This window comes from Amphibalanus amphitrite, unplaced genomic scaffold (genome assembly GCF_019059575.1).
Source record: "Amphibalanus amphitrite isolate SeventyFive unplaced genomic scaffold, NRLGWU_Aamphi_draft 001219F_arrow, whole genome shotgun sequence".
NCBI lineage: Eukaryota > Metazoa > Arthropoda > Thecostraca > Balanomorpha > Balanidae > Amphibalanus > Amphibalanus amphitrite.
Genome location: NW_024882713.1, coordinates 106,360 through 177,115, shown reverse-complemented (window position 1 = coordinate 177,115; position 70,756 = coordinate 106,360). Strand labels below are relative to the sequence as shown.

Below are 70,756 nucleotides of genomic sequence, written 5' to 3'. Positions count from 1 at the left end.
GCATTGACTCTGGCTGCAGATTCAGAGTAACTCTGTCGTAATCGCTCTACAACTTTCTCGTGCCGTGATTACGAAACTTGATGTGGCCGGAGTGTCTACATATTTTGAATTCTTTTTAAAATTCAGTCGTCTTTGACAACTTATCTGCGTCACGAGAGTGAGCGGCATATGTGTATTCAGCTTGATAAAACTCCTATTGCTTTACTTCATATTTTTGTCTTTCGTTTCAATAGTCGCGCACGATTATGCAAGCTTGGTACAATGCTCGTATTTCTTTTTCTTTTCTGAGCGCTGAACAATGACCTTTTGTTTACACGACTGGGTAGTGGTTGGAGTTGATGTAATCCTGCACAAATTGGATGAACGGGAAGGTAACCAAGAGCCCCCTTTCTCATTTTTTTTTCTCCCGCATTCCTCTCTCTCTCTCTCTCTCTCTCTCTCTCTCTCTCTCTCTCTCTCTCTCTCTCTCTCTCTCTCTCTCTCTCTCTTCCCCTTCTATGTCTGTCTGTCTGTCTGTCTGTCTGTCTGTCTGTCTGTCTGTCTGTCTGTCTGTCTGTCTGTCTGTCTGTCTGTCTGTCTGTCTGTCTGTCTGTCTGTCTGTCTGTCTGTCTGTCTGTATGTCTGTCTGTATGTATGTTTGTCTCTCTGCCTCTCTCTCCCTCTCTCTCCCTCTCTCTCTCTCTCTCCTCTCTCTCTCTCTCTCTCTCTCTCTCTCTCTCTCTCTCTCTCTTCTTTCTCTGTCTCTTTCCCCCTCATTCTCTCCATTTTCGTCCTATGTCTCTGTCTCAGTCTATCTCTACTCTACCTCTAACCCAATCTGTATCTGCTCTCTCCCAAACCCTCTCCAATGCGTTTCATGGAACTTTGCAGTTTGTAGCGCTGCACCGCCCTCCTACGCTTTTTTGTGATCTCCATGCATATTGCATAGTCCTATAAACAATAATGCAGGACTCTGGCAACCTAATTAATTGTCAGGTCAGCTAAGGTCAGTATCAAGTATTAGTAATCACTAAGGTATATCTGATGCATTCCTGGCAGTCCTTGATAACGAGCTGTCATTTATAACGGTAAATAACGTTCTACATTTTAAGAAAAATTTACCTAAATTGTGAGCTATATTTTTTAGCATCTCATATCCTTAAGCTTATTATAGTAATATTACCGTTTGTTCACCAGACCATTTTTCTTCTCTAACAGGTATGCAAGTTTCAACTTTCTATGATAGCCGTCCGTTGCCGTCAGTCTTTTCTTCCGCAGCTATTTTCACTCCGTTTGAGGATTATCAATAGACAGGTGACTGAGCCCCTGTCTAAGCAATAAATGCGAAACGTTGGGTAATTTCTTGCGTTTTTTCCCTTTTAAAAAGAATTCAAAAGTTTAGGCCATACATGCACTATAATATGTTCACTCCGTTTCTATCTATCCAGCCTCTCCATCTATGACCCGTCTCGTCCCGTCTCTGTGCTCTCTCGGTACACTCTGAGTCCGTGTGACCTCGGCCGGCCCCGTCAGTGCCGTCCGTCCGTCTCTGCGGAGCTTTGGCCGCCCATCGGCCGGCCAAAAGTCAGCTGGCGTCGCCCTCCCGCCGCCCGCTCGGCCACGTGGCACCGCGGCGGACCGGCGGCGGACGGCGGCAACCGTGACGCAGCTGTCGCCGCTGCAGCCGCCGCGCCGGCGCCCGCCGGGGGAGGGGCCGCCGCCGCCAGCCAGGGGCCACCCGACCGTATCTCGCCGGCGGCTCTGGCGTATAGCACCGGCGGTGGTGGCACGGCGGATCAGCCAGGGAAAGAATGAGACGGGCCCACCGCGTAGCGGGACGGTAGCGATGGCGCTGGTTCGGGCAAGGGACAGAGCGCTCATGACCGGGCGTCTCGAGAAGATAATTCTGCACCCGAGATAAAGCGATGGATGGTTAGGACAAAGAGAGGTGCAAAGTTCGTTGGCTACGTTTCCATTTACAACGAGGAGACCTTCGAACTTTGTACGAAGACAAAGAGTCTGAGTGATGCTGAAAAATATGCAAGACAGCCCATGATGTAAGAAGGATATTATTCCTTTTTCATGTCTACTGCCTTTTATCTTATCGCATAAATTAAATTGAATGAATCGCTCACATGTACGCATTGCAGCTAGACAAGCTTACTCGGAATTTGCTAGGAATTTAGATAAAACTTATCTTAAAACTTTCAATGCATTTTGAAATGTTTTGTTGTCTATCGTTCGTTTCAAAGTTCGAACAAGCGGAACTACAATGCACCATATTGCATTCATCTGAAGATGGCATGAGCGAAGTACGCTCCACAAATAATCCCAAATAACCTAGACAATGATTTACAATTATACGCGCACTTCTAAGCTGCTTCTTGAATATCAAAACAACACCCCACCCCGCACTCCCGTGCTGTGCTTCCCGTGAGTTGTCCATGCCGTTGGAAATGCGCTGTAAGTACGCTCACGGCCGAAGCATACCGGATGGATCACTCGATCAATACACGGGTGCACTGCCGGTGTGCTTACTGCACGGAGGGACCATCCGTAGTGGCCGCGGTGGAACTGTGCGCTGGCATATATAATGTATATTGTGTATTGTCTAACATTGCACTTACATTCGGTAACGGGTAATAAGTATATCAGTAATCAAATACACTGTGACTATACACTTACACGATTTTTATTGTGCACTCCATGGAAAACAGGCTGCTTCCAGGCTGATGATAATTACATGCACCTCTATGTGACTTGAAATGGTTGATGTCCTCCGCAATTTTGCATGAAGCAGGGTCATCAAAATGCCCTTTCAAAGTTCCTCATATAAAAGTATCTGTTCATGATTTGTGGCATCAGCCTTAGTCAAACTTTTTTAAAACACATTTATCTGTCCCGGATCTTCGTTGTAATTTCTAACCAGCAAACAGCATCTATATGAACTATATGTTATGAACCGTCCCACAATGGGGATCGTATTCGTGACATGAATGAAGAGTGAAGACATCCCTTCCTTTAGGCTGAGGTTAAGCACATTTCGCCATTGACCTCACGCTCGTCACGTCCGTTCGACGTAACCAGGACGTGGTGACGCAAAGACGTGACTCACGGAAAGATGGAGTGACGCGTCCCGCCGACCACGGGGTCTCACGGGTCTGTCCCGATGGATCGGGGGTCCATGAGGCGGCCGAGAAACTCTTGGTGGTTGGTGGCGAAGTTTTTTATGCTCTTTGAACGAATACCTAGTTCTAAAACTTTATTTGACGAAACTAAGAGCTCGACATTAAAATGTTGCCTGCTATGACATCCGCGCTTATTAAACGGGTCACACAGTGGCGGTTCAATAGCATTAAACCGTGAACCCTTCAAAAAATGATAAAATCAGACTAACCAATCCAAGAATCTGCCTTTGCCAGTACAATTTGCATCCCTCGCACTTCCCGATTGCCGCATTCCTGCATGCGTTTATTATAAGGCGTGTTATGTAATATAGTGAGCAGAATATAAAACTGCTCCTCTTAGTACCGCTTCTAGTCTCCTGGCTTTAGTTCGTGCCTGAATTCGTGTTCGCAGCGCGGACAGCTTGTCGAGCCGCCCTTCACCGTGAGATAATCGCTGTTTGTTTCCGTTTGTTGTGTAAGGTGGATGTCTGAACTCCTTTCTACGCGACATTCCGTGGCTCTTTGTTCAGCACTCCGCTCCCCCCCCCCCCCCCCCACGTACCGTTCACGACCAACACCTCGAACCAAAGGTCACAGTTCACAGTTAGTCTGCACGCTCACAGCTCACAGCAAATACAGTCACTAGTCAGTCCACGCCCACAGGTCACAGTCCTCAGGCTCAGTTCACATGAAGCCCACGTGTCACAGCGCTCAGTCCACAGCTGACAGATAGTTATTTTATCACCAGTATGAAGGGTGATGTTCGCTGTCATCTTTATTCAGCACTGCGTTTCGGGATGGCCTGTATTTACTTGTACAGGGTGTCCAGAAAAAAAGATGCCGTAAAGTGGGGCTATTTGAGACAGTGGGGCTATTTGAGACAGTATTTAAAATCGCTATAAAATGAAGATCGTTTTATTTTTGTGTGATATTTTTGCTCAGGGAGGTGTGGAATCGAGCAGTAAATCGCCTGAGCAAAAAAATCAAGCAAAAATTTTAAGTGGTTTTTATTTTATAGCAATTTTAAATACTGTCTCAAATAGCCCCACTGTCTCAAATAGCCCCACCTTACGGTACTACGGAAATTAAGTCGCATTCATTAACGTACGTGCCGATTTTGTTCCAAATTCATGTGCTTATAGTGCAAGATTTGGCAAAACTCATGAGCACTGTAATGCGTCGTTGGAAAGTTGTCTGCCTGCCCTCCGAGATGGTCAACATGACCATCAGTCACCTGCAGACTGTGCTAGTGCTGGAGCTGATCCGCCGTAAGGCCGCTCACATTGAGTATCTGCTTTGAGGAGCTGCCGCAACTAACCAAAGAGTTTACATGCCATGTGGCACCTGCTGTCTGTTTTGCCATATTTTAGCGAATACAAGCATGTGCCATTTTAAAATGTAAGGTGTTTATTTTCGGAATTACAGCAAAAAATAATAGTATCCGTTTTTTTTTTTCTGGACACCCTGTATGTTGTGCATAGTGCGCAGCATGTTATCCTACAGCTAAAGGGGCGGATTTGAAACGCACATTCTGTTGATGCAGCGCTGTATATTTAACGCAGTGAACTGAATAAAACTAGCTGGCTGCACTTGGGAAACGCTCGTAGGCGTTGATTGTTATGAGATTTGGCAGCCTAGTTTCCTCGTTGACATATTTACCTGGATGAATTTCGTGCTGGCAGCTGAGATTCGTCGTTAGCAGCCTTTGTCCTTTGAACAAGAATGTGTAGAAGGGTTCGCATTAAATGCTGCTGAGAAATAACACCCGGCCTGCTTCACTGAATAAGGGAGGCCGTAGCGTATGGTTTTGTGTTGTTTTTAGAATCTGCATTGGCTCGAGAAAGTTGCAACCTTTTCCGTTGGTGTGTCATCCGCACCACTGCGGGCTCAAGAGCAATGTCGTGACTATTTATTACCACACTGAAGATAGCCAGCCCAGCAACACTGCAAGCTCTAACGTTCAACAGGCTTGCTAACAGTCTAAATTAATAACAATAGTAATTTGTTCTCGCTTTAATTGATAAGCTTCTACCTAGAAATATTTCTTAGTTTTTTTTTTGTAGTTTTATAATTAGTATTGAGCAACTTTAGCCATGAAAAGAAAAAGAAAATACAATTAGTGGCCACTCGGCTAAATGTCTTCCTCGGCATGCCTACTGCCTAGCCTGTTGAGCCCGAGAAAGGCTTATGCTTAGCTCTGACTTCGGTTCCGAGAAAGGACTGTGATCGAAATATCAATTATCATATTTTGATAACAAAAACAAATGCACACATTAATTATTTCAACAAACATATTAACGTTATTGCGATTTGGGAACTGAATCAGTCGGTTTTCGTAGGCGAGCTCGCCACGGCTGTGCCGCAGCGCGGCTCAACATTGCGGCACAGCATACGTTTTCCACAGACACAGCTGGTCCCTGCGATGGTAGGCAGCCCGCACTGCACCCATGCCATCCGGCACAGCCTACGCTACAGGGTGCTGCAAAGCCAACGAGTCTGCACGGCACGGATTTTTCAGTGAACACTGAACATCAGTTGCGCAATATGACCTCCCTCCTTGGATTACGTAACAGCTCAGGTGAATACTCATCACTTTATTGTCGAGCATTGTTTCACGTTTAGCATCAGCTGAGTTTTCTGACCGTGCTGGTGGACGTGGCACAGGTATGACGTCATCTGTTCAGACCATGTTGTGACGTGGCACTGGTGTGATGTCATCGGAGCATACCGTGCCCGGCACTCCCGCCGGGCCGGGCCGAACTGCGCCGACCGCAGCCGCCTGTCACCGTCGCCGGTATATCCGTTATATGGACCGCTCCGCGCCGGCCGGAGCGAGGCGACGATGGTGCTCGGTGGTCAGATAGGAGATAGATAGGAAGGTGCTGGTGGCTGTTCCTGGTGTCCCTGCTGTGTTGAGTGCACCGTAAGGGCTGCTGGCACGCCGGCACAACTCATTTACACCGGATATTAGCGCTGCTAACAGTTAAGGCACCGGAACAGGGTGCTACTGACAGTAGATACTCAATACGCCCGCAACACATAACTGACATGTGCATTGCACAGTATACCATCGAGCGTTGGTCCATCAGTAATCGGTACAACACCTTTCTGCCAGCTTGTTCATCAGTACGCCACAATACCGTCAGTTAGCTCAGGGTCGGTCCGAGCGTGACCGAAATATTAGCACGGCCGGACGGCGAGCGGCGGCGCCCCGCTGATGAGAAGCAATCAGTACACGGGTCCCGTCTCCGTGGGTCTAATCAGCTGCACACGGGTCACGGGAACGGCACGGCTTCAGACTCAGCGACACCCCGGCAAGTGGGTCAGACGCTCAAGGCTATCTTGCGCCCCGACTCAAGCACACTGTGCCAACAATGAGCGTATACTGCGGTGGCTCAACTGCAGTACTGCGGGGGCCCAACCGCTGAGCCTCTTAATGCCAGTTTTTTTATGTTGAACTGATGTTTTGTGGCTTAAATTTACCTTTTGAATGCATTTTTTTTTACCCAAGGTGTCAGGTGGTGTGTGAAGTTCTAAAACGCTTGCAGCCGTTTATATATCAGCGAATCATTTATTTAAGAGCTGTTCTGTTCGATATATGTACAATGCAAGGTAAATTTTCCTAGGCTGACTGGTAAACGGAAGCGTCAGACGAGTGTTTCGTTCAGTTAACGAACGATATTAGTTGCCACACTTTGCTGTGCGACACAGTTGCCACCATATGTGAGACAGTAAATGTGTATTTCGAACGGTTTTTGCGCCATTTTCCGTCGAACGCAGCTCAGATCCGTACGTTTCAGTCTTCGTGATGCGCATTTACGTTGATTATGCATCTGCGATATTTGAATGAGCCCATCTCACCTTCCATTCAGGACATTGTATTCAAGATGCTTTACCTCTGTATTTACAAATAAGTTAACAATCTAACTACTATGCCGTAAAGCGTATTGCCGTGTACCGAGCACATATTGATATGCCACCGAGGGGCGGTGCAGGCAGATGTGCTGGCCATTTTGTTTCGCTCGACACATGTCTCGTCCTCTGACAACGGTTCCTGGTTGTATATTTAGTGACCATGATTCTCGTTCGTTGAATCTCTGAGGTCAGTGCAGTGCACGATCTGTCAGAGGCAGGCTAGATATGTAGACACCACTCTCCCATGCTCTGCCAAGGTCGGTGCAACGTGGACTCTCTGGCCGTCGCCGTAGTGCAAGCTGTAGTGAATAATGCACAGCCATACAATCGATTGGTGCGCAGCTATTGTCGAGGTTATGGGCGGTTTTTATGAAGAAATATTCTAACGTGGACGAATACAATGATAATTGCAGGATTGCCATCACCATGTCGTGCCAATGGATTCCACACAAGTTGGTAAAAGTCGCGCGCTGCTCAAGCTATGCTGTCTTGATGTTATCATTTTCCCTCTAAACTGGAGACTTATTTAATCGCACTCCCTTAGTACCAAATTGATGCACATTTCTGATGCGTGGCGGGCAAACACAAAACAGGCTACAAACAAAATTTAAGTGGCTTCATGTGTCGACTGCTTGCAAACAACATGCTTTGCAGTGGACCCACCATAAAGTTTATTTTACGGTGGTTCGCTGTCTGAGTGCGCGATGCGGCTCACATTAATGGAGCGAATTAGTGTCGCCTAACCGCTACTATCAGCTATCAGCGCTGCCCAGACCTTTCCGAATGCACTCCGTTGGCTACGCGCGGACATGCAGTTATAAGTTACCCTTAAATGTATGTTTACCTACTGGGTAGTTGCATATTGGTACGAGTCCTTTGCTCGGTTAACTGAATGCCATCACCACACACGGCGATGGAAATATCGTGGGTGAAGCGGCACACCGAGGCGTTATAGGCATTGACGTCAGCAACGCATCCCCGTCGGGGTTCATGACGTCATATAAGGCGTGCTCAAATATAATGTGACGTAGGTCAGGCACATGGCGCAGTGGTTGTAGCTTTGTTTGTACCCCATGCAGAGCGACTAGTGTCTGGCTCCTGTCGACGCTCGCATCGACTTGCCAACAACCCATCGACACCCGGCAGTTTTCGGCTGACCTGCAGCCAGGATCAACTGCATACACTTGCTCCTCGACTTCGTCTTTACCACTCCTCTCCTGACTCCTCTCCTCCTCTATCTCCGCTCAGACCGCGACAGTGACTCAGCGGTTCAGAGTCAAACTACGCAGCCATACACACCACCGCCAACCGATCGATTCCCGTCTGCACCTCAAGTCAACTCAACGGGACCTGCCACATTCGCAATGCAGGAAACAATACAGTGCCCACTTCAATGGCGTAGAAACGGGGCATGACAAGCACATGAGCTGCACATGAAAAGTGACATTTTCTGTGGACGTTCAACGGAATACAATTTGAATTTTACGCGAGTGCAAGGCGTGTCACCAGCCCTGACCGCCTTACATTTGCTTAGCGTCATCCTTCACCTACCCGCCGTCGACTTAGCCGCACTCGTGGAGCCGAATGTTCGTGTTTGCGGTCCAGACAGTGCCGCTCTTATACGCCGACTACACGGGTCCATTACGGTTCATTCAGCCAACTGGCCTGAGTCGACGGAGGCCCCTGACCGCCGCGCTTTGGCGGCGCCATGGCCATTCGGCGACTCTTCCTCGGTCCGACTGTGTCGGGTGCACTGTATTGTACTTTGTTACAGTCACTTCGATAATGTGTTGCTCAGCATCAGAGAGATGAGAATATAGCATAGCCAATCAAGGTGGTCTTGAGAATTATCATTTTCGAAAATAGAGCTTCAGGCTCAGCACTTAATCGTTTTGGATTTCCCTCAAGTTCAACCTGATCTTTCTTTAACCCAACTATTAGTGATCGCACATTCTACAAAAACCTGTTCGGAGGTAAGCATAACTGCAGTACCTCCGGCCCTGTTTCTCCCATCCACCCTCAGTATTTTACCAGTCTGTCGTGTAATGGCGGTGGTTCGCCTTTAGCTGCCGTCCGCCGAACTAGATCTTCCGTCTCTACTGTCACTAGAGGTGGTCTGCCGTTTGTTTACCTGTCTGCACGCCTAACCAAGCTCCAGCCTCCACCGTCCGCTGGTGGTGGGTTACCGGTCTCCACCATTAATCGCCGACAGTTTACCGGTCTCCATGTATTGTCGGCCTCCGCACCGGTCTACTCCGTACATACGTTGGTAGTTTACCAGCCTCCTTTCATGGTTTGTTTACCAGTCAACCACTCTACCCATCAGGTACTTTACCGGTCTTCTACATTCATTGGTGATTTACCGGTAAACCACCTTACCCTATAAGATAGTGTTACCAGTCTCTCTACCGCCTCTCGGAGTCGTGATCGGCCCGCAGAGGGCAGTCGGTGCCGCGCCCAGCACGAATTAATGCCACCTGACGCAACCAAGTGGCGACGCAGGCCGACCGGGCGCGCCGGCCGACCCGCACGCGACCGTCGGAGGCGGCGGCGGCGGCGGCGGCGGCGGCGGCGGCAGTATCGGTGACCGCCCCCGCCCTGAGAGCGCGCCCGGCGGCACCGGAGCGGCAGCGGAGCGAGCCCTCGGAGCAGCGAGCGGCCCACGCCGGCCCAGACAGACAGCAGCGCCGCCCGCCTAGCTGAGGAGTGTCAGAGAGGCCAGTCGTGGGCGTCGTCTTTTGGCAGCTGTGCCTCGGTGACAGTCTGAGGCGCGTGGAAATGAATCTGTATGGGCCGTGACGTTACATTTATATAGGTTGCCAGAACGCTTGGGTGAAAACTGCAGGTCTTAACCATCACAGATTCACTTTCTTTTATTTGTTGGTAGGGCTCTAATTTTGTTATACAGTTAGGTTGATCTTAGGAAACCTACCAAAGCCATTTTACCAAGCATTCTGAATAGAAAGCAGCTATTCAGAAGTTCGGATCTTTTAAGTTGGGTTAGCTTTCACCAAGTCGGTATGACAGAACGTTTTATTTTTAGTCCCAAGCTGAAGGCTGCTGGACAGCCAGCCGCCAGTTTGGTGAAACTGATCTAAACATAACTTGATGGCTCGATTGGTGAGTAAAGGTACATTTTGCTGAAAAGTTGTAGGCAAGGGAAAATGGAAATCTGCTGCTTAATCCTCTTTGAAATTATACCTTTTAGTCACTGAGCTTAGAAATTCCCTGTAAACGTTTGAGCCTTGCCTGAGACCCTTCTTTGCGTGTAATTGCACCATAGGTGTCGTCTATGAAATACATGGTTTCAGTTGACTTGATTGGATTGGAGTCATTATGTCTGGCTGTGCACGTGCTGCCCAGCCATCTGGGAGTTGTGCCATAGCTGTTCAAAAACGCCCGCTGCCTGTGGTTATGCGTTGGTGCGTTGGTGACGTAAATAATAACCCGACGAGTTTTATCTGGAAATGAGAGTTTTGAAGGATTTGAGCAGCCGGTAATAGCGAAAGCGCCCCTGACAGGCGGAAAGCTTGGATAAAATAATGATGTTCAATTTAATGGATACGATTTAAAGACGGCTAAAGTTGCGGTGTCAACAGAGTTGATTGGGAATCACACACATTCAACTATACGATAATTCCACGGCTGCATTCGACAGACGCTGGAAAAACACTCCCTAGCTTTTTCCACCTAAATAATATGGTCAGGGCGAAGCTCTCTGGCTGTAACATGTGCCAAAGCGCAGTATGTGGTGTGGCAGGTTGGGTACCAACTAGAGATGCCACTTTTGAACCCGCGAACCCGCTTTCTGCGGGTTTTCAAAACCCGCAGGGTTTTTGGCGGGTTCGAGAAGCAAAACTTGTCGTGTGGCGGGTATTTGGCGGTCAGACTTAAGAACCTATGAATCAGCGGCGTATTTAGAAAATCGCGAAGGGGGGGGCCAAGGGTTTGGAGGGCGCCACCTCACCCAAGGAGGGCGCCATACGGTCGCGAGATAAAAAATCGCTCAGTGGGGGTTGGGGGGTTGGGAGGCGTTTTTTACCATGCCACCAGTTTTTTTTTTGCGTAACCTCGTATAGGTCGTGCTGCATTGATTTTGCATCGTGTGTATTCTTTATACTCCAGGTCACAAAAGGTCAAGTGTTCTTGAAATGCTGCGCCGAAGGCGCGCGAAATTTTTGAAAACAACCTTTTCCTCCGCTTTTTAGGCACGCCTTTTATACGATCACTGTTCAAAGCTCCTCTCGCTCTTTTACCAAATTTGAAGGTGTAAAAAATACCTAAGGTTTGGTCGGGCCGCTGCCACACAAACTGTACAGAAAGCTTGGCTCATGGGTGTCGATGTATAAAAGTTTATTGGCGGTGGCATATCTACGCACCAGATCACTGTATCGGATTGATACCGGAGCGCGAGATGCGTAAACATCATCCAAATTACCTCAGACCAGCCTTCATAGCCTTCTCACAGATGCATACAGTGTACCCACATAACCAGTTTCAATCACCGAAACTTAAGATGCCTGCTGTTGCGCCCGAACCTGTTGACAATACTTAATCGTAATCCATATAGATGCCATGATGCACGTAAAGTAGGATCAATCCGTTAAGACCAAAGACGTGTTTTATGCATCGTAGAGCGTAGATAGTTTTGGTAGGTATAGATACTTCATTCATTGTGCTGAATGCACGTTCATTTGTGGCAGTTTTCACAGGCAAGACATCAACTATGTGCAATAGAACGACTAAGTTGAAAAACATGCCAAAGGAGTAAATAAATGATAGGAGGGCAGCGATCAACGGATGTTGCCAATAGGTAGAAGGGCTGCGATCCACAGGAGGGCACTAATAGGTAGAAGAGCCCCGATCAACATCCCGAGTTTCGACAGTAGGGCACCGATAGGTAGGAAGTTGGCGAGCAGCAGGAGGGCGCCAATGGATAGAAGGGCAGCGATCAACAGGAGGGCACCAATAGGTAGGAGGGCGCCGATCAACAATCAACAGGAGGGCGCCACCAGGTAAGAGGGTGGCGAGGAACAGGAGAGCACCAATAGGAGGGTGGCGATCAACAAGAGGTCGCCAATAGGTGGGAGGGCGGTCATCAACTGGAAGTCGCCAATGAGCGGAAGGGTGACGATAAAATGGGGGTGGCAATGGTGAGGAGGGCGCCTTTGCTCAAGAGGATGACACGAACAGGAGGGCGTCTGTGCGGAGGGCGCTGGTCAACAGGAAGGTGCCAGTGGATAGGAGGGCGGTGATCAACAGGAGGGTGCCAGTGGTTAGGAGGGCGGCGATCTACACGAGGGCGCCAATGGGAGAAGGGCCCCGATTAAAGGGACCATCCCACCTTAACATTAGTTTTGAGTTGAGATAGCCAAGTTTGCGGCCAGGCTCAGAAACCACCATTTATCCTGGTCGCAACCCCCGCAGCTTTATGGTGTTCAAGAAATTTCTTCCCTTTACTTGCAGGGTGGGACCAGCTTAGTCCCTATCTCTTAAAGGGACCCTCCCACCTTCAAAAAAGTTAATGAATTGGCATGAAAGTGATGTCGCTCGGTTCAAAAAGTGCAAAAACGAATATCTACCAAATTTCATCGAAAAATATTCACCGGTTTTCAAGATATTAGACTTTTACTTTTGTTTACTTTTTGGGATCTCCGCTGTTCCTAGCGACTTTATTTGAAAGTGCGGCATTTGTTGCGCGCAAAGCAGCATATACCACCGCGTGCTACAAAACGTTTTAGTCAAACATTTAACGGACGTTCGAAAGCCTGATGACGTCATCAGACTCCCGTAATGGTTAAGAGATAGGGACCACGCTGGTCCCACCCTGCAAGTAAAGGGAAGAAATTTCTTGAACACCATAAAGCTGCGGGGGTTGCGACCAGGATAAATGGTGGTTTCTGAGCCTGGCCGCAAACTTGGCTATCTCAACTCAAAACTAATGTTAAGGTGGGAGGGTCCCTTTAACCATTACGGGAATCTGATGACGTCATCAGGCTTTCGAACGTCCGTTAGATGTTTGACTAAAACGTTTTGTAGCACGCGGTGGTATATGCTGCTTTGCGCGCAACAAATGCCGCACTTTCAAATAATGTCGCTAGGAACAGCGGAGATCCCAAAAAGTAAACAAAAGTAAAAGTCTAATATCTTGAAAACCGGTGAATATTTTTCGATGAAATTTGGTAGATATTCGTTTTTGCTCTTTCTGAACCGAGTGACATCACTTTCATGCCAATTCATTAACTTTTTTGAAGGTGGGAGGGTCCCTTTAACATTCAACAGGAAGGACTAGGGAACCAATAGGTAGGAGGGCGGCACTGAACAAGAGGGTGCCAAAAGGGAGAAAGGCGGCCTTCAAAATTTCACATGAGGGCTCAATAGGTAGGAGAGCGCCAATAATTATGAGGACGCCGATCAGCAGAAGGGCGGCAATGTGTAGCAGGGTGGCGACCTACAGGAGGGCGCCTTCGGGTGAGAGGGCGCTTATTTACAGGACAGCGGATTACATAGGCGACCACCGTTACGCTTAGAGAGCTACAGCCTACAAATGTGGTTGGAGGGCGCCCGAGGGAGCCCTCCAACCGTATTTGGAGGGCGTATTTGGAATGGGCGTCCTCCGAGGGCGCCCTCCATCCGTATTTTCCCTGTAAACACATTCGCGATTGGAGGGCGCCCTCCAGTCGCGATTGTTTTTCGATTCGATTATATCACAATTGCATTTGCGATTGGAGGGCGCCTTCGGCGCCCTCCAATCGCAAAGGGCGCCTTCGGCGCCCAAGGGGGGGGGGCCATGGCCCAGTGGCCCCCCCCCTGCCTACGCCCCTGCTATGAATTTATTTTTTTTAGATACAAAACACAATGTCAAGTGCATTTGCTCAGGTTAACAATACAATATTCATCAAAACAACTTTTAGACCAGAACCAAATATAAAAATATATCAAGGTAGCACATTTCAAATGCAAAACTGAAAACAACCAGCAATAGCATCCACAGTCTAGCAATGACCAAACCAGGGTACAAGCAACAAACTACAAAGCATAAGTAAATGCTGATAAAAGCATTCCATAAAACATAAAAGAACCTGAAAGCAAACTTATAGGAAGCTGAACTGAAGTCTATGTGCAGTGTGCACTAGATATACATTATGGAAGAACCCAGACTTAAATGAGATGTTGAAAATCAGAGCAACGTTAGGCGGCACGGGCGGACATCGATAGCAGCGCCTCTATCGGTCACTAGGGAAAGCTGGGCTGTAGGCGACGAAATACCGGCTGAGTTGTCACAAGTTAAATAGGTTTATAGACATCCGTCTTGAGAAAAAGTTGAACTTTTGCCTTCAATATTTCTACAGGCAATTTTAGAAGTGCCCTCACATAGATTACAAAACCGTTTAAATTATTTTATTCACTTCAAGCCTTCCCTATTGTTCTTGATGATGCGGGAACTATTTCTAATTAGTGTTTCTAGCTTAGTAAAAGAACATATTGTGCAAACGATGAAAAAAGCATAAATGGAAGATTTTAAATGCAATTTCCTGTAACAAATAATGGTAAATTCTCTGCACATCAAGGAAAAGGTGCATGCTAACTGATTATTTAAAGTTCTTGGGGCCAGTTGGTTTCCTCTTTTCTTACGTCGCCCCAATGGCCGCGAATACACTTGTGATAACGCCTATCGAATGCCACATGTTACTTTATTTGCGTCTGGTCGGCATAAAAAAGAGCTATCAGCTAAACAAAATTTGATGCAATGCAAATTCATTAATTACCTATCCTACTCTATGTTCTGTCCCACCCTATATTACGAAAATAACACCAATTACCCTTACAAAAAATCAAAATATTGACTGGCATGCGGCCCAAACATAACGCAATACAAAACTGGCGCACTTCCGACATTCTGACAAGGATTGGCATTTGACTGCGTCAATTTTGGTCTCTGAGGCGAAGGAAAGCTGACATTGATGACGCAATAATAATTTTAGAATCAATTTTTCTGTTTTGGTTTTTGAATACCTCAAAATAACAGTTATACATGTTACAAAACCACGTAGCTGGTCGCATTTATTTCTTTTGTCTTTTTACCTGTCATTTGTATGCCGAGAGATGACCAGCCGGAGAGCATTACCACGACTATCTTTAAAATTATTACATTTAATTTAGTATTTACTGTCTCTTTATTTTTTAACAGGTGATTAACTCTGAATTGTAAAACTTTAGCTGTTGTGTAAAATAACTATCAGAATGGCACATGAATATGCATTATACAACGGTGTTTTCGCAACAAGTTCGCACTAACTACGGCTGCAATAATTTAGTCGCTGTAACATTCCTTGCAATCAGCTGTTGGTGACGCTTCTGACGCATGTTTCCAGAAACGCGTGGTTCATTGGTGGTTAGTTGGTTTTTGCTGGGATTTTGCATGATTTGTTTCATGTGTAGATCGACTGGATACTCATTATTCAACGTGTCACTATTTATTTTTAACTGGAAATCGCATATCTTTTTATATCAACATTCATTTTGATAAAAATATCATTCTAGAAGCCTAATATTGAGAGGGAGCTAGAGTGAAATTTTGATCCCCAGCCAATGCTGAAGGGTAAGGTGAGAGAAAGATTTTACTGAACTCTTTTCAGAAAGGAATTTCAAATGTATTGATGCATTATTCATTTTCCACTATCCAGTGTGCACTTCCTGAGGACTTAGCATAGAAATTTCAAGTCCTTACTATTTGTTTGGCTGCCTTTTTCTGCACAGCAATGAAGCAAGTAAGGTTTATGTAGCTCTAGCATTGACCCGGCTGTATTTTTTTTTCTTGCAAAAGCAGGTTTTTAAAATTGCGGGTTTTTTTGCGGGTTCGGCCATGGGTGGAGAATGTTTGAAAAAGTTACCCCGGCCGGCGACCGAAAGTCAGAAAGACGATGATGCACAAATATTTGTCAACGGTTATCAACAAACCCCTATTCTGTGGCATGGAACAATGGATGTCTGCCATTACGAGTTATCCAATGTTTTATTTGCAGTGATTTAGCTCGAATTTTTTAATGGACCGATTGACAGAGCCGGGGGCCCACGCTAAGCAGAGCTTGTTGCGTAGGTAGACCCCGAACCCTACCGTCCGATCGCGCAATTCTGGGTAACGGGATAATTTAGATGCCAAAGTTTAACGTGCCCTTCAAAGCCGGACACGGCCTGTCCCACTCAACTGACTTCAGCTGGCTGCGGCTGCTCCCACCAACCGCAGACCATCACCGTCAGGAGTCTCAAATATCGAGCGCCGGAGCGACTCGAACCCGGGCTCTCGGGAGTCCATTGCCTCTACCAACTGAGCTACGGGACAGACTTATGTTATGAACTTTGAGAAAAGCCGTTGGAGAACGCTAAAATCAGAGGAATTTGGCTTTTATTATCTATGGTGATTTTATGATTGAGCTTGCCTAAAACTTGACCAGATTTCTCTGATCACGTTTGTCCCTCTTTCAAACGTCGTTCCGCTTTTCGCCTCGTAGCCCAGTAGCCGAGTTAGAAGGAGCGTGAAACGCCGACCGCTCGACTCAACGTGTTACGATAGGGCCACCACCCTGGCGCGGGTTAAGTTGGAGGAGCCTTGAGCCCCAGCCCCCAACAGCTCGTCCTTCTATCTCACTGGACACTGATATTACCCTCGTCCTCTCTTGTGATGATATTGCAGTGCCATCTTACGATAACGGCCCTTAAATATGATTTAGGGTTGTTAGATGAAACTTGTCGGGCTGCGCGATGAAAAAAAAATTGAGAGCATAGAAGCTCCAAAATGAAAATAAAGTAAATTTTAAAAAACCTTTGAAGGTAGATAAGAATAATGAGAGATTCTTTTATAGGTGGCAGTTTTTCGCATGGAGATAGGATTTACAAAAGTGGACAAAGTTACCCCGGCCGCGCCGGGGTAGGCTGAAAGTTACCCCGGCCACGGCCGGGGTGGCCGGGGCAGGTTCTCCACCCATGGGTTCGGCTCAGCCAAAATCAGCTTGCGGGTAGTTGTGGTTGGGCAAGGGGTAGCTGCGGGGCGGGGCGGGTAATGAAATTGCAAATTTGTGGCATCTCTAGTACCAACGTCCCATGTCGGAGGTATGCGGAAACTTAGTTGGGAGAAAAGCACATGTCTTCAGGGGCGCGGGAACTACTTTCCGACTGGGGGGGCACACCATAATAGAGATTAACCTAGGGTACCCCCAAATCTAATTTTCTCACCGGTTTTAGGCCACTTATTTTTCACCCCTCGGCTTTTTCAATAAAAAAAGAAAACATTTGCAAAACAAAGTATGGTATTCCGTCTCAAAGCTGTGGGGGCACCGCCCCCACGGCCCCAGAGTTGGGGGGGGGGGCAAGCTGCCCCCACTGCCCCCCCGGCTCCCGCGCCTATGCATGTCTTATACAGTGCGACTCGTGTGATGTCAACGGCTGTGTAGAGAAATAAAGTTGCGCGTTTTTCTACTTGTCTGCCGTGTCTCTTTCTCTCTCTGACTAAGACTAAACTGACTAAACAGTCTCTTTCTGACTAAGCACACAATACGGAATAACGTATAATTGCCTAAACGGGGAACTATTTCAAGTGTTAGCAGGACATGGCCTCAAAAATCGAAGGTTGGTGCGAAATCATACACCATCTGATGGCTGATGGCGGGCAATGCAGCTATCAAGATGCACCGTTTACCGTTTTCCTTGAATTCTAATATAGTACGTCATATATAACATGAATAACATGAATAGATTCATGCTATCATAAGAACGTAAATAGCTTATATGAAGTTATCACAATGTGTGGTAAAATTCAAACGAACTTTCAAAAATCCACACCCAACCGCGTAGCAGATATTACCCATGATATACCCATATACCCATGACGTGGGTATGAGTATACAGATATGCCCATGCCGTGATCAGGTAGGCTAAAATTGGCTTCATTGACTTGCGGTTATGTGCTACAAACTGCCACGCTAAATGTTGTATAGCAATAACTAACAACGTAACTCAAAATATAACGTAACTGATGAAGACATTCAATAATACCTATCCGAGATTGATGGTTTCTTGCCGCGAAATCATGGTAGTGTTTGGCAGTAAACGCAAAAATGAACGATATGCCTTCTGGGGCTTATTAATATCTGCAACCCTGCAATACTTTATGTATGCAATATTACATCACGTGGAGCACAGCGGAAACTTTTAGATTCCATATAAACAGCGCACAGTGCGCCGTCGGTCGCCAGCGTGCCCTGGTGGTGGTTCTTACGTAACCGCACAGCCTGGCCGCGTTTCCGACGCACCAGTCGTACGCAGTTACCGCTAACACCCTTAGACAAGTCAGCGACCCGCGCAGGTAGACTGGCGATGCAATTTGTTAGACCGTCTTTCATTTGTAAGCTGACTTATTAGGACGACGGGGTCGAAATGTCAGCACCCTTCCAGTCTCGAACCTACTATAATATAGTGCTTTGAGCCACGTTGCATAACAGTTGGAGCATTATGCAACTGTTAGTTTTGGAGGGAAAGGCGTCCAGGCATGCGTGACAACCATACAAACACCAGGAAAAGTATTTGTTACTGCACGTCAAAATGACAACGGTAGGTACCTAATACCTATTTATTAGCTAACGGTATACCTATTTATTTTCGCTCAGCTACTGTCTACTGTCATGGCCGCTTCACGGTCACCTAAAATAACGCGTTCTAAGGACGTCAACAAAGGGTGCATAATAAAAGCATATGCAACATTCACGACATATAATAGACCAATTAAACCTTAAGATCTACATACAATCAAATAATCCTCATTCATATTTGGTTTTGTCCTCCAATTTGTTATAAACGTTTCGTTTGCTAAGCAATACTGTATTCATTATACCAACGAGCTTGGAATTGTTGCCAAATAATATCAGGATTGTGGAAGCCCAAAAAAGAACGAATTTTGTTACAGATAGCCTCAACATTTACATAGCATAGCACCTACTGAAACCACCAAACCTTCACATTGACTTTATCGGCCCTGAAGCGGGACGTCAGGTCTGGTCCCTGCTCAGCTCAATGACGTATCCGTCTAGGACGAGGAGAAACGCTTCGAATCGGTCGGCTCTTCACAGTCCGGTGGACTGCGCTCATATCGCTGCTATAATATCGTTGAATCATTGTGAACGAATGTGATTTGTGAATGCATTATACACCGTTACATAAATGCTCGGTTCTTATTTCATAACTCAAGAGACCGTCATTCGGGATCTCGATCAAAGGTAATATGCACAGACCTCGCGATTATACAGACGTCTATTGTGTTAGTTAAGAAGAAAAACAGAGAAACTTCTTCTCGCTACTGCCTTCATGAGTTGCATTCTGGCAGCTCCTAATGGATTACAGAGTAACGGCATGTAACGGTAATATGAAAAGACCACAGGAACGGTTCTAAGGAATAGGAGCGACGAGCGACGAATTGATACCGCGTCCGGGAAAGAACGTTACAACGCCACTTAGTTATTCATAAGGATTGAAAGCTTTCTTTTATTGATGGATTCAACCTAAAAACGTTGGAACATCGTCCACCACTGCACTTTGTTTACAAACCTATGGAAAAGTTTAGCCGTAGTGGACAAGGTTGTCCAAAATAGAAACCCTGCTGTGGTTGGCCTGCATGCGGACAGCGATCAGTCAGTCCCCGGCTGGCGACCTTAAAGAGGAAAATTTAAGAGGAAACGTAGGATACTTAGCACATTTCCCCGACTGATGATAAGATAAAATGCGTTTCCGGGCAGGTTTGAGTTTTAACCAAGAAGCCTCTCCTTTGGATGATATACCTGACTGCCGTGCCCAATCCACCCCCTCCCCTTTGGAAATTCACTAAAATTAAAATTTTCTGAAGAAATCCCCGGCAGTGACATCGTGACGCTTTATGATACACGCAGCGTTATTATGTCACACGATTTATGTACAATATAATGCCTTTTGTGACACGCAGAACAGCGATGCGTTTACACTATGTTAGCTGTCGTTTGACCTGCCGGAGCCATCAATAAGGGAGGGTAAATGTCCTTTACAAAGGTACTAGGCTCATGAATTAACAGCATTGCTATAATAAAGCGATAGCCTATGCCCTCACAAAGATACAAAGATTCGCAAAGATTCATTGATCATGGGACTGACAGACGTGACGTAAAGCTGATGGTAAGGGTGGAACATGTAGTAAAGAGCCAGTAGCCTACGAATATATTCAAGAAACAATGAGATATAATTGTATATATCTTGAAGTGCCAGTAGCCTTGAATATAGTGGCTACTGGCTCTTTACTATATACCTGTCCAATATATCTACAGGGGTGGAACGCTTCGATGCCTTGCATCATTATGTGAGAATTTTGCTAAATATTATGCACCCAAGACACACTATGCACATACATAGATGAATAAGTTATCGCTTCCCCCAACCCCTATTTAATAAATGATAACATTTGCGCTATGCAAAGTTAATGTAACCGCTTCCATGTATGTACGAGTATGTACCGTGTACGCTCATTACAAATGCTATACTTATTTAAACGTCGTATGACATTCAAATATGTGGTTCTGTTAGTAAACGTTTCACGAAAGGTATAAATTTCTTATTATCATGGTTGTGGATAATTTGGTATATATAATAGCGATTGCAAGTGCAGCCTGCAGGGATAGTCGTGACCGTTTTAAAGACAGTCAGGCTCCAACTTGATCAATGCTAATGCCCATGGGAGACCGTTAGACACATCACTCCTGTGAAAAGGCCGCCGTGTTCGTCAACTTTAAGATCAGGCAGAGCTGCCGAATCTGCTCGAAACGGCAACCGCTTCATTATTCCTCAGGACTAGTTGTTGATGGTAACAAGGTTTGAATGGATGTTTCTTTTGTCATCTTGCCACCTGTATACAGACAATGCAAGGACATTCATGGAAGAACAATACATTGCATTTTTTTTTTTGGGGGGGGGGAGCACTTATGTAACCAAAAAGTGGCCGAAATAAACGCATGGTGATGCATTTAATTATCCATAACGTTTGTTGTCCAGATGGAAACAACCTATGGCCAATTGGAAGCTGGCCACTTTGCCCCGTCGACTTTGCCTCGCTACCGTCCGAGACAAAAATATTCCAGCTAAGTTATTATGTGGGGCAAAAAACATTAAAATTGATAACAGACATGCACGATAACCGCGCAATGTATGAACGAGACCGATTTAATAGAATTCCATACGATCATAGCATAAAAAACATTTAAATTACGTAAAAATAGTTAGTAGCCTGGCAAGAAATGGTTTTAACGAAGTTCCTCACTTTGCACCAATTGACCGAGGCCATTCCGAGTGGCGAATTGACTGCCGGTTCGAACGACTGCCGGTTCGAGCCTACTGGGCGCTCGCTGTTTTCTACGGACGGGAATAACCCGAGGTCAGTCAGAAGCAAGGCTTGTGGTGCAGCGTACAGGTGATGTGACTTGTGAGTGGGTCGGTTTAGACCCGGTGAACGTTTTACTTTGAACTGTGCCGTCCTTCCGGAGAGCTCAGTTCGAGCGGTGTGAATCTCGACCTTCGCTGCCCAGGTCAGGTCAGCAGATCAGGACCCGGTCAAGCTCTGTTCTAGCTGAAATATTATAATGGGATAGACAATGGGAACTATTTTGAGTTATGTTCTTTTGAAATAAAAGTTCCCATTGTCTATCCCATTATAATACTACTTGTCTCCTAATCAATTTGTTCTAGCTTTTTACATGCGTGCTGGACTGCTGGATTTCTTTGGTCGATAAGGTAGGTAGGTACTCGAAAGGTTTTAAATGCCAAGTTTGAAGTTTATATCTAGAGTGACTTGAGTTATCCCGGTATATGCGTGACTGTGCTATTGATCTTTACAAAGCCTGTTTATGATATCGAATGTAATACATTTCAAATATTAGAAAATACATTAAAAATACGAATATATTTTACAAGAAGCGATGCTCAAATGGTGCTCGATTCATGGCTAACATGTTTTATACGGTTAGCACTTGAGCTGCCATGAGCTGACGTCAGTCGTCAATCCTTGGTTGAGGACGACCATGGCTTATGAATCTCATTCCTTACACAAGTTCACTAACGAATCTAACAAGTTTCGTTCCTTCTGTTTTGAAGCTGACAGTGGCACGGCTGAAAATGATGGAAATTTTGTTTAGAACAGGCCTAGTGTTTACTGGTATATTCCATTGGCACTCCCTCATATCAGTCATATCTTTCGGCACACCGCTGTCTGCCGGTCCCGGCAAGGGAGCATGTTTCCGTCAACCGAATGGAACATTCCAGTGACTTCTGCACACCACCGCCACCGCTCTTCACCAGCCGAGTCACTGGTCCCGTCCGGTACGGGCCTGCTATCCATCCGGCTTTGACCGGTAACCACGAGCCGGTACATACCCACGGAACGGACAAAGATCCCACCGACCACCCGGCCCCTGACCGGCCGGCCGCGTCCCAACCGCCGCCCCCAGGCCCGGCCCGAGCGCCCCCGTCCAATGACCGGGGCCCTGCAGGTCGCACCAGCTCGGCCTTGCTGGCACGGTATCCTACCGTCCGTAGCCCCGAGAAGGTTCAGCCCCGGCCGAGACCCGCTGTGAGACATATCGTCGTTCTGTTCGTATCGGCGTGAGCTGAACCACCGAGCGAATCGCTCCCGACGTTTCCATTTGCCCGAGGACGGGTGCGCCGACCCTTTGGACCGAGTGGTGTGCTCTCGGGCACCGGTGTCCCATGTTTATCCACGCTCGTATAGGGCCGACAGAGGGCGGTCGGCGGCGATATTTGTGCCGCCCGTCTCGCCCAGCGCCGCGGCCGCCCGACCGTCATGCCCCGCACGGCGCGGCCCGCGGAGGTCGACACATTTGGCGGAATTTAAGTTGGCGGGCGCCGACGGAGGACGCCAAATCGATATCCAATCGGGCTAAAGCCTGTAGGGGTTCGTTATCTAATGTAATTCTGTCTATCTATGTCTTCAATCATGCGGTCTCTTTCTTTTATCAGTTATTTTCGCCATCTGTTTCAATAAGGTCGAGCGAAAGGCCGTGCGACGGTCGGCAATAGCCAGTGCTCAGCTGACATACGCCTGGCGTGGTGCGGGAGGGGACTGCCCAGCAATTTCGTGATTTTCAGATGTTCTTCACCAGATAGGTAAGTGAATACTATCTCAAAACATTCTCCAGTGTCGATTACATGTTTTGTGAAAATTCCTTCAAACAGATTGTCCGCGTTTGCGAGTATTTTCAATGTATAGATGTGCCGAGAAATCGCTGGGCAGGCCGGGGCTGGTTGAAAATGGCGTTCGTCTCTTGTCGGCGGCGGCCGGGAGCGGCGGCCGCACGTGGGGGAGGGGAGTGGAGGGGGGAGTACCGACCGGGGGACGGAGGACGGTCCGTGTGGGGCTCGGCAGGAGGACTAGGAGGACAAGTGGGGCGCCGCGTGGGCCGAGGGTCGCTCTGTTGGGTGCTATTGAAGATGGTGTTTGACAGTGTGTCTCTGCTCGGATTCTTGCTGTTTTGCGCGTAGGACTCGTGTCGTATAATCTTTCAGATGACGCCGGTCTTAGTGTGAGGACAACAAACAGGTGAGTTTGGCATGGTGGCAGATCTGACCCCAACAGGAGCGCGACTCGGACGTCAGAGCGGCGTGGGAAGACCGACAAACCACCGCTCGGCGTTCGAGGACTTCTCTTCAGGACCGTCGGGCCTTCGAGGACAGTTTGAGGACTCAGGGAGCTCAGTTTGGAGGCTCGGTGAGCACAATGGTGCCAGTGACAAGGTTTCAGTTTTGATGTTTCTCAGGAAATGTTTTCACGAAATTCATTTGAAGGACTTTGTCCTGGACTTGTGAGAGTAAGAACGTTCACCTTTGAGCACTTGAAGTCGAGCCTAGAAGCTAGTTCTCACAGATAATGGCTTACACTGGAATGGAATAGCACGAGGCTTTTTGCGCCGGCTTGTCCTGGGTATCTGGAAAAGGAACGATCAGAGAAAATTTGAGCGCTTTCCTAGAATGTTCAATTTCTTGGAAACATATGGATGATTCGGGAGTCTTAGATCCCTGGGAAAGGTTCCAGGCTGGCTATTTTGCTGGCTTCCATGTTCTAGTCGCTTCTAATGAACACATCGAAGCACTTTGTTGCAGGTTCCGTCGACTACTTCCCGAGCAGAGGACCCTCGATGTCGCAGCGGTTCGAACCCTCGATGTCGACTTCGGTGTGAATGGCAAAGGCTGGCCTGGAACTGGACTAGCTGTGTCGACACATCGGGACTCGGGACTGCTAACTACATAGGTAGCCTCGGTTAGCGTCTGACGTCTGTTTTAAAGCTCCAAATCCAAAATGGCAAAGTTGAGATGGTGTCATTCTAATGAACGCTCCAAGGCTCAGTGCTAGACGAATTGCTTCGCATTTTGACGGCTATTTCATTCGTCCGGTTCCTAAGCATCAGAATTTCGTTATCAGAATCTGTCAATGATTGCTGCCAAGAGGGCCTTTCGGTTGCTGTTTTCTTGGTTTGTTCTGGTGATCGTTCCTGGAAAAGGAGCTCTTGCTAAGCAATAAACTAAGTGCATGGCGACCAGGCCCAATTTTTGCTTACCTTTCCCTCTTGATCTTTGCACCAGACATGTGCACGGATCCCAGAAAATGGATCTGGGATCTGATCCCACTGATTTTGATCTCAGACCCGATGGGATTGTAGATCCAGCTCTCACATTTTCGAGAGATCCATTGGGATCATATATCCGAATCTTCGTTTTATGTAGAGATCCGTGATCTCACCGCGTCCCTTTCTGTGCAGTTTGTCGTCAAATCCTATATGAGATCACAGATCAAGATATATTCTTAGCGTAATCATCCAATGGGACAGCAGATCCCAACTTGTCAATTGCTTCGAGATCCACTGAAATCATAGATCCTTCACTCGGATCCTTCCGCATGTCCGCTTTCACAATCTAGTCTGAAGTGTCTTTCTCCAGCCTCAACTAGTCTCTCTCACGATACAGCGGAATACGCAGTTTATGCGTTTCGTAACTATTTACTTGGACTTATCTGTAAAGGCTTGGTTGAAAAGTTTCCGTTTGTTGCCATCGACTCGTATGATTTCTTTTCGAGATAGCTTCTCATAGCTGTCTACAATGCTGTCTGCATCATGCTTTTTGCTTATTTATTATATTGAAGACAATCGATCTGAATGAAAATCAGATGCCCTACTGATATTTGGAAATTGTCAATCGGTTGTTCGTTTTTATTCCTGAAGACCAACCAGCGTAGTAGGTAGATGCTATTTCTTGTGCTGTGTGCCGCAAGTCCGATCCCGTCGCAGTCGCACTTTGCTCTCGCTTTCTTTGTTCGGTTCCTTGGTTTCAGAAACTGTTGCGATAAGTGATAACATTGCATCATCTGCTCGCTCTGTCTGGAAAGATGATTGCACAGATACCGTGTTTGTGTGCCTTTCAAGGACACTGTTTCCTCATAGATACAGACAGGGGCGGATCCAGGAAAACTCCAAGGGGAGGGTCATGAATCGAAGTGGTGCCCCTACCTATACCCAAAATTAAAAACTCAACGGATTTCGTCCACTTCATTTTGGTGGTGCCCCCATTTTCAGTTTTTTTCTTTTTAATTTTTTTTAGTCAGTATCTTAACTTTTGCCACAACCACATTTACCAATTGTAAGCAAGTATATATGAATGTGCTATGTGTATATATGTTGTGGACGCTGAGTAGTGAGTACTTACCAGGAACGTTATCAGGTAAGCGAATCGTTGTCAGTCCGACGAACTTGACCCTGGCGTCTAAAGGGTCTGTCCTTGACACTTCAGGCTTGTCAGGGGCACCAAAGTCCTTCCAGGGACACCACAAACCTGTCAGGGGCACCTACGGCCTTGTAGGGGCGCCACAGGCCCGCCAGGAAGCAGGGGCACCACAGGTCTAGCAAGTATACACGACAGGCCTGTCAGGGGCACAACGGGCCTGTTGGGCCCATGAGCACCCCTAGGGGCAGGGGCACCACAGTCCTTCCAGGGGCACCGCAGGCCTGTGAGGGGCACCAGCGGCCTAGCAGGGGCACCAGTCAACACAGGCCTGCCAGGGGCACCACAGACCTGCCAGGGGCACCAGAGGCCTGCCAGGAGCACCACCGACCTTGCAGGGGTAACTTGGGCCTGCCAGGGGCACCACGGGCCTGTCGAGAGGCACTTCAGGCTTTTCAGGGGCACCATAGTCCTCGGCCGGGCGCAGGGGTAGCAGGGGCACCAGAGGCCTGCCAGGGGCACTACAGGCCTAGCAAGGGCACCACTGGTCTATCAGGGGCACCACGAGCCTGTCATAGCCAGGCATCTCAGGCTTGTCAAGGCCCAGGGGCACCACAGGTCTGTGAGGGGCACCAGCGACCTAGCAGGGGCACCAGTCAACACAGGTCTGCCAGGGGCGCCACAGACCTGCCAGGGGCACCACAGACCTGCCAGGGGCACCAGAGGTCTGCCAGGGGCACCACCGGCCTCGCAGGGGCACCTTGGGCCTGTCAGGGGCACCACGGGCCTGCCGAGGGGCACTTCAGACTTTTCAGGGGCACCAGTCCTCTTAGGGCGCAGGGGTACCAGCGGCCTAGCAAGGGCACCAGAGGCCTGCCAGGGGCACCACAGGCCTAACAAGGGCACCACGGGCCTGTCAGGGGCACCTCAGGGTTGTCAGGGCCCAGGGACACCACAGTCCTTCCAAGGGCACCGCAAGCCTGTCAGGGGCACCAGAGGCCTGCCAGGGGCACCACAGGCCTGCCAGGGGCACCACAGGCCTGCCAGGGGCACCACTGGCCTGTCATGGCCGGGCACCTCAGGCTTGTCAGGGCCCAGGGGCACCACAGTCCTTCCAGGGGCATTACAAGCCTGTCAGGGGCACCAGAGGCCTAGCAAGGGCACCACAGGCCTACCATGGACACCACAGGCCTGCCAGGGGCACCACCGGCCTTGCAGGGTGCCCCAGGCCTGTCAGGGGCACCACGTCCCTGCCGGGGACACTTCAGGCTTGTCAGGGGCGTTACAGTCCTGTCAGGGCCCAGGGGCACCAGGCCCGTGGTGTCCCTGCTAGGCCTGTGGTGCCCCTGGTGGTCCTGTGGTGCCCCTGTCAGGACTGTGATACCCCTGATAGGCCGGTGGTGCCCCTGGCAGGTCTTTGGGCCCCCGGGCCTCAAGGGGGGGGCCATGACCCATGTGACCCCCCCCTTGGATCCGCCCCTGGATACAGAGGGTTTCCTGTCTGGCATGGGATCATACTTTGCGTTGGTATCTGTTTTCTTACCGCCTTTTGGCAGGCGCTCAGATAGGATTGGCTTCCAGATTTTTCCTTAGAGGACATTCGCCGATACCTTGTCGTTTTCGGGATTTTCACGTCTGGATGTATTTCCCGGACGTTGACCTGCAAAGTCTTCCATGATTCGGTACCACTGATGGATCGTAAGCTTGACAATTTGTCGTTGGTTTGGCTTTGCGTTGGCTCGTTTGACGTTTGATTTATTCCATCGGTTTCCTTGTTTTCATAGTGCCTCCTCTTTTTCTAGGATTAGGTTTAGATGGACTTCGCCGTAGTGCTACTGCTAATCAAGGGAAGTGGAAGGCGTGAATTTTTTTTTTCGGGTAGTGGCAGTAGTCATGTTAGAAGCTTTATCGATATTTCTTTGCTTTTGACGAGACGCCGTGCTGTTTCAGATTAAATGGTAGGTACACTTTCGGTGACTAAATACCTAGTACCTACTGCACACTGCACAGTGCTCATTCCCTGCTGTTAGGTTACTTACTACTTGCTGCCTTACTTGGTCAAGACTTCATTGTTAGTCTTTATTCGCAGACCTGTTTTCATCCATAACTGGCAGCTCCATCGCTGTGGCCGCGTCGCATAACTGCACCTCTTGGGTGCATGCCTCCTGCATTTGAAGCTCTGTTGTTTTTCGTAGCTTGACCTGACAGAACCACTGTCGTGGTCGTATCCTGAAACGGCAGGTTTGCTGGGTACTGACTGGAATGTTGAATTCGTTCAATTGGCGATTCTTCTGGCTTCTGGCGACATTTCAACTTAGCAGTACTTCTGTCGTTTTATCAGCAACTGGTAGCTGTGAGGAGTGGCGTGTTTCCTGAATTTGCCGTGCCGAATTTCTGCAATTATGTACCCTGAACCTGCTGCACCGGCTTGGTTTTCTTCCGAACCATCGGCCCACTGGCCTCATGGACAAACTGTTGCGGTGGTAGTTTGGTGGTCTTACAAATCAGCAGTTCTGCTGGTATGCTATTCTCGCTAGACGGCTCTCCGCTGGCTTGTTTGCCAGCCGAACCGGCAGCTCTGCTGGTTGGTATGTCTGCCGAACCGGCAGCTCTGCTGGCTGGTGTGACTGCCGAACAGGCAGCTCTACTGTTTGCTGGCCTCAGCGGCAGCTCTGCTGGCTCGTAGGATGCCTGCCGAATACACAGCTCCGCTGGTTGGTATGTATATCTGCCGAACAGGCAGCTCTGCTGGTTTGTTTGCCGGCCGATCTGGCAGCTCTGCTGGCTGGTGTGGGGTGTGACTGCCGAATAGGCTGCTGTGCTGGCTGTAGACTGGGCTAACCGGCAGCTCTGCAGGTTTGCCGGCTGAACCGACAGCTCTGCCGGCTCTTTTGCCGTCCGAACCGGCAGCTCCACTGGTTTGTTGGTCAGTAAAAGCGGCAGCTCTATGGCGTGACGCCGTCATTCTGACAGCGAATGTCTTCGGTGACGCGTCGGTCAGCTTTCATGACTCATCAGACATTGCTTATCGGGCCCGCGTCGGGGCGCCGGCGGCGGCTGGAACCCAGCGACGATCAAAAGAGCCGACTGCCGACGGCTCGACGAGCTGATCCCACCTGGGCTTTTCCAGGAACAAATAGGGGCCATCCCGGCAGCACTTTAGGATTTTGAAAGGCGGCAAATGCCTTGTGGCCTTTTTCCTACTTTTCATGAAGCTGCTTACTGCTTTTATATAAATGTCTGTCGATATAGAACGTTTTCTCTCGTGGCTCATTCCTTTTCATCAATTTATGGTTCCAAGGTTGTTACCTTTAATACATAATAGCTCCTATTCCCGTTGTACTCTACAATACTTTTCATTGCTTCGCACTTTGCATATATCTTCTTTGCCAGAATCTGTCGATAGTTTCTCCAGACCGGTCTGGTGTTTTTCGACCGAGCTATTTTCCGCTGCAGATTACGCCCCATCCGCTATCGATCTTCGGCGCGCCTGTTTAACCCGTCCTAATTGCCCGGAACAGGCTCCCAGGACTCGGCTGGGCCAGGGGGATCCCAGGACTCGGGTGGGCCAGGGTGGCTCCCAGGGGGCGCCGCTCGTTGATTTACACCAATCGACGAGAGAAGTGTGCTTCGACGTGTCTAATGTAAGATGGGTCCAACTCCCAACCCGTTGTAGTATTTTACTATTGTATAGATCGATTGGTATTGCAATACCAATACGGTGCCACTGGCACCGTAAAAGAAAGCACCGAAAATAATTTTGCTTCTTTGCTCGAGTGCTTTGGCTGGTGAAAAGAGCATTTTCTTTGACACTCCAGTGCTCGTAATTTATTTTTACTTTCCAGTTTTAACATCCTATAAAGTATAAACGGTCGAGGATTTGAATGTTAGTTAACGATCGGAAAGCTGGATGCTAAACAAATATTTGTGCTAAGAGTGCATCACAGCGGAGCTCCTCGATGGACCTTCGGTTCTGCCTGGCGGCTCTTGTTGGAATTATCGACATATGGGGTCGAAGTATGTATGTAGACGTTTTCGGCGCACGCCGCATTTTTGCTGAAATATTTCGAGAGCCTTCTTCGCTAACCAAGAAGTTGAAAGAGCAACAAAGTAAGTATATTCATTCTTGACTTACGTCGGTTTTCTAACTGGTGCGTCGTGACTTGTCTCCGAGATAACATACACAATTTCATTGGTCCCCATATATTCGTATTGCATTCTCTTGTGTTGCTATCCTCGACTATACTCCAAAGTGATAAGATAATAACTTATCTCGTGGAACCTCCCTGTGACCCCGGGGCATTCTGGAACCCCAATCATCATCCTGCATCCAAGGTAAATTCAGGTCGAGTTTGACTCGGCCGGTTTTATAGCGGTGGTCCGTGGTTCCGAAGTGACATTGGCTGGGGGGCCCTCCGTCGCCCCACTCGAACCCTTGCTAAGATGTCCCTCTCTGAAGTGCTCAAGAGGGCGTGGTGAGACTGATATAGGGGGCGACACGCAGACCTCTGATGCCGGCTGCTGTCCCGTGGACAGAGCCGACGGAGAAATGTATGGCTGGCCCGGCGCGACGGGCTTGAAGCCGCATGCACCCGTTTGGCTATATACTCGTTAAGTGATCCAGCACCGGTGATTATGTGACTGCTGTCTGGGCTAGCTTCCCGACCGGTGGCGAAGGGTGGCCTGTGCGAGTGGCAGCTTTCATTGTGTTTTCGTTTCGGATTGGCCGATTTTATGATCGATACTTATATGCCCACGCTCCATAGGATACCGTGCCAATCAAGCACATTGAATACTCTCTCGCTCCAGCATTTTCGTCTCGCTGTCGGTCTCCGTCGGCGTCTCCCTCTACTCTGACGGACAGGGTCGGCTCTCGGCGTCCTTGCACAGGATCCTCTCCTTCCTCCAGCGCTCCCTTCCGTGCAGAACACCCCTGTCCTGCCGGTCACGGAGGACAGGGATCGGCACGGCAGACGCCCTCTCCCGTGCAGGAGACCCCTTTCCTACCTCAGACACCCCCTCCCGTGCAGGAGACCCATCTCCTACCTCAGACACTCTCTTCCTTGCATTAGGCCCCTCTACTGCCGCCGGCGTCGCTGAGTCACCTCCCCCGTCCGGCCGCTGGCTGAAGACGCCCACCGGCTGCGCGCGGCGCTGTGCTATCGCGGGCAGCGGTGGGCCGATTAGCTGGCCGGCCCGGCTGGCTCGGCTCGGCGGGACCCTGCTCGGACCCGCGGCGGCGCGGTGCTGGTCTGGCTGTCAGGGCGGAGACTGCCACCAGCCGTTGTCGTTCGACACATACGGTCCTGGGACGAGTCGCATTGACGGCTGGTGAAAGACCGGGGATAGTAGGCAGCAATCCTGGCTGGCGTATAGGCTGGGTGGTGTGCTCAGCTGCGTTCTTGTGCAGTGTGGTGTGTTATTTGGTTGAGTTCTATCGAACGAGGTTTATTGGGTCCAGTCTCGCTTGTCTTACCTGGCAGTCTAACTCTTCAGAAGAAAAGGCTTTTTTTTAATTTGGGTAGAGTTGGGTCGTGTTGACAGTTGAAGAACCTCCCTTTATAATTTGGAGGACCTAAGCAGTGAAGCATTCACCAACTTTTTTCTTCATACGAAAGATTCCATCATCATTCTTTATGAGGACAGCTCGCCTTTTTTGTTTATAAATGTTACAGCAAATGTTGGGAGTTTATGGTCGCCCCGCTACTCTACATACCTGCACCAATTTCTGACCGCGCGGTTATCAAACAGCAACTCATGCTCTGATAGGTTGTTAGGGCCCCATAAGTAGTTATGAGTTACATAATTCGTGCCCCAAACAAATGAGAGGCATGCTTATTTTAAGGCTCACATTTTAATTGCTGCTCGACGGTCGGGGAAATGTTTACGTTATGTTCCCTTATACCGGCTGGTAGCTTACCTTTTGATCTTATCATGCTGTACCCATTGTCGGATTTGTTAGGACCATAAACATTCTAACGCTTATTTCGGGTACGTATCACCCCCGATCAGTGCTTTGCTCCTTGGATATGCTAACTGGATGGAGTCCCTTGAACATGCTAATCCTCTATACGACAATGACCCCGTCGGGCCTCGTTTTAATAACGAATGAATATTCCCGTCCCAAGCCTTGTCGAAACCACTTGCGCCACTCGCGGCGGCAGCGTCGTTTGGAATGGCGAGACAATGCGAGAGCTGGGGTGCACTCGACGCCGCGTATACCAGCCAGTTACCAAACCCGCTAAGCGCATTCTCCGTCCGCCGTGAGCCAGACCCCAGGCTGGAAAGGACCGGTTCAGGGTCAGGCCGTTTCGAGTCTGTTAGAGTCGGGTCAGGATCAGGTCGGTTCAGGGTTGGCTAGAGTTGGGTCGGGTCAAGTCGGTTCGAAGTCTGGTAGAGTCGGGTCAGGTCGGGGTCGAGTCGGGTTGGACTGGGTCGCTCAGAGTTGGGTAAGTTACGTACGGGTCTCGTCGGGTTGGGTGGGCCTGGTTGACTTAGGCTGAGCCGGGTCTTGTCTTCCTTTGCCTGTCTGCCGGGGCCTGGCCTGGCTCTGTACCCGCTCACGGAGGCCGTCATGGCCAGAATATGGCCGCGCGCTGTGCCTATGCGTACTTGGCATGCAGCGTCCGAAGCTGGATGCTGCCTAAATCAGCCGGCACTGGGCCTCCTCAGACGCTTCGTGGGACGGTCAAACCAGCACCAGAGAGTCGTCAAGCAGGTGTTTGTTGTCATTCCGAGCCATTGTTTGGTGGTTGTTAATGCGCCCGGCTCATTGTACCGGCACTGAGTGACGAAATGTGCGATTTTTCACGAGTTAACATAGTTCACACACGTTACCTAGCAGGCAGAGGTCTGTCCGGTGGCGAGGCATGCGTGAGATCGGAACGGTCTCACGTATTTACGCCATCCGGACAGGGCGAGGCAGTCTCCTCGCCCTTATTGATCGTCGCCATTCGCCGGCCGCCGGCCCGGTACAGTGTTCACTCCGAGTTACACACGCTGCGACGAGCGGCGCCGGTTTCCTGATGTGATTCACGGCCTGGGCCCTTTGTTGTTATCAAGACCGGCTAGTCGCCTGCTTCCTCCGTCCCGTCATGACCCGTCGTGTGTGTTTGTGTTTAGTTTTATACGGTGTGGTGTGTAGAGCGAGGTTGATAGGCGTTACGGTTTAATTTAATTTACGAGATGTTGAAGGTCGCTCATACGAGCTCGAAGGTAAAGCGATGCTTAAGTTTTTATTTAGACTGTCAAAGAAGCATGATCTGTCGATACTGTTGTTCCACGGAAGGCAGTTTCTGCTAGCATTTTGCATGTCATCTTGCACCAATTCACGCGGCGCCTGCCGTAGTTTCCCTCAGCCTCACCCATCCCCTCCCCCGGCAGAGCTGTCATTCCTCCTTCCGCAGACGGTGCGTCCCCAGAGTCCCCGATCCGTCGCGGGAGGAAACGACCATCTGTCCCTCCGAACGACGACGGTTTTGCCGCAGTTTTTGCTGCTCTCTGCGCACTTCGGATGTGCCCCCAGCCGTGTGATAATTTCCCATCGTTCCGCGGCTATAATTCGCCTGCGAATGGCGATCAGTTGTTTAGTGGTTTTGTTGTCCCAACGCGTTCATGAAGTTTTGAACAGGAAGTAACATATCCAAATATTTTTTGTTTCGCGTTGAAACTACAAGGACATAAGAGGTGCAAGCGCCTATGCTGGGACGTGGCCACAAAGGTGTGTTTTGATACAGCGGATGTAAAAACGGATTTCGGCTTTCAGCTTGTTCAGGCGAGCGTAGCGTGAAGAAAGACGACTGCATGGAGGCCGCATGCTATCTTCACACACCTTGCATTTCATGTATATTGACGGTATATTAGCAGGTAGCTTCAATGCAGTTAACCTTTAGCAGGTGACTGCAAATCTTTCTGCACTCTTATGCTTTGACGCCTGGGTGCGCCGCGTGAATAAGTCAACTTGCCGCAGCCCCTCACAGGTCCCGCGCGTGACGTGATGCGGCTACCCGCTACAGTACACCCTTCGAAACTCCCGTTCCCACCTCTAACCTGGCCCCTCTCTGCGTTCCAGAGGCGGCCGCGCCGATGCCGCACCACGCACACAAGATGGACCGGTCGGGCCGGCGCACGCCGCCGCCGCGCCAGGCGCCGCCGGTGCCGTTCCTGCCGTTCCCGGGGATGCCGCCGCTGGGCTGGCTGCTGCCGCCCACCTCGTCCTCCACCGGCGGCCCGTCGCCCGCCGGCGGCATCGCCTTCCCGCCCGTGTCGGCCGCCGCCGCCGCCGCGGCGCTCGGCTTCTCGCCGGCGGCGGCTGCGGCGGCGGCGGCCGCGCTCGGCGGCTTCCCGCCCGTCTCCAGCGGCGCGCTGGGCTTTCCGCCCACCTCGGCGGCGGCGGCGGCGGCCGTGGCGGCCATGGGCGGCTTTCCGCCGGGGGCGGGCGCGCCCGGGGCGGCCGGCTTCCCGGCGGCGTTGCTGGCGGCGGCGGCGGCCGCCGGGTTCCCTCCGCTGCCGGCAGCCGCCGCGGCCAGATTCCCCAGAATGCCCTTCGGAGGACCGGTGAGTAAGACGCATCCGTTATGCTGATTGTATGGTATGAGAAAAGTAAGGTCTCAATAGCTACGGTTAAATGTGATGACTCTGACTACAAATGACATGTAACTCTTACAATATCATTTATAGTTACAGTTTCTCGTAGGATGAGTTATTGTAAATATAAATTTTGAAACTGTTTTCAAATTCCTATCATGAGTGGCAACTTCAACGTAATTGACCGCTGTTCTAGCGCCGTCTCCGATCGTCACACAGGCCTCGTGTGACACGCCCCCGCCTGCCCCATCCACAGATGTTTTTCCCTCGGCCGCCGCCGCCGGCGCACGCGCAGTCGTCCCAGCTGCCGCCGTCGTCGTTCGGCCCGCGCATGCCGGCTCACAGCCGTCGGCCGCCCGCACCGGCGCCGGCACACTCGTCGAAAACGACGGCGCCGCTGCCGCCGCCGCCCCCGTCGCCGCCGCCGCCGCCCAAACCGCCGTCCTCTGCCGGCTCGTCGGCCGGCCCGGCACAGGATCTGGAGGCGGAGATGCGGGAGATGGCCGAACTAGAGGCGCTCGAGATGGCCTCGTTCGAGGCGGAGGCGGCCGAGGCCGAGGCTCGCTCCACCGCCGACCAGGTGTCGCACGCCATGGGCATCCAGCTGCCGAAGGAGCTGCAGATCACACTGGTTACCAAGGCGTCCAAGTCGGGACGCAAGCGGCCGCCGCCGCCGAAACTGCACCCGATCCGGCCGGCCGAGCCGCGGGCGGCCGGAGCGGGCGCGGCGCCGGCCCGGTCGTCGGCGCCGCCGCCGCCGCTGCACCCGCTGCAGCCCGGGGTGCCCGTGCCGCCGTGTACGACGGTGGAGGTGGCGCGCACGTGGCGGCCAGAGGGACCGCCCGTCTCCGGCCCGATCGAGACGCTGGCCAACCGGCAGAGAACGCCACTGGACGCGGCTTCCGGCCCGGGAGAGTCGGGAGCCAAGAAGGCAGGTGCTGAGGTGATTGGGAAGAAGGTGGGGGAGGGCGCGGTCAAGAAGGTCGGAGAGGGGGCGGTAAAGAAGCTGCCCGATTTGAAGAAGGTTGGTGATGTGGCTAAGAAGGCAGACGGACTTGCGACTGCCCGGCCCAATTCCGAGTCGCGGTTGGCGCCGCCTGTGGACGGTGTGGCTCCTCCGATCAAGGAGACAAAACTGACTCAGCCGACTCCAAAGCGGCCAGTGGAGGAGATGCCCGCACCTCCCACAATAAGTGTAGAACCCCCTCCTGTGAGTCAGGACCAATCCTCTAGTGGCGTTTTAGCCAAACAGGCTAGTGATGTGTCGCCGGTGAAAGTGACGAAAGCAGTCGACGACAAGGCTGCTACACCGCAAAAGAGTGACTCTAAGACGAAGAAACCAAGTGAGGTGAAGTCGAATAGTTCAGGCATTTCAAATAGCAGTGTGGGTACAGAGACTGCAACGCCTCACAAGTCGTCGAGCAAATCCAAAGACGGGAGCAAGTCCAGCTCCAAACACAAATCTGACAAGAAATCTCACTCGTCCGACAAGAAGTCCTCGTCCTCGGGTCGACTGAGGACTTCTTCTGAGGACTCGCGCTCGAGTAGTCCGAGCCTCTTCAAGAAGAAGAAAGACAAGCAGCACCGCCGCGAGGAGGGTGGCTCGGCGTCGGTCTCGACGGCCACCGACGGCTCTCAGGTCAGCCCGATGCCGAAAATCCCTCCGCTGCGCATCACAAAGAACAAGGACGAGGGGTACTCGGTGCAGGCCGGCCGGCTGGGCTCGCCGACCAAGGCCATCACGGGTCCGCCGGCGCTGCTGGCGCTGCCGCCGGCGCCGTCCGCCGCGGCCGGATCCCCTCCGCCGCCGCAGCAGGCCTCCCCGCAGGCGCGCCCCAAGAAGAGCGAGTCGTTCTACAGCTTCGAGGTGGACGAGGCGGTTCACATCCGTAACGGAGAGGACGGCCGGCCCAAGTTCGTCTGTGATATCTGTCAGACCAGCTACCAGCGGCTGCATAGTCTCAAACGGCACTACTACCGCACACACATCAACCACAAGTACATCCACGAGAGCGACATGGCCAGCGCCGAGCTGACTGCTCTCGCAGACACCAGCGGCTTCAAGGAGGCCACCGAGCTGGCCGTGGGCTCGCGGCGGCCGTACCTCTACTGCTGCTACCCGTGCCGGTCGCTATACGACTCCCTACCAGCTGTGGTTGAACACCACGCGGCCGCTCACACGGGCAAGACGCGTGAGGCGCCGCCCGGAAAACGGCTCGAATGTGACAAGTGTGATGAGACTTTCGCTACGAAGCGGGACCTGGAGAAGCACCGTGAGGTGCACGCGTGTAGCTCGTTCGCCTGCAAGTTCTGTGATCAGGTATTCCCGTGTGAATCGGTCAAGAAACGACACGAAAAGATCCACAGCCGTGAGGCGCGACCGGCGGAGGCGGGCTCGGGTCAGACGATCGCCAAAATCAACTTCGGCGGTGTCAAGATCAGCGTTGGTATCGGAAACCTGCAGCAGCTGAAGAAGTTCCAGGAGGCGTGCAAGGAGGTAGCCAAGACGAGCAACGGAACCATCAGTCTCGAGTCGGACGACCTGGAGGCGCTGGAGCGCCTCGAGGATAAACCGGTCGGCGAGCGCTGCATGTACCCCTGCAACGTGTGCGACAAAAGCTTCCCCACCTACAAACGCATGTGCTGTCACATGCGGATGGCGCACCCGCATAAGCCCGTGCCCGTGAAGGAGCACGCGCTGGTGGCCCGCCACCGCGAGCAGGGCGAGGGCGAGGTGGAGCGGCAGCGTGCCGCCGACGAGTCGCTCTTCTACGCCGGCGTGCGGGAGAACGTGGCCGACAACCTCACCAACTACCTGGACGGCACGGAGGAGGTGCTGCGCCGCCTGCCGCCGCGCCGCCGCTCCGTCGGGGACGCCGAGATGGCTCCGGACACCGAGCAGCCCGGCGCCGCCCGCTGTCTGGACGTGGCGTCAGGCCTGTGGGGCCGCCGGGCGGGCACCGCTCCGGCCGCGCCGCCGCCGCCGGCCGACCCCGTGCTGGCCGCGCTCGGTCTGTTCCCGGCCGCTCCACAGCCGCCGCCGGTGGTGAAACAGGAGCCACCCGAACTGCCGCCGGCGGCTGCGTGCTACCGCGCCATGCGAGAGCGGCTTATGCAGAAGTCTGCGCCGCCCCCAACAGCGGCTACTGCACCCGCGCCGGCGACGGAGAATGAGACGGAAGGCGACGAGACGAAACCGGCGGCAGAGGAGAGCGGGGAGGAGAAACCAACTGTGCCCAAACCACCAGCAGACACACCGGAGACCGTCACAGAAAACATGGAGACTGAGGGAGCTCCGGAGACTGAGGGAGTCCCGGAGTCTGAGGGAGCGGTCGGGGGCGAGCCGGATGAACAGGAGGGTCTCACCGGGGAGTGGGAGCGTCTCATGTGTTTCGTCTGCCACGCCTGCGGTGCGGTGTTCGGTAGTCTGTACGAACTGGACGACCACAAGGCATACCGTCACCCGCACGTGCTGTGCGGTCACACCAGTCTACCGGACGACCTGGAGCTGCTCTCCGAGAGCGTGTTCGGGCAGTATGTCAGCGGTGTTTCGGCCGAGCGGGACAACCTCGACTTCCCCGTCGAGTGTGTCACGTGCGGCCGCAACTGCAACTCGCTGCCCGAGCTGCACCGGCACATCCTCGAGTGCGCCGGCGACGCGGACTGGAACACGTGGACCACGCCTAGGAAGCGCAAGTGGCGCGGTTTCGGCGCGCGTCGCCGCCGCCGGTTCCAGAGCCGGCGCGGAATGAAGCGGATCCTGACCACGCCGAGCCGACCCAAGCGGGAGAAGCAGCCCAAGCCCAAACAGAACAGAGGTGAGTTGAACAGGATGAATGGGGTGAGCTGAGGGTTATGAGCTGTGTGTATGGGCGCGGGTTGAGATGTGGGCCGTGTGAGGGTCTGTTTGTGTGAGCGTGGAGGGGTCTGCCAGTCGGGTTGTTTCGGATTAATGGGCGTGTGCTGTGAATGAAGACATTGAGAAAGATGGATGTGGTCATGTGATGATATGGAGCAGATAAGGGACGAGTGGCGTGTATCTGATGACAATATCTGAGCGAATGAATGAATGATGCTTGTGCACTTGACCGCTCTTTGCTGGCTAACACCATCAAGGTAAGTTACCTTACTAATTTAGTCATGTACGGTACCACATAGAAGCACTGCATGCTACAATCCATTGATCGTTACACCACGATGTACACACACTAGGCTAGAGTAGGCCCACCCGTACTTGGGCTCACCCAGCCGTACACATTTGGATAGTTTGACTGAGAATATCCGGACTTTGCAGCGTTCTCGATGCGGCTTCGCAGCAGTGAGTACAGTGTGCCTCCTCCAAACTCTGCCTTTCTCCCACCCCTCTCTCCATGGCTCCCCGCTCTTTCTTTTTCTGTTGCTCTTTGCCCAGCTCTTTTGCGGCACAGGTTTGGAGACTGCATCACAATGCGTAAGCTCAGTAGCTTCTACAGAATAAATGCGTTGGTTAAACCGTGTAGAGCCGAGTTTCCTTTTTATTTGTTTTGTCAGTCGAATAGTTTGAATTGTAATTTAGTTGGTGGATGTTTCTTTCTCAGTCGATTAGCTGAACTGGCAAGTATTGGTTATTTGAGTCGAGCTAAGTGCTCTGAGTCTTTCCGTTGAGAAGCGATGCATGTAGCGAGAGAGTGTAGTGAAGTTTGTTTTGCACGTTGACACTTTTGGGATGGGAAAGTCTATTATCATAGCGAACAATGATTTTTTTTTTGTCTGGTGGGCCAAATGCTAGAACCGTAGCGAACAAACCCTGCGAGCGTAGACTCGTTTCCAATCTGTAAATCCGTAATAGACTTGTGTAATGGATCATGTTTTGACTAGTATTTTCACCCTTGCATGTAGATAAATACTCTCACTAAACGTCAAATAATTCCCTAAATGTCATCGCACCATGTATGACATGCCCAGTTGCGTGTTATATATCACTCGCGTATGTTGTTTGTTGGCATGCATTCAGACATTTGTGACGGTTTTGTGTCTCCCTATTAGTCATCACCCCACGGTCTGCTCAAACATTTTCCGACCTCTTGTGACATGACCGCTCTCTGTTTCTCTGTTTCAGACACCACGGCTGACACCATCGAGAAGATGCTGGCCAACCTGCCGGCCAAGCGGGTCTCCAAGCAGCTGTTCCCCATGCTGAACCTGGTGCAGCTGCAGAAGCGCCAGCAGAAGCAGCCGTTCTCGGGCGGTGAGCCGGAGGCGGTGGCCGGTCCGAGCGGCCTGTCGGTGCGCACCTCGCGCCGCCTGGCTGCCTCAGTCGAGGAGCCGCCGCCGCCCCCGCCGCCGCCCCCGCCGCCGCCCCCGCCGCCGCCAGAGTCGGCGGGCGGGTCGCGCGGCGGCGGACGGTCGCGGCGCAGCCGGCGCTCCAGTCCGGTGCTGGAGACGGACACGGACTCGACGCCGACGTCAGTGACCTCGGCGGAGCCGCCGACCGACTCTGAGCCGCCCTCTGAGCTGCCGAGCGCGGCGGCCTCGCCCAGGGAAAGCGGCTCGCAGACGGACGCCGACCGGACGGCGGAGGTGGAGGAGCCGGCGGCGGCCGACTCCGCGCAGCCTTCACCGCCGTCAGAGTCTGTGGATACTGTCGTAGAGGCAGAGAAGGGAGAGACTAACTCTGAGGAAGCGCCAGTGACTGTGAAGGTGGAGGGTGAGACGGAGCCGGCCGCGCCGCCGTCTGTGGACGCCAGCTCCACTGCGGACAGTGTCGAGTCGTCGGACGATATGGCGGTGACGGCTGTGACCGCGGCGGCGGCGGCAGCGGCGGCCGCCGCGCTGGTGACGGACGCTGATGACGCGCCGTCGGATGACGCCGGGACGGTCGAGGCGCCGGCGCCGGACGCTGTGAAAGTGACTATGGATGATGGGTCGGCGGATAGTGGTACCACCGAGCCAATTACTCAGGGAACGACGCCTTCTGATCTCAGTGCTAGTGAAGGCAAGCTGAACGGTGAGGACGCGGCGGCGGAGGCGACGAGCGTCGATACAGACGCTGCGGATGCAGTCGCTGTCTCGTCAGTTCCGTCAACCGATGGAGCGGCCGACGAGCAGAAACCCAAAAAATCAACTCCGACCAAATCAAAGAGCAAAAAAGCAAATACACCAGCAAAGAAAACTCAAGCCAAACCAGATCTCAAATCTGGAGCCAAAGCCGGAGCAAAGACTGATTCCAAGCCTGGTGCTAAAGCGACGGTGGCGGCTGGGGCGAAGGCTAAGAGCGCTCAGCGGAGTGCCAGCCTGCCCCGGCCGGCCGCTCGGGACCGGAGCGGCGCTGCGTCCCGCTCCCAGTCGATGGGCCGCGCTGCGGCGGGTCGGGTCACCCGCTCGGCGCCGGGCGCGGGGCGGACCGGCCGCGGCGCCGGCCGACCCAAGCGCCCGGCGCCGAGCCCCTCACCTTCCGTGCCGCGGTCCCGGCGCAGCAGTCCGGCGCCGTCTGTCAGCTCCGCGGCCTCCGCGGCGCCCGCACAGACGCCGGGGGCGGCCAAAAAGGGTCGCCGCGTGCAGCCAGAGGGAGCAACTGCACCCAAAACTACTAAGAGGAAGGGTGATGGGCCGGCGGGACCGCCAGCGAAGGTACGAGCCAAGCAGAGCCCTGGGAAGGGTAAGGCGGCTGGGAAGGCAGCGACCGCGGCACAGAAAGATGTCAAGGAGGGAGAGAAAGTGAAGGAGGAGCCTCAAGTCTTCGATGAAGTGCAAGACGAGACTGAGACTCCGCAGGAAGCTGCAAAAACGCCTCAAAAGACGGCGGCCACGGCCAAGAAGTCAGCAGACACTCCGGCACGAAACAAGAAGAAGGCTGCTGACAAGTCGCCTCAGGGTGGTAAAGCCAAGAAGGCGAAGAAGGACAAAGATGATTCTGAGAAAGCAGCGACAGAGGCAGTTGAATCTGCCCCTGAGGCCAAGGACACCAACACTCCTCAGAAGAAAAGCAAGTCGAAAGCTGCTACCAAAGAAAAGACGGAAGCTGCTCAGGCTGCGACAACACCGGGCGATGCGAAAGAAACCGACGCGGAAGCTCCACCTAAGAAGACTCCCGCAAAGCGTAACCGATTGACGACCAAGAAAGGCTCCACCAAGAAGGCAAAACAGGACGCGGCAGCCGCTCCACCCTCTGAAAGTCCGAAAGACGAGCCGACCGTGGAGACCGCCGACTCAATGGCGCCTCCGGCGGACGCGCAGACTCCGCCCACTCCGGCCGCAGCAGACGCCATGGAGACACGCTCGTCACGACCGGCGTCACCGGAAGTGACGGAACGCAGCCGGAAGCGGGCTCCTTCCGGTGACACCGGTGACGGCCGGAAGCGCAGCCGCCGTCTGAGCGCCGAGTCCCGTGCGGGGAGTGATCTGGGTACTTCTGGCGCCGCCCGAGAGGCTGGGGATGACATGTTCACAGTCTCCCTCACCACCGGCCGCACCCGCACCGTGTACACGTGCAAGAAGTGCTGCCAGAAGCTGTACCGTCTGTCCACGCTGGAGCGGCACATTCAGAAGTGCTGCGATCTGGCTGACTTCAGTCTGCGCTCGCTGATGGACGCGGCCAGTCAGGCGGAGAGCGAGCTCGAGTGCCCGTTCTGCGCCAAACCGCAGGCGAGCTCTGACGAGCTGCAGCGGCACGTGGACGGCTGCCGGGAGGCCGAGGGCGCCCGGACACCGGGTGGTGAGTCTCAGGTGGACGCGCAGGAGACCAAGGAGGCAGCGAAGGAGCAGCAGGGGACGGAGGAGGAGACGCAGAAGGCGGCAGGGAAGCCGCAGAAGTCGGCGAAGGGGTCAAAGAAGGCGCAAAAAGACACGAAGAAGGCTGCGAAAGAAGCGACCAAGGCAGCGACAGAGACTGAGAAGGCCACGAAAGAGCCAGGGAAGCCACCGAAGGGAAAGAAGGCGGCGAAAGACGCTCAGAAGCCGGAAAAGGAGACCCAGAAGTCACCTAAGGAGTCGCCAAAATCACCCAAGTCACCGAAATCCCCTAAGGAAGCACCTAAATCACCCAAGGACGCTCAAAAGTCGCCGAAAGGGTCACCGAAATCACCCAAATCACCGAAGGACTCGCAAAAACTGCCGAAGCCATCACCCAAACCACTGACTGAACCTCTCACTGTGGAGCCTCCCGCGGACGAGCCGCTGTCTTTGAAGGACCTTTCGCCACGGGAACCGCCGACGCTGAAGGAGCCGTCGCCGCCGCTTCGGGAGCCTCCGCCTCTGGAGCCTCCGACCCTGAAGGAGGAGAGACAGCTGGAACCGCCAGCTCTGACCCCGCCGGCTCTGGCGCCGCCCACCCTGGCTCCTCCGGCTCTGGCGGCGCCGGTCCTGGCGCCGCCTGCCCTGGCACAGCCGGCAGATCAGACTCCGAGCGAGACAGTCACCGGCCAAGCGGTTGATGGGAAGGAGATTAAACAGGAGATGTCTGATGGGAATGAGATTACCCAGGAGATGTCGGCCGCGGCTCCTGCTGCCGTCCCAGCCCCAGTGCCGGCGCCGGTGTCTGTGCCGGCCGCGGAGCAGCTGTCCCCGGGAGCCCAGGAGGTCACCTCGTCCACCGACGGCGACCTCCCGGCCGAGACGGCTCCGTACCCCGCCGACGAGCCCGTCTCCTCCACCGACCCCGTCACCTCGTCCCGAGCCGCCGAGCCGGGCCAGGAGCCTCCGCAGGCCGCCGAGGCCGCGCGGCCGCCCCGCCGCGAGATGACGTCTCCCGCTGCCGCCGGACCGCCCAAGCCGCCGCCGGCCGGCGCCGCTCCGGCTGCCTTCCAGTGCAGTCGGTGTCAGAGACATTTCCTGTCAGCAGCGCGGCTGACGGCGCACAAAAGCCGCGGCGTGTGCGAGCCCGTTCAGCGGCCTCGAGAGGAGCGGATCAGCAAGAAGGAGAGTCTGTTCAGTCTACTCCACAATCTGAAGCGGGAGTTCCTGGCGGCGTCACTGTCAGAGATGAAGTCGAGCGTTGAGGCGACGGACGCCAGTTTGGAGCAGATCCAGCTCATCTGGAGGATTGTGGACAAGTTTATCGGCTGCCTCTGCGACCGCGACACCGAATGGGAGCACGAGGTGGGTGTCGGGGATGGGCAAAAATAGTGAGGAGGGATGGGTGATTGAGCTATTGATTGCTGTGGAAGGAATTTCACTCGTAAAGTAAGCCTTACGCACTGCTTTGATTTTCTTCGTTTTTCAACTTGTAGTGCACTCGTGAGTTCCAGCATAGGTTTTGGTTAAAATGAGTTTTGATGGCGGAGGAGGAAAATATGCAGCATTGCTATTCAATTAAATTGTTTATTTCTGACATCTCCCTATTTTTCCCGTTCTTCCGCCCGCCTTTAGATGGACAAGAAGCGGTACCTGCGCGTGCGGCTGCTGCAGCGGGTGAAGGCGATGGCTGTCGGACGCGACCGAGACAACACCGAGGACAACATGGACGCCGTGCTGCTCGGGCTCGACGAGCTGATGCGCAACGACGACGTGCTGCGCTTCCTGCGCGAGGTGCAGGGCCGCTGCCGGCGCGACACGCACATCGTCCAGAGCATGGAGCGCGAGGGCCTGTTCGGGTTCGGCGCGCGCGCCGCCGACAAGCGGCTCTGGGGCGCCGAGGACGGTCACCGGGCGGCCCCGGCGGCGGCCGGTGAGGAGCTGGGCGCCCCGCGCAGTCCGCGCCGGCCCCACTGCCCGCCGCAGCGCAACCGCAGCCCGCGGCCCGCCAGCGTCATAGAGACCATGCGGAACAACTTCAACCAGGGCCAGGACGGCGGCGCGAGCGGTGGCGGCGGGGCGGGGCTGGCGCTGCCGGCGCCTCAGCCCGAGGCGCCGCCCCCGCCGCCGCCCCCGCCGCCGCCCGAGCTGCCGGTGGACTACTACGACTACCCGCCGCCGCCGCCGCCCGGAGCGGGCGAGGAGTTCCTGTGCGGTCCGCCGCCGCCGGCCGACTCTGCGCCCCTGCCGCCGGTGCGGACTCTGATGGCCGAACAGGCCAGCTCGTCAGGTGAGGAGAAAGGGGAGGGTTGGGAGGGGCGGGGGTTATTATGCTGGGATACATTGCTGCTACACAAGGCCTTCGGGCTTACGATTCAGCTTCAGATCTATTTGGCGAAGGATCCGTATGATCCTTCGCCACTCCTGACTATCCACTCCTATCCACTCCTGACTGACAGGAGTGGATGTGACTGGATTGCAAAATCAAATTCGTATCCTTCGTTAATAATGTGAATTCTCGTCAAATTGTCTACCCAGCTGCGTCATATAACCACGTCATCTCATGACAAAACGCTCCACATCTGTCCACAGGACTGGGCTACATCATGAGCACTGTGAACTCTGTGCTGGATGACGACAACAGTAACCTCAGTGTGACTTCATCTGCCGCCTCTCTGGGCGCCGCCGACACCCGGGAGGGTTTTTCCGCCGCCGGGCCGACAGATTTTACCATGGAGCCGGCACTGCAGCAGGCCATGGGTGAGTGAGGGATTGTGGTGGCTTCAGAGTCTGGGCATGAAAGAATTGTTCAAGAGATTCATAATGTGCTACTGTGGAAGGATGGTAATGGTTGTGCTGGATTGGTTTCCGCATTTTTCGTGATCTTTCCCCCGGCATTTTCTCTTAAAATGCATTTTCCCCGGTATTTTCTCTTTAAATATTGTACGCAATGTTTTCTTTTTGTCACAGTTTGCCTTATCATTCTGTTTTGCTTTCTTGGAATGGCTGTCAAGTGTCGTACTGTGGAGGGGGGGGGGGGTATTCTGGCGGCTTTTTTGGACGATCTGTTTACTCAAAGTCTGTGTCGGTTTTCTGAGATAACACGCACCCAGCACGACCCCCCCCCCCCCATTAGCTGATCCATCGCATGTTAGACGATAGTCGGCCTCAAAGGCAGCATGTGCTTCGTGCCCGGTCCCTGATCTGTCTCGTTCTCTGGAGTCTGCGTTCTGGTGTCTGTCCGCTGCCCGCCGCCGCCCGCTGTCTGGGCGGGGGCGGCCGGCGGCGCGCGCCCCGTCTGACCGGCGTCGTCTGCCCGTGTCTCACCAGCGGACCCTCGCCAGGTATCACCGATGAGGAGATGACCATGCTCGAACAACTCGGCTCCTGCAACAAGGCCGAGCTCGTCTACGACAGCGGCTCGGCAGACGGACAGCTGCCTCCGCCGCCGCCGCCGCCGCCGCCCGCGCCCGCGCCGTCCGCGCTGCCACCGCCGCCGCCGCCCCCGCCGGCAGCGGCCGTGGCGGCGGCGTCGGACGCGACGGCGGCGGCCGAGCGACGACGGGAGGAGGACATTGGAGGCGAGTTCGAGTGCCCGATCTGTGACCGGCGGTTCCGCGGCCGCGCCTCCGTCCGCCAGCACCTCATGTGGCAGCACCGCGCATCGCAGGGCAAAGTGGCGCGCAAAATCGAACACCTTGTGCCCATTCAGGTGAGTAGGGTGTCGGAACGGATTAGGATGGGCTGCTCGATTTATCTGCCTGCTTTGCGTAATGGTTGCAGTGTAGGCAATTTGTCAATGGACGATAAGAAAACTAAAAGGCCACCTTGTGGCCTTTTTTAACTTATCGGCAGGGACCATTCTTTCAGGACCATTCTGTTCTGTTGACTAAGTTACGATAAACTTCTGTTACGATTTCCTAGTCATCTGCTTGCGTTGCACTGTTGTTACTTTAATGCTACTTTCCTATGGCTCAATGTAACGTTTTTTTTAACCCAACTTTCCACTCCGGCAGATTATCCCGGCCAGCCAGCGGAACCAGGCGTGTTTCGTGTGCGGTGAGCTGATTCGCGACCCGCTGCACCTGAACTTACACATCGCGCGACAGCACATCCGACGCCCCCAGCCGGGTGCCGACCGGAGCGGGCTCAAATCGCAGATGACCTCTGCGCTGGGTGGTCTGTTCGACCGGGCCATCACCAACATGCTCGGCAAGAGCAAGATCTCCAAGAGCAAGGGGTGAGTCGGATTGAAGAGTAATCGGCGCGCCCTAAAGCCCCAATAAACAAACAAACAACAAGGGATTGAAGAGTAAGAATATTTGGGATTCGAGGTGAGAAAGAATTTAAAGCTGTGAAGAAAAGAGGGGTCTGGGTGGATAAAGTCATGTTTGGTATGAGACTGAGGAGTCTAGGTGACTGAGCTGAAAAGCTGCTCGTGTAATGGGTAGGAGGTTTGGGTCGAAGGGGACGAATGTTGTACTAAAGAGCAGGACGCAGATGTTGGGAAAGTTTCGACTAGTATGAACAATCCTGGGTGTTTGAAAGCTCAGCTTGTTCTCGAGAAGTTATGAGAATCTGAAGTTTTATTCTGGTCAGTGTGCGATAGTGAAAGTATGCCGGCGTCACCTCCGTTTTGTGTCGGATAGAACACTGAGTGCGGTTATAAATGCCAGTGACCTCACCCCGACTGCTATAGCTCAAAATGTCAGCCGAACCCCTCTCTCTTGGTCAGTATCTGACGCTAACTCTCCCCACCCCCAGCAGCTCGGACGCCAAGAGCTCCCCTCAGAGCACGGGTCGGTCGTCTCCGGCCGGCGCCGCCGGACCGTCGGCGGCGGACGGCGCGGCCTCGCCCGCCTCTGTCCCCGCCGGCGGAGCGGTGACGTACCCGCTGGCCGTGGGCCGCCTGGACAGCTCCAGTCTGACCAACCAGCCGTACGCGTGCCGGCTCTGCGACGAACGGTCAGTCGGGAGATCGGCGACGACTGGGGAGGGGATGGGACCGCTTGACTTTAGCACTCACTTACTGAATAATGAATATAGTCTGTGATAGAAGCGAATAAGTTGTAGTGATCACGCAGTCATTTCTGAATGATTTTATGTCATTGCGATTATGCTGATTAGTTATTTTATTGCAGACTTAGAAAGGGATAGCAAGCATTATAGGTATATTTTGCTTCAACGAAAGCGTCAGACGTCAAGGTTTAAGCGGCAATGATATACAGTTGCGACTTACCATCCATCCGTGCTGAACCCACCGATATCCTCCTGTTCCAGATTCAAGCAGGCGAGCGGCCTGGGTCGCCACATCGCCTCGGCGCACAAGCACGTCAAAATCAACCTGTCTGACCTGGGTGACGTCAAAAAGTGTCCGCTGTGTGACGTCATATTCGAGAACATGGCGTCGGTGGCGCTGCACGCGCAGCTGGCGCACAAGGAGGCCGGAGTCAGCCGGCGCGATATCATCGGTGAGTCGGGGAGCGGAACGGGACGGGATACGAATATAGCGGAACATTGTACTCGGGTACAATGTTGAACATGACAACGGTTCAATGCTTGCCGGCTGCTGTGTTGTAATAATTATTATCTTTCGACCTTGTTAATTGTATTGGATTGTTGTTCTTTAATTGTCTTTGTTAGTTTTCGTACAGATAGCTTGATTAGTGGGTTTCTCATTTGGGACGATTTTTATCGTTCATGTGTCGTATTTTTGTACCGTTTCCTTCTGTCGATGTTCTTGGAGTCGTTCTGTATTCCGTCTGCCCTACCTCAGTTTGGCACTGACCCCGCCCGGTCTAACCCCACCCCCGCCGTCCCGCAGCTCTGGCGCTGCAGAAGGACCAGGACTCGGCCTCCAGTCTGGTTCAGTGCCCGGTCTGTGGGGACAGCTACCCGATCTCGGGTTCTGCCGGCCTCACCCGGCACATGGCGCAGACGCACAAACACTGGCGGCTGGCGCTCGATGTGGTCGACGGAGAGATCAAGTTCGTGTGCCACTGTCAGAGCGACCTGAGCGGGGCGCCGCCGCTCGTCAAACCGGTCATCATTAAAAGTGAGCGGGCATAGCGGTGGGGAGAAGAGGAGGGAGTAAATGTAGTCAGTGTGGTTGGGCTAGGTGCCATTTTGATTACAGTCGTTAACTGATTTACTGGTATTGGGTTGAAGGATAGAGTTGAAGGATCGAGCTTTTCGAACTCAAGTGCGATGTACGCTTCATGGAAGTCGGAAGATAAGTCAAAATTTAACGATGCCAGTTATTTTTTAATGGATCGTTCCTCTACACATCATTTTAACCAGTGTTTGTCTTGAGTCGCCGCGATCAGAAAGTCCAACTTCCATAACACTATGCAACAAAAAATGAAAAATTTCTGTTCCTGGAAAGCGACCGAATTTTTCTTATTCATTGGGTCCTATCATAACCGAAATGGGCATTAGTTTTGATCTGAAAATGTTTTTCCGGTTTTCAGGGCCGATTTTCTATTTTTGGCGCCAAAATTCGGTTTTGGGCCCACCGTGTCCGATGTAATTGAGCAATCGATTCACGGTAACTTTCATCGTCTTTCCTATGCCACGTGCTTTCGAATGATACCTGGTTTTGCATACTTGCGCCTTAAAATGACGTCATAAATCTATGTTAAAGTTAGAAAATGTTAAAATTTGGGATTTTTTAAACATTTTTTTCCATTTCGTTTCAAAATAGAGGAAAAACTAAAGGCCCTATCCAAATTCTGAGCCCAGTTCCTTGAAGAGCATTCAAGTTCCGTTCGGAAGGTACTTTTTTAGTGCATTTTATCGGATTCCTGTGACGTCCAGATTGAGTTAACCTAAACATATATCCTAGGTCATATCACATAGCATTAACCTGATAACGTATGTTAACGCCATAGGGTCAACGAGGGGTCAACTGAGGTCATGTTGTTGACCCCTTGTGACCTCGGGTCACACGCAGGAACTTACTTTTGAACAGTCCTGTCGCTCAGAATCTTGATCTGTACCTCCATTTGTTAGAGTGATTCTTCATGATGCACTGAACACATATTGTCATGGAAATGGCTGGGGGCCCGTTTTTCAAGTGACTCAATCTGGACGCCACAGTAAACCGATAAAATGCACTAAAGTAGTACCTTCCGAACGGAAATTGAATGCTCTTCAAGGAACTGGGCTCAGATTTTGGATAGGGACTTTAGTTTTTTCTCTTTTTTGAAATGAAATCGAAAAAATGTCAAATCTTTACAAAATTTCAACATTTTCTTACTTTAACATGGATTTATGACGTTATTTTTACACGCAAATATGCAAAGTCGGATATCATTCGAAAGCTTGTGGCATAGAAAAGGCGATGAAAGTTACCGCGAGTCGATTACTCAATTACACCGGACACGGTGGGCCAAAAACCGAATTTCGGGGCCAAAAATCGAAAATCGTCTCTGAAAACCGGAAAAGCATTTTCAGATCAAAACAAATGCCCATTTCGGTTATAATGAGACCCAATGAGTCCAAAAAAATCGGTCGTTACTCAGGAACAAAATGACTGTTGCATAGTGTAATAGAAGTTATCCTTGCTTTGTAATTAATCCGCCACCATCTTTCCACTACCAGTAACACCGTGTGCCCTTCCTTCCCTCAGCGCTGCGCGAGGACAAAACGGACGACTCCCGTACCCTGGAGGAGTACTCCCGCCCCGGGTCGACAGCGGGACGCGCCGCCTCCGCTGGAGGCCCTCCTGGAAAGGCATCTCCGGCGCCCACGGACGAGGTCGAGAGCCCCTCCCTGCTCGACATCTCAAACTACACGCCGACCAAGCCGGGTCCGTCCCAGCCTGCTACGTCTGGGGCCGCCCCTGACGCCGCCGCGGCGGCTGACGGGGCGCCCTCAGAGGCCGGTTCGGAGGATACCTCGGCGGCGCCGGCGACCGCGGAGGACGAGGAGGGCGACTTCATGTGTTCAGGTGAGTGGAGGTGATTGTTAGACCGGCGCTGTGAGCGGTCAGCTGGCATGGTTAGTGGTGAGAGCTCGAGCGAGACGACCTGCACCCAACCCCCTCCCCATCCACCGGCTCCTCCGTCCCCGCCCCTGCTCCGTGTCGGCTGGTTACTTGACGGTCTTGCTTGACTGTACGACAGAGCTCTCCATGTTTCAGAATAGAACGCTAGTGATGCGTCGAGGCTTGCGATTGCTTCTGTGTCTTAAACAGTACGATTGTCTATTATGAACGCTACGTGATCTTCTGTTTGCATAATATCTCATAGAATGACTTACCTTAGGTGTTGGAATGCCCCCGCCGCATGGTTTCCCGTTGCGCTGTTCTTTCTGAGTTGACGGCTGCTCTTTTCCCGAATGCCTGCCGCCCCGCCCCGGCCCCGTTTCGCGTCGTTTTGCCTGGCTAGAACCCGGTGTTGGGATTTTCAGAAGCTGATTGGGCCAGTCTGGAGTTTTCTGACACTAACAGCAACGCTAGCGGAGCCAGTGAGATAAACAACTTCTCTTGCTCAGGTAGACATCCGGTGCATTTTTTTTTCGATCGATGTTTCTCACACGGGTCAGATGTGCTTTCTCTCTTTTATGTGGTGGAAGATTTTGCTGCACAGCGAATATAGCGATTCTAGGTTGTATGTTTGCACAACATGGCTTGTCCCACTCAGTAAATCTTTTTGTTTTGTTTGGTGCTACTTAACGAAGTGAAACCTGATGCCTTATTGTGATGATATTTATTATTTACACTATGAGCACCAGAAATTCGATAACTGTCGTAATTTTGGCCATCGTTCGACCGTAGCTCTGTCACTTACCATTTAGTCTCAGTTTGCTGTCTTCCTTCCCTGCCCCTCGCACTATCTGACCCGCGCCTGTCCGCCCCCTGCAGAGTGCGGCATCAGCTTCTGCACGCCGCAGAAGGTCGTGGCTCACATGGAGAGCGAACATCCGCTCAACTCGGCCACTGTCACTGTGCCTGGACTGGAGGATACGCGGTCGGAGGCATCCGAGGTTAGTTTCGGGGTGGAAGGAGTATGTAGGTGGGGAGGAATGTGGATATCGGTGTGACACTGTGGTGTTGTGGTGTCAAACCACCGGTTGGTTTGAATGAAGGTTGGCTTAGTTTACTTTGTGGTCGTTATATTGCTTGACATAATATTTGACGAAGCGAAGCATTCCATTGTGAGAAGTTTGCGGTATCTGGAGGTTTTGCTTAAAGTTCTTACTTTCTTGAGTGCGACGCTCTTCCGGCTGTTTTTTTTTTGTGATAACCCTAGGATTGGAATATTTCTTCCCATCTCGTTCCCTTCCCTGAAGGCCGTGCTATGTCCCCACAGGAGGACGGGGACTCGGACAGTAAGCTGCTGTCCGAGCTGGTGGAGGCCCATCCGTACGGCTCGGCGCTGGCCGAGCTGGCGCGTCAACTCAAACAGGCGGAGCGGCTGGCCTCGCCGAGCTCCCGCCGCCAGCCGCTCTCCGACGAGCAGCTCCAAAAGTGCCTCCAGCTCACCGCACGGATGCGCAAAGGAGGCGTGTCGCGCCCGGCGACCGCCCGCGTGCCGCGCCGCACCGGCTCCGGCACCATCGAGGGCAGCTCCTCTCGCGTGGAGCGCGTCGACCGCGCGTCCAGTCTGAAGATCATGAGCATGCTGCAGCGCGTGGAGCGTCGGCCGGGCCGGCGCGTGGCCGCTGAGCAGCCGGACGACCCGCCGGCCGACCCGTACCAGTTCACGGAGGACGGGGAGCCCCGCCGACCGGCCGTGGTGCGAACGTACGCCCGCAGTCGGCTGCCGAGCAGCGCCAAAAGCGCCACACCGGCGGCGGTGACCAGGACGCCGCCGACGCCCCGCAGGGATATCGCCAAACCCACCCAGATTCTGGAGTCGATGAAGCAGAACTTCAACGAGCCGACTATGCCCGCCGCACCGATGACGCTTGGGAGTGAGGTGGGTGAACCGACGCCAACTCCGATCTCTACACCGGTGGCTGTGATAGGGGAGGGTGCAGAGGTGAAGACGGAGAAAGCGGAGACCAAGGAGCGCCGCTCGCCGACCAAGCGAGTGCGGCCCAAGAAACCAGTGACGGATGATGGGGATCTGGACCGGGTAATCGAGGAGGTCATCCGCTCCTGTGCCGTGGAGGAGGGAGGAGACGCCAGTCAGGAGGCGTCCCAAACGCCGGCCGCGCCAGCGGAGAAGGCGACTGACGTGTCAGAACCTCCCCCATCAGCCACCAGCGACTCGGCAAAGGCGAGGCTCGAGGCTCCCCCCAAGGAGACTGAGAGCTCCCCCAAAGATGAGGCAAGTCGCAAAGATGATGGCGCGATCTCGGACTCAGAGAAAGCCGATAGCGCGTCAAGTAAATCGGCGAAAGATGTGACGAACGGTGGTGCAGCGGGTGCTAGTGAAAGTGACGCGGGTGTGACGACAGCGACGGTGACGGTGACGGCGGGGTCGCCGGGAGAAGGTGAGAGCTCGACCTCGACCGCCGCCGACTCGGACTCCAAACCGGACCCGCCGCGGCCGAGGCCGAAGCCGGTGGCGCGGCCGGTGCCGGCTCCAGCTCGGATTCCGAGCGATGTCGAGGCCCAGCTGGCCGACTGGGACGCGTAGTGAGGCCGCCGCCGCCGCCGCTGGGCGGCATACAGCGCACCCACCCATCACAGTCTTTCCACGCGCCGCGCGCGCATCCCGCCACCGCCTCTAGGGCCACCGCCCGCCAGCCGGGCACAGGGTAACTGCTAGAACGAGCTGCTTGCTGAACTAGCAGGCATCACACTCAGCACACGTCTTTGTCGGTGCTGTGAAGTGGAGGATGTTTGAGTAATTTTGCCGAGCGATGCCGCTCCGTTCTCTTTCGGTATGAATGTGGTGTGTTTGGTAGCATGAATTCAAATGTGTTTGAACTTTTGTAGCGACCCGTAATCACAAGTGTATCTCTTGTACTGTCCTGTCTTTTTGGGAGCGTTTTCCAGTTGGGCACGGACGGAGCTCCGCTCACGGCGGCGCCGGTCCGCCCCGTCAGGTGTAGAATTTGTGATATATCTGCGCGCCGCGCCATACCGGTAGTACAGACGCCGCGCACTGCGCGCGCGCGGTGTCCCAATACATATCTAGTCGGGCGGGCGGCGCTGCGCCCGGTGCAGGGGCGCAGCGCCGCCGCCCCGCCCGCTGCCGCCGGCTGAAGGTGTGTGACAATGTGCATGATGTAATCTGATCGTGGGCCCGTGCCGGCCCGTCGTGGCATTCAATATATACTATTCTTATGTATCCAGGGAGTTCTTCACGCGAATCTGAGTCTTCCCACAGCGCGCTCAAAGCATACCACTACCAGAATACGCTGTTCAATCGCGTCTGCCATCGGGGTGCTGTTCTAGAAGGATATGGAGTGCCTCTCAGATGTGTCGGGTAATAGCGGTGGTTTGGCTAAACGGACTTTTGGGTCGGTCATGGTGCACGGCCACGGCTAGACACCATAGCCATTGTACGCCGATATCTCGGGTTCAAATCTCCCGGCGGGTCTATGAATGAAACTACTATCCACATTCCACGGCCAAGCCCATGTCCGGAGCGTTAGGTGAGCGTTACGCGCCCGTCACACGAACCAGCCAATCCGCAGCGAGTGGTCCCGTTTGTGGGACGCAGTACAGCGTACTTGGATCGCTTGCTTCACGTGGTTTCGCGCTGCACCACCGACGCACGACTCGTTAAGTGCACGAACTGTCTCACACCGCACTGAGGGTTCCCCTAGCTCGATTTCGAGTTTCCTCGACGTCAGGTCAACACAACCCTCTGCGCACATCATATGTATTTTACAGATGGCGTTGAACATCTCCCGACGGTGAATGCAGTACAATAAATATCAGTGCACTATAAACAAAATACCCTTAACTGCATTAGGTAAAAAAGAACAAGATCAACGCCCGCACTGGAAAGCATGGGAACGCGCCGCGCGATAATGGGCCGCCGGACTCGGGGGCCAGTACACTCGGCCGGCTGACGCGCCGACCGCTGCTAAAACCACGCGCACTCACACAGCGAAGGCACTATCACACACGCCGGCGGCCGCGGGGATGCCTCGCGCCGCCGTCGGCAGTCGACTCGCCGCGCGCCGATCACCGGCACGCCAGACAGGTGGTGCAGACGGCCGGCTGCGGCGGACCCGGCATACAGTCGTCATGGCAGAACGCGCCGCACTTCTGACACATCACCATGGCCTTGAGGCTGCAGCCGCAGTCGCCGCCGCCGCCCGAGACCACCTTCACCATGGGCCGGCCGCCCGGCTGCAGGTGGAACATGGACTGGCCGGCCGAGACGGGCGCGGCCGCGGCGGCTGCCGCTGCAGCTGCGGCTGCGGCCGCCGCCGCCGCCCCGGCCGCCGTGGGGTTCGGAGAGTTCTGAATCTGCACCACCTGCTGGTTCAGACTGACATACTGCGTGGCGCCATTGTCCAACTGCGCCGGCCGGTAGGCGGTTACCGCCGGCGTCCACTGCCGCGGCCGCACAGACACGTTCTGATTCGGGTCCAGCATGAACCGCTGCTGCGGCACACCGGGCCGCTGCTGCTGCTGCTGCATCATAGACAGCTGCTGCTGCTGCTGCTGGGCGGCCAGCATCTGCTGCTGCCGCTGCTGCTGCATCTGCTGACTGATAAAGTGCTGCTGCTGTTGCTGCTGAACCATGAGATGCTGCTGCTGCTGCTGCTGCTGCTGTTGCACAGGCTGCTGTTGCTGCGGTACTTGCTGTTGTGGTTGTGGTTGTGGTGGCTGCTGCTGCTGCTGTACATGCTGAACATGTTGTTGCTGCTGCTGCTGTTGTACCTGTTGCTGCTGTACATGTTGTTGCTGTTGCTGAATTTGCTGCTGTTGAACCTGCTGCTGTTGCTGCTGCTGCTGTTGTCTCGCCTGCATCTGTTGCTGTTGCTGGAGCATCTGCTGGTGTGTGACCATCTGTTGCTGTTGCTGCTGCTGCTGTATGAACTGCTGGTGCTGCTGGTGCTGTAGGAGCTGGTGCTGCCCGGCCGGCTGGGAGGTCAGCTGGGTCAGCTGCACGGCGCCGCCCGTGGAGCTGGGCCGGGCCAGTCGGTGGAGCACGGTCGGCGGCCGGTCGGGCGGGGCGCTGGACGCCCGTGGTGACTCGAGGACAGGTCGCATCACCAGCACCGTCTTACCGCTGCTGTCAGTCATCTGAGCGGGCGCACGGACACGGAAACATGTCAGACACTGTCACACACGGACACACAGGTCACACGGGGACACACAGACGCGGTTCAAGTGAGGCACTAGCACATACTCAAAGCACAAGACTCATGAGGCCGTTCGGCACAAAAGCATAGGGCCTCACGGAAAAGGAACGTCCACTGGCAATCTCAGAACCCCAGTTTTCAGTCACAGCACACAACGATCGTGCACTTTTGATCATTGTACTGTATTGACAGCACACAAACTTACTGTGTTTCTCGACAGGTTACGCAACACCAAGCATGAAATGACCTAAAGACGGCCTTCATAATCTCGTTTGCGTCCTAACCAGCTCGCCGTACCTTAGCGTTTTCGTTTGCGCTCAGTCGGTCGGAAGGAGGCGCGACATCCGACACAGAGTCGGCATGGATCCGAGGACCAGGCCGAGTGGGAGCGGGCCCGCTTCCGGGAGAGGCGGGTCGAGCGGCGCGGCGGCTGACGGGACGGTGCGGATGGAGAGGGAGGGGAGTGGGGTGGAAATGGGGAGGGAGAGAGAAACCGAGAAACGGAGGTCAGCGCGGAAAAAACGGCAGGTACAAAACAAAAGTTGGACAGCAGGACGCCACCGATATTCGTTGATCAGGTCAGAATTGCGACCGGAAAAGCGGCGAAGGTTGGCATCGAGGATTGAAGGGTAAACTTCTGTGCATCTTCACAGTTTACAATTACGGTAGTAGTTGTATGTTAGGGATGAGTGTTCGTTGCTCTTTCAGGAACATTGGGGAAAATGACAGAAGCTGGAAGACTGATGCGAGCAAATCCCATATACCCCAAACCCCAATCGATCAGCGTGAGCCCGCGCCGCCGGTAATCTCACCTGGTAGACCTTCTGTTTGCCGCGGACGAGCAGGTCCTTCCGCAGCACCACGGTTCCGTTCTCGCCCAGTTCTCCGAGCACCAGCGGCGCGGCCTGCTCCTGACTGACAGCCACCGTCCCGGGCGGCGCGGCCGGCGGCGGGGTGGCCGTGTGGCCGCCGCCGCCGGCCGCCGGCATCGCCACCACGCGCGTGGCCGTGAACACCTTCTGGCCGGGCACCTGGACGTACTTGACCTGCATGGCGTGCGGCGCGGCCGATACGGCGGCGGCCGCGGAGGGGGCGGTCGAGCGCCGGCCGGCCGGGCCGCCGCGCTCCGCCAACAGCGCCGGCAGCGGTTTGAGCTGCGCCTGCAGCTGAGCGCGGTTCTGCGACTTGTTGATGACCGCCTGGCAGATCTGGTAGGAGCGCTCCAGGTTCACCGTACCCGCCGGCGGACGGGCCGCCTTACCCGCTTTGCCGGCCTGCCGGTGCAGAGAATGTGGCGTCTAAGAGAGATCCGGGGACCAAAACATCACATTAGAAGATTCACACATTACTGCATAGGGAACACAACGGGAACACAACTGAGAACACGCCCTAGTTGGGTCCCTAACTATTGAGAGAAAACTTAAGTATTATTGAGAAGATGCGAGAATGAGCAATTACGACAGCACAGCATTACGCCAATTACCCCCAGCCCGACACACAAATAACACCTGACACTTTCACTGACCTGCCCACGTCCCTTCCCCTTGGTGCGCAGCTGTGCGGCGGGCGCGGCCGAGGTCTGGGGCCGGGGCTGAGCGCCCGCCGTGGCCGGCAGAGGCAGGGTACCGGCCAGGGCCACCGGCTGGGGCTGGCCGGCAGACACCGCCAGCGCCGGCCGCACCTGAAGGAAACGAGACATACACTCAGCTTAGAGTGCTACGGTCACGAGCACATAAGCAAAAACACAGAAGACAGGCAGAGACGTCAAAACGGGAAGAAGAAAGCGGAGTCCGAAGACGTTGAGCCACTGCGTTGACGCTAACTGTAATACCATTTAAGAAACACAAAGTAACATTCGTCTCATTCAGCCGAATAAGCAAAGAAACTAAATCGAAACACCAGCAGGGACCCGAGCCCTCTTACCTGCTGCTGCTGCAGCGGAACTGCCGGCTGGGACTGGGCTGGTTGCTGTGTCTGTTGCTGCTGCTGGGCAGGGGGCGGCACCGGCGCCAGCTGCTGCTCGGCCGCCGGCTGCTGCTGTGCTGCCTCAGAGACCACCGGCTGCGGCTGCTGGGCGGCAACACCTGACATCGCTGTCACCGCCGTGGAGACCGCCGGAGCCGGGACTGAGGCGGCGACCGGAGCTGGAGCGGCAGACGACACCGCCACGGCAGCGGCAGCGGCAGCAGCAGCGGCAGGGGAGGGGGTGGCAGACGCTGCCGGCGACGGCGGCGACCGGTGCGGCGCGGCCGGGACCGCCGCTGGGGCCGGTGATGTGCTCGGCGTCACCAGAGGCGTCACTGTGACCTCCTCCTGCCGAGCCGGAGACACCACCGCTGGGGTAACTGACGGCGGGGTATCGCTCTCCATCCCATCCACAGCCTCTGACACGGCTGGGGCCTGCACGGCCAGGGCCGGAGCCGGCGCCGGACCGGGCACCGGCACTATCGTTACCCGCTGTTCCTCTTCGTCCTCATCTTCTCCCTCCTCTCCGTCCTCCTGCTCGGTGGGGGAGGTGGGCCGGTCGGGCGGCCGTCCCGCCGCGGTCTGCAGCTCCACCGTAACGGGCTCGGCCGCCGCCGCCGCCGCCGGGGGCTCCTCCTCCGTGCCCTGTTCGCCGCCTATCTCGCTGGCCGGAGAGGAGGGCTCCGAGTTGGCCGTCGTGATCGAGATGGTGGTGATGAGCGGGTCAGCCGGCGCGGCCCTCTCCGCGCCGCTCGGTCCCCCGGCGGAGCTCACACCGACCGGCAGCAGGGACACGCCGACATCGGCCGGCGGCGGGGTCGGCGGCGGAGAGTCCCTGCGTCCGGCGGCGCGCGGGGCCGCCAGAGGAGTCAGCTGCACCCGCGGCGGACTGTCGGGCGCCGGCGGGGTGCCGCACACCGACCCGGCCACAAACACGGCCACCTCGGCGGCCGCCTCCTCCGGCTCCTCTTCCTCGTCCTCCTCCTCCTCCACCTGCTCCATCATCCTCTCCAGTTCCTCCTCCTCGGGCTCCTCCTCCTCGCCGACGTCGTCCTCGTCCTCCTCGGCTGGAGGAAGCTCGTCCTCGGTCCGACCCGAGTCGTCCGCTTCCTCAGTCGGAGACCACGTGGTAGACTCGAGAGACACGTCGTTGGGGGAGCTCCATTCTGCGGGGGGAGAGGGAGGGAGGGTAGGTCGCACATCATGTACTTTCTGTCACGGCGGACTATCGTGGGAAAATCAGATACGCACTGGGAAGAGAATGAGTAAAATGCCGCTGACGCATTCAGAGTAATGGTAAATTTGAGCAGTTGAATCGATACGCACAGCTCCAACTCTGCGAAGACATACGACGCATTTATCGCGCGAGCCGTCTCATATGCGAAAGCTCATGACGTTGGCGGCAAAAGTCTGTACGCTACGATGCTTCCTTAGCACTCCCCTTACTCAATCTATTTGGATGCTTCCCAGAGACGCCTTCTTGACTCTTACCACACAAAGTTGGTTACGCGACGATCGGTTTGATGCAACAATGAAAGACGGTATTACAGTATGGAACAGCACGTCTATAACGCATCTGTTTCCCCATCTCCCACCTACCGCCGCCCCTGAACCCACCTTCGTCCTCGGCGCCAGCCGTCCTCTCGGCTGACTCTGGCGGCGGCGTGGCCCACGACCTCTTTGGCTTCACTTCAGGTACGGACGGGGCGGCGGCCGAGCCGCTGGGGGCGCTGCTCGCTGCTGCCGCCGCCGAGACGGGGACGGCCGCCGGGGCGGTGGTGGCGGCGGCGGCTGGTAGGACAGCGGCGGCGGCGGCGGCGGGCACCGGCGGCAGGGCGGTGCCGAGCACCGACTGGGCGTCACGCGTCACCGGACTGCCGGAGCGGCGCGGCCGCCGGCCCCAAACCGGCTCAAAGTTCCGCGCCTGTGGCACACGCACAAAGAGGGACAGAGTCAGAGAAGTGTGCGACGATGGATAAACAGAAATCAACGCGGAACATATTGCAGAGCGCTCTACGGTAAAGAAGCGACAGTGGCATCAGCAAAAACAATGTCAAGTTTCAACGCGTTACAACTGATGGTCGAGCACGTTGCATGCGAATGACAGCTACTAAAAGCCCAAACAAAACCAGCAGGATGATTAAACCATCTGACATTCCCTTGCAGTTCAGCGGATTCGGTAAATTTCAATCCGGGAGTTATGCCATCGTAACTGTTGGAGACTTTCCGCGTCACGTCATCAATATGACCTAACTTCTGACGTTAGTGGCTCGGCTATTCCCAGAAAATTCAGCTATCAAATGGCAGGGCTCGTCCCAGAGAAATCATTAGTCGTTTGAATGCCCGCTGGGGGTCATAGAGAACGCACCAGCGACCAAGTCAGATAAATTACGCACTCAGTATTTACGCGGTCAGCACACAAGGCTCCCGGCGACTTGCTCAAATAGTCTCACAAACAATCACTTTACCTCTCACCAAAAGCACTGTCACTTTTCCTCAAATCGTTCCGCACTATACTCAACCAAGCTGCAAACCTCATCGCCACAGAGCACCAACCTTCCCTCCTGCCCCTTTCCTCTCCACCCCTCCCCATTCCCCGTCTCCGCTGGGACGGCGCAATTCTCACCTTCCAGGGGTCCAGCCGGCGCCGCATCATGTCCACGTCTGCGCGGTACTTGTGCTGGTTCTCGTGCGTGAACTCACCCCGCCTCAGTCGCTCCTGCCACTGCTGACAGGCGCGAGCCAGGAACTCGTTGTTGAGGCTCGCGCCGCCCAGTCTGCCGGAAGGAGAATACAGAGTTAGAAATTATGGGGCCATGGATGTTTGGAGTTTGCCAACAAACTATGATGGGGGCGAGCAACAATGGAGGAAGCGGCAGCGGTGTTGGGCCAAGGTAAAGTGAGGTACAATTTATCGCATGCACACAGTTTGCACCACACAGAGCATGACATATTGGGAAAGTTAAGGGCTTTGTTGGATAATCCAGTGAAACCACTTAGCTTTATTGCCTGGGAGATCCAAATATGGGGCATCCAGACCCAGGCAATGAGAACCATCGGAACATCCCATTCCCGACATCGACTTCCCGATAGGGAATATTTCGAAATCTTCGATGTTTGTTGCCAAAGCTGGCACTAAAGGGGTGCTTCAGTACTAAGAACCGTTACAACCACCAACCCTCAGTGTTCAGCACTTTGCAGCACTCTGTCGCTGCCGAATCCAACACATAATCTCGGAAGAACCGTCGCCCGTATCCCAACTCACTTCATGGTCCCGTCTGAGCCGCTGGGCCCGTCGGCGTCTGGCAGCATCTTGGCCAGCTGCAGCTGGTACAGCGACGGCAGCCGGCAGAAGGCCGACCGGCTCAGCAGAGACTTTACCTGCGAGTGAACGAATCAGATCAGTTAGACAGAAAGTCAGAGTAACGGAGAGCGACGCCAGCCGGCAGAACGCCGATCGGCTCAGTAGAGACTTCACCTGCGAGTGAACAAGCAGGTGAAGTAAGGTGGGGAGTCAGAGTAGCGGAGAGGATGCAGGGAGAGAAGAGAACACACCGACTCAGAAGATACTTCACCTGCCGCGGGTGAACGCGACGGATCAGTTGGAAAGGGGGTCAAAGTAGCGAGACGGAGAGCCATGGATGGAAGTGAGGGACGGGCCAGATGAGAGGGATTTAGAGATCAATCGCAGCGATAAACAGGGAGCTGGCATGGTCGACTCTTACAAAACCCGTACGCCTTGGATGCAGGGCTGCATTAAACGCATTACAACTGCCGCTTGATAACATGGTATAAGTGCAAACGGTAATGGACAGAACACCATGGCGTGTCTGATATCTGCAAGAGCAGACTCTAGAACACAGTGCAGAGTATAATCACCCAGCAACTGAATCATTTCGTGACAACAAACATGACTCCTGTAATTAACAGCCCTGCATTACTGGCGGGATGATTTACTCTGCGAGGCCCTGCTGAGACTAACAACCTCCCAGAGTACCAGCAAACAAATAACGGACATTATCTACGACACAACCCAGGAACGGGCAGCGCTATGCTTCCAACCATAACAACCCAAGGCGAGGAAATCCCACAGATACTGATCGTAACCAAAGAGCCAAGAATCGACGGTCGCCGTGTCACTGACCTGCACTCTGGTGAGGATGCTGTCCGGCGTCTCCAGGTCAATGACCCCCTCCTGGGTCTGTTTCAGCTGAGCGGCGTTGGAGAGTTTTCGGGCACGTCTCTGGCGGGGCCGGCGGCCGAGCGCGCGCAGAATCTGCTGCATCTTGCTGGTGGCCTCTGTACCGGCTGGGGTACGGATCACCAGGGGCTCACCGCCGGCCGCTGGGGGGGGGGGGGAGGGGCGGGGTGGTCAGAGAAGAGCCACAGAGGCGGCTGGTACACGGACCACTAGAATACCGGTGCGCGGGGGAGAGGCGGACATACAGCATCCAGAGTCGGTGGTTTTGGTTCATTAGTTGCATGACGTTCGTGGAATAAAGATCGTGCGATAGAATGGACCAAATACGGAAAATGGCATTCATCATTTTACGGAACAATACCTACGTCTTTCGCAATTCGGAAGCCTCCCAATACGCTTCCATGAAGCATCCTAAGGTGCCTCCCATCTTAAGGTGATCTTCCAAACACTGTTCACGGCGCCCCTAGCCCTCTACATCAGATGTCAGCTCGAAGTATCGTGACTTGCATCCGATACATTCATCCGTCTCCCAATACATCTTCTCTTGGGACCCCTGGTACTGACATGTTACGTAACAGAGGCACAGGCAGCATTACAAGTACCTAACTGCCGTTCGTACATACACTATACAGTCTAGTGTCGTCGTTGTATAGTTATACAACCAATGATCATTGACCACTATTCACCATCGAACTGTCATGGCAACACATCATCACATCAGCAGACAAAGATCATTAGCTACTTATTTGGCTGAGTAATACGCTAAACGAATTGCACGGCAATAATCATATGTTTATTGGGCTCCATAGCGCGCTGACAGTAACGTCGTTTTTACACAAATCGATCACCGCTAGTTCGCAGAGATAAATGACTGATCAGCGTGAGCCGCAATGACCCCTGGCTTCGGAGGCTCTCGATTTATGGCGGTGCTGATGATGAGAGCCGCTAGTTAGCATCACGACCTTTGTGGAAAACAAAGGTCATGCTTCCACAATCCACAAGTAACTCTACATAAGTCATAAAGCGCGCAGTATTTTGGTCGAAAATAACTTGGTGGCTGCTGATGCGATCCTCATTGGAATGTATTGCTATTAACTACAGCCTGCGAGCCTCACTTGCGAGCACCGCTATACCTACGGCGACTCCGGGCCCTCACTCAATGGCGTGGCGGCTGCTGGTGCGAGCAATGAGCATCATCTGCCTGTGGAGTAACTGTAGCTCACAGTGCTCTCAGCTGAGCGCCTACCTGTGTCTGCATCCCTCACCTGAGTGGGTGGCTGCGGCCGGCGCGGCGGGTGCGGCCGGCGGCGCCACCTGCAGCTGGCGCATAGACAGCGGCGCCGGCGCCGACACCGGCTCCTGGCCGGTGGCCCGCCGGCGCCGCTTCTCCGGCAGGCGCGGCTCCGTCTCCATCTCTGAAATAGGGGCACAGGGGGACGCTCAGCACACACTGTGACAGCACAGACCGCCCCCTTCTCCGGCAGTCGCGGCTCCGTCTCTGTAGTAGAGGCACAGAGGGGGTCGCTCAGCCATGGAAAAACAGGCAAAGACGGCCGCTAAGGACACAAACGGCCGCTCAGGGCACAATGAACAGCACAAATGGACACTTGGGCACACAACAAACAGCACAGATTAACTCAATCACACATTCTAACAGATAAAACAACCACCGAATAGGGGGTGATCCTGAGCAATCAAAAGGTGATGCTAATGTGATCTGATGCTAAATGGTCAGTTATGACCATTTTTATGTGGTACTTTTGGTGAGGGAGAACACACACAACATGACCACTTGAAACTTAAAAGTATCTCATTGTCAGCTAAAACCTTGCAGAGAGGAAGGACTGATCAATAATAGACGTTAACATGATGATCTTGAGATTTGGTGGGTAGGTAGCAATAACTTCCTTTTTAGCAATTTAGGGCCATTTTGGTTAATTTCAACAGTAGTGAATGGCATAGAATGTAGTGGATACATGACAAATATGTTAGGATTTTACACTCACAAATGGGCTGTGCTTACCACACACATACTCCCTAAAAATCACATTTGGTTATCAACCAAAATCATCCTTTGGATCTTTAGGCAATATCCACCTTCTATAAATCCTTGAAATTCTATAAACCCTTCTATCATTGAATGTATGCCTAATGAACTCTACCTTACACAGATACTTGAGGTAAATAAACTATCAAAAACAAGGGCGTAATCACTCCTAAAAAAATGGGCTGGAAATAACTCCCTCCGGGGGCGGCATTAAATGCCAAGGGAAGGGCGGCACTTATGTTTCGAGAGCCAGAGGTGAGTACTTGAGGGCATTTACAGTGTCGCTGTTGTGTGTCAAATTCTTGCGCTTTGTGAAATACGAACAATAATCAGCAGTCAACTGACTACACGTTATAAGGGGCAGACGCAGATAACACGCCACAGCTCTGGTGTTCGAGATATTGGTACTTTATGCGGTAGATATGCATGCGTAAGATGGGTGGTCAGCCCGCTGCTAGCAGTTTGACTTTGCTACTACGCACCGGATTGATAAATGATAGGCACACTCTTCAATAGTTCACTTCATTCAGGTGAGTTCAATTGCAATGGGATCTGACCATGGGCGTCGAAAGCGGGGGGGGGGGGGGGCTCAGCGGTCTCTAAGAGCCCTTACCGGCCTCAGGGCCCTTACCGGCCAGAGCGTCCTAACCAGCCTGAGGGGCCTTACCGGTCCATTAGGTTAGGGGCCAGCTCTAGGGGCCCCAGGCCACACCCGTCTGTGACGGTCCCACACCAATTTCTTTGAGGGCCCCATAATGGCGACTGATAGCCCTCACCGGCGCCTCTGAGGGCCTAAACAGGTCCCGAAGGTCCCCCACACGGGCACGAGGGGCCCTGTGGCGCCAATTGGCCGTTGAGGGTTTACTGACCATATTTCTGGTCATATTTCGACTCAGAAGTGCCCCACAGGGCTCGTAAGGACATCCCATGGGCCCCTGAGTAGCCACACTAAGTTCTCCATAAAGGCCCTACGCCAGCGTCTGAGTGTCCCTTGCTGGCTTCTGAGGGCCCTTACCGGCCTATTACGGGCCACCTCTAGTGGCCTCGAACCCGCCTGTGATAGCCCCTCACAAATTTCTGAGGGCCCCATGACGGCGACTCTGAGGGCCCTCACCGGCGCCTATGAGGTCCCAAACCGGCGTATCTGAGGGTCCCACCCCACCCCCACCCCCCAACTCTGACGGCCTACACTAGTGTCTCTAAAGGCCCTGTATCGGCGGTCCTACGGGCCCCACACCAGTGGCTCTGACGGCCTCACACTGGTGACTCGGAGGGTACCAGCAGCGTCTGAGAAAACCATGCCGGTGTTTAAGGACCCCACAGGGCTCCTCAAGGCACCACCGACTTCTGAAATCCCCTTGTCGGCTTATGAAGGGTCCACAACAGCAGCTCGCGCCTCTGATGACCCTGTGTCTCTGAGCGACTCCACATTGGCGCCTGTGAAGGGCTTCACCGGCGACTGTGCAGGTCCTACACCGGCGCTTCTGAGTGCCCCCACACTGCCACCTCTGAGGGCCCCATACCAGTGCTTCTGAGGGCCCCACGCTGGCACTCCTGAGGGCCCCACACCGTGCCTCTTTAGGACCTTTATCAGCGGCTCTGAGGACCCAACATTGGCGCCTCTGAGGGCCCCACCGGCGTTTGAAAGTATTGTGCCGGTCTCTAAGGACCCCACAGAGCTTCTGAAGGTATCGCCGGCCTATGAGAGCCCTTTGCTGGCCTGAGGGCCCCTTGTTGGTCTCTGAGAGCCCCCTACCGGCTTGTAGGGGGTTCAGACCAGCAGCTCTAGCCTCTATGGGCCCCACATTCGTCTGTGACGGCCCCACACCAGTGTCTCTGAGGGCCCACAACGGCGCCTGTGAGGAACCTCACTGGCGTCTCTCAGGGCCTCACACTAGCACTTCTGAGGGTCCACACCGGCACCTCTTTAGCCTCAGTCAGCAATAATACCTCTGAGGACCCCACAATAATGCTTCCGAACCGGTCCTACCGAAGGCACCACTTAACCCTCGCCCGTATCAGTATAGGGGGGGGGGGGTCGAACGGAGCCCCCCCCCCATGGTTTTTCGCGAATAATCGCGTAAAAAGCGGCGGATCGTGATGAAACTGTCAGTACCCTCGCGTTAATCAATTTTACACCTACCCTGAAAATTTCATGACCCTGACCTTAAAGGGACCCTCCCACCTTCAAAAAAGTTTATGAATTGGCATGAAAGTGATGTCGCTCGGTTCAGAAAGAGCGAAAACGAATATCTACCGAATTTCACCGAAAAATATTCACCGGTTTTCAAGATATTAGACTTTTACTTTTGTTTACTTTTTGGGATCTCCGCTGTTCCTAGCGACTTTATTTGGAAGCAATAGTTTGGCAGCTGAAAGTGCGGCACTTGTTGCGCGCAAAGCAGCATATACCACCGCGTGCTACAAAACGTTTTAGTCAAACATTTAAAAATCGTTAGATATCTGCGCTGACGTCACACATTCAGAGGGGTATTCCTATGCATTAGCCCCTCTGAATCAAAATGCTGCAATTTTGAAATTCAATATTTCCGATTTAAGGCATTTCTCGATGTTGTGAGTGCCGAAACCGGTAATTGTGAGCCAGGGACCCCATTTTGGCTATCTCAACTCAAATCTAATGTTAAGGTGGGAGGGTCCCTTTAATGACCTTTGACCTGTGACCTACTTTTCGAGACCATGTTTGGCCGGAATCGCGATTCGACTGATGTCGGCTCGCATTAGCCGCGCGTTTGCAGTCTTTTCGTGGCTTCAAACTTTCAAACATGGGATATGATGTTGCTCCCATGCATTAGGGTGGGTGTCAAGGTCACCGGAAGGTCAGGTCAGGTCATTGACCTTTGATGACCTCGGTTCACTTTTTCGAGTTTTACATGTTTCTAGGCTAGGTTTTTGGAGCTGAATTCGAATTTAGCAACCATTTGAACATTTACGAAGTAGTTTTGGTGCCTTCGTAACATGTTACGAAGCTGTCAGATGCGGTTGCTACCTACTACGAATACCCGGCAAAACCCTTACTGGTTGACCTGACCTAACCTGACTCGACCTGTCCTCAATGCATTAAGACATCATCTATGATCATAACTAACATGATATTCGTAATCAGCACCCTAAAAACCCCATAATAACCACGTTTTACGACGTTCTAACTGGTCCCGATTTTCCCGACTTTTGGGTCATTGACCTGACCTGGAAGGTCAACCGATGACCTAGGACCTTAAAATTGGGTATCATCGGCTTTCTCTTGTCACGGGCAACACGCTCGTTTTTCCGCGAAGCTCTAGGCCGATCAGGGGGGAAACGGCAAGGGGGGGCCAACGGACCCCCCCCCCTTATACGTTCGTGGCTGGAAAACACCAATATGGGCGAGGGTTAAGTCCTAATATCACCTCGCTAAGCTTCAATCCCATACCGGCCTTCGGGAGGCACCACGCCAGTGCACTCACTGCCCCACACGAGCAACTGTAAAGGCTTCACACTGACCTCTCTTGAGTCTCACACCGGTGCCTTCCTCTGAGGGTCCCATACCGGCTCATTGCCCACGGCCCGGCCACTCACCGGTGATGCTGAGAGTCCTCACCGGTGACTCTGAGGGTCCTACACTGAAGAGTCTGGAAGCCCCCACCAGCTTCTAAGAGCACCACGCGACGCCGGCCTCTGAGGGTATCACGCCAAAACCTCAACGGACCACACACCCGCCTGTGAGAGCACCACGCCGACGCCTCTGAGAACCTCAAAGGGCTTGACCAGTGCATCTCTGAGGGCGTAACACTGGCATTTTAAGGCACCACGCTGGTCTTTGGGTGCCCAACGCACAGGCCTTCTGAAAGCAGTACGCAACTTTTAAGCAGCCACGCTTAACTCTCAGAGCCCCACACCGGCCTCTGATGGCCCCTAAGCTTTCGAGCCTGCCTAAAGAGGACCCATTCCAGGCGTGACCCTGCAGGACGGGATCCAGCCAAAGACCTCACCCACTCAAGGGCCCCACAGTAGAGTGTAGACCGAGGACTCTTTCAAGTGCTCAGCTTTACTCTTGAGTCTTGCTGCGCGCTCAGGGCACTACTCGTTGGCTCGGAATGTTTACATCAAGCAATCACACAGGGCCATTTCGCGACTTCGATGGTTGTTTGCGATCAGAGCGTCTCACCTGACGCTCTCATGGGCTGAATTCGCATAGGCGAATCCCTTAGACTTATCGAGCCCAAAATGTAACACTTTGTGTTGGGCAGCATACAGAGCCCGCCAAAACGTGCGCACGTCCTTCATTTGCGCACGTTAAGAGTAGCAACCAAACTGTGATATCTTGCCATGGAATTATGAATCCCCCGGTCCGCACGATGTTCATTGTTCACCTATCGGAGACGTTTCAGCACAATTCGCCAAGTCAATGCGTAGTTATTATATGTAAACAGCAGCAATTTAAGCACCCCTGACTGAGCTATCGCAAATATTCGCCAGGGTTAGGGGCGAAAACGCCCCCCTCCCCCGGGCCAGCGAGGGCTAGCATTCCGGGGAGAGGTGGCACAGCGCCTGACGAGAGCAGCACAGACGGCGATGGAGCGTTATAGGGAGGGGCGAATCATTAAACGTTTTGACGCATTCTGGGAAGGGGAGGCGCGTAAGGGCAGAAAGGCGTCTGGGGACGGGCGGCACGTAGCGGCGGCAAGGTGCCTTGGGAGGGTGGCGCCGACTGCGATAGAGCATTGTGGGGAGTGGCGGCTTGTTGAGGGCGGCGGGGTGTTGTGGCGAGGGGCGGCACATAGTGGGCGCCAAGATACTCTGGGGAGGGCGGCAAGGCGTTTATGGAGGGCGGCACAGACGGTGGTAAAGCGTTGTGGGGAGGGGCGGCACATTGGAGCGGCGGGGTTTGTGGTGAGGGGCGGCACATAGAGGGCGCCAAGGCACTTCGGGGGGTGGGGGCACATATGGCGATAGAGCATTGGGGGGGGGGGCGGCTTATTGAGGGCGGCGGGAAGTTGTGGCGAGGGCAGCACATAGAGCGCCGAGGTACTCTGGGGAGGGCGGCACAGACGGCGATGAGCTATATGCGGAAGGGCGGCACATTGAGTGCGGCGGGGTTCTGTGAGGGGCGGCACATAGAGAGCTCCGAGGAACTTGAGGGGAAGTCGGTGCGGAGGGGCGGAAGGACATCTGGGAGGGGCGGCATGTAGAGGGCACCTAGTTATTTTAGTGAGGAGCGGCACGTTGAGGTCAGGCGTATGGTGGACCGAGCAGTGCCGTTTTTTTCTTGGTTTTGAAGTCCGCGAGTCCCGCAATTGCAGACTTCCTCTACCGGGGGCGGCATTTCAGCATCCCAAAAATGGGCTGGAATTTCCAGCGTTCCAGCGCGGTGGTTACGCCCATGATCAAAAAACCTATCTATCCATGATCCCAGATGACAATGACAGATTCCATTTCCACACATTCCATTCTTAGGAAGCAATGTATCAAAATTCAGTACACAATATACATGCAATAAGTCTTCACTAGGTAATCTAGCTGTTAGAGGATTTATGGCATGTAGAATCATTTTCATAGCTTTCATTTTTATGTCCAATTATATAGGTATCAAAATAAAACTTCTTCAGAGTAAATATTTGAGTTATACTAAAATTCTCATTACAACCTGAATATAATTTTGGTACCAATGACAACACTTTTAATGAAGTATTTGAGCTATATCAGAAGAAAAAATAATATAATTCCATTTAAAATGTCGGTAAATGTCAAGTTTAAGTCCTAAGAAGATTTCATTGATAAATTTTTCATATTTTTACATTATTTGACATCCTGAATCCAAAAATGATACTCATATGTCTCGCAAATAAAAGAAAACAACATAATCAAACCTGACCTAACCTTACCTACTTACCTATAACCTACCAACCTACAACCTACAAACCTACCCTAACCTAACCTAACCTACAAACCTACCTACCTACAACCTAAAACCTACAAACCTACAACCTAACCTAACCTAAAACCTAAAATTTTTGCTGTTTCATATTCGTATCAACAGCGTCACAATTGTAGTTAGGACCTAAACTTGACATATACCAAAATGTCTTCTTAATTGTTCACTGAACTTAAGAAATGATTATTGTAAATACACACCCAATAATTGTTCTACAAACCATCACCTTCCAAAATGTCTACATAGTGCATAAACATGCTTGTGTATACCAGTAGGTATGAATGGGTATGAACATGCTTGTGTACATCAATAGGCAAAACAAACAAATCATACAGCATATCTAAAACTGTGAAGACTCAACAACATCAGTGAAGAAAGGATAATCAGGACATTAAGGTTTCAGTCTCGGACTGGATAAGATGTACACAGCTCAACACAAAAAAAAATAACCTTGACTGGCAGATCTTATTTTATAAAATTGGGAGAAAACATTATTGTGTCTTAAAGCATACAAATAACACAAAATTGCAGGATAGAATAATGGTAGAAAATTTAATAAACCGTTTCATAGCTTTCAATGTACGGTTTTCCTCAACCTGGGCAAAGCTAGCAATACAAAACAAAACAATTGTTAGCTTCTAAAACATGGATAAACAATTACCTTGAAATGCTGGCTGTCTATTGAGGTAATACCTCAGATTTCATCTTATACTCCGATCATCAAAATTTCACTCAAATTGGAAACACATGCACCAGGATTTCTATAACGCAGCTGATACAATTATGATCCCTTTTCAAAGAGATACAGTTCACATGAGCAGTCTTGACACCCTTGCAGCTTCAAAAAAAAAACACCACATCCAAACAAGACTCTCCACTTCAATCGCTAAAATTAAACGATATTGAACATCAATCGCAAAAAACAACAAATCTCATCACAAGGTCCACGCCATCTTGAATTTCTACGAATGTGTCCGTTGGTGCTTACAAAAATTGGCAGTAGATGGCAGGGCTAAAAGTACGGTACGTCCGTCAAACTAGCAGCGAGCAGCGAGCAGCGAGTCCAGCAGCGAGAAACGGGCCATCCCGATTTAGCTGAAATTTGGCTCACAGAGCCTTCTCAGCACGCTGATTCCGAAAATCATGGTCTCTAGGGTGGAAATATTGACCGTTCTCGAGATAGAACCCTCTAAAGTTCTTACCATCCATGACCGGGCCATCCCGATTTGGCTGAAAATTGG

General features: G+C 53.2%; 2 protein-coding genes across 3 annotated transcripts; one reads left to right on the top strand and one right to left on the bottom strand.

Annotated features, from left to right (window-relative positions):
- The first annotated feature begins 34,282 nt into the window (after nt 1–34,282).
- On the top strand, nt 34,283–53,395 carry LOC122371230. Its single transcript, XM_043347383.1, has 15 exons — nt 34,283–34,409; nt 34,696–38,257; nt 39,538–40,781; nt 40,848–43,514; nt 43,785–44,439; nt 44,742–44,909; nt 45,494–45,861; nt 46,166–46,389; nt 46,914–47,114; nt 47,430–47,620; nt 47,974–48,204; nt 49,780–50,100; nt 50,562–50,645; nt 51,016–51,137; nt 51,464–53,395. The coding sequence occupies exons 1-15, from the start codon at nt 34,392–34,394 to the stop codon at nt 52,736–52,738; spliced, it is 11,331 nt and encodes a 3,776-aa protein (XP_043203318.1). The 5' UTR covers nt 34,283–34,391; the 3' UTR covers nt 52,739–53,395.
- Nucleotides 53,396–53,918: 523 nt separating this feature from the next.
- LOC122371232 (polycomb protein Asx-like) lies at nt 53,919–70,479 on the bottom strand. Of its 2 annotated transcripts, XM_043347386.1 has the most exons (11): nt 70,177–70,479; nt 62,802–62,951; nt 61,480–61,679; nt 60,601–60,716; nt 59,962–60,112; nt 58,953–59,259; nt 57,294–58,501; nt 56,896–57,051; nt 56,183–56,644; nt 55,668–55,800; nt 53,919–55,311 (listed from the first exon to the last, which is right to left on the bottom strand). In XM_043347386.1, the coding sequence occupies exons 2-10, from the start codon at nt 62,947–62,949 to the stop codon at nt 55,669–55,671; spliced, it is 2,880 nt and encodes a 959-aa protein (XP_043203321.1). In that variant the 5' UTR covers nt 62,950–62,951; nt 70,177–70,479; the 3' UTR covers nt 53,919–55,311; nt 55,668. The 2 variants fall into 2 exon arrangements, with proteins under 2 accessions (XP_043203321.1, XP_043203320.1); XM_043347385.1 differs by lacking the exon at nt 55,668–55,800.
- Between the last annotated feature and the right edge of the window lie 277 nt (nt 70,480–70,756).

Excerpts from the sequence above, each read along its gene's own strand:
- LOC122371232 (XM_043347385.1), bottom strand. The coding sequence starts at position 62,949 with ATGGAGACGGAGCCGCGCCTGCCGGAGAAGCGGCGCCGGCGGGCCACC. Across the intron at positions 59,260-59,961 it reads GCCGGCTGGACCCCTGGAAG|GCGCGGAACTTTGAGCCGGT; the intron begins GTGAGAATTGCG and ends CGTGTGCCACAG. Across the intron at positions 55,312-56,182 it reads GCAAACAGAAGGTCTACCAG|ATGACTGACAGCAGCGGTAA; the intron begins GTGAGATTACCG and ends GCGCCCGCTCAG.
- LOC122371230 (XM_043347383.1), top strand. Across the intron at positions 50,101-50,561 it reads GGGCGACTTCATGTGTTCAG|AAGCTGATTGGGCCAGTCTG; the intron begins GTGAGTGGAGGT and ends TGGGATTTTCAG. Across the intron at positions 50,646-51,015 it reads AAACAACTTCTCTTGCTCAG|AGTGCGGCATCAGCTTCTGC; the intron begins GTAGACATCCGG and ends CGCCCCCTGCAG.